This window comes from Mobula hypostoma, chromosome 12 (genome assembly GCF_963921235.1).
Source record: "Mobula hypostoma chromosome 12, sMobHyp1.1, whole genome shotgun sequence".
In the NCBI taxonomy this organism is placed as follows: Eukaryota; Metazoa; Chordata; class Chondrichthyes; order Myliobatiformes; family Myliobatidae; genus Mobula; species Mobula hypostoma.
Window position 1 is genome coordinate 34,144,482 of NC_086108.1, and position 72,089 is coordinate 34,216,570.

Consider the following 72,089-nt stretch of genomic DNA (forward strand, 5'->3'; position numbering starts at 1 on the left):
TCGCTCTTTAGTTGTGTTTTTTGTCTGACTTGCACATTCTCTCCATGTGACCTTGTCTGTGACACATTCTGCAAACTTTTTCTTTGAACCAACAGTCATCTGCATCATGGGAGGATTTGCCACATCAATAACATTTTTGGCTCTTTGGACTATTCAGGAATTTTATACATTTCATGTTGTAAACTCCTTTCTTGTAGCTCTACTCCATCCTTTGCTGCGGTCTCTAATGATATTGCAATGGTAAATGCCTGTTCTAAGGTTAATTCTCTTTCTGACAGTAACCCCTTTTGAATATTTTGATTATGCATGCCACATATAAGCCTGTCCCTTAATGCATCAGAAAGTCCATCTCTAAAATCATAGTGCTGGGAAGGTTTGCACAGTTCTGCAATGTATTCAGAAATACTTTCATCCTTTGACTGGTTCTTTTTGTAAAATCTAAATCTTTCAGCTATTATCAGTGATTTAAGACTTAAGTAATTTTGTAAGACTGTAACAATTTTGTCAAATATCTTGCTTCCTAGCTTTTCAGGAGTTACTAAGTTGAGTGAAAGCTTGGACGTTTTAGCATCCATTAAGCTAAGAAGTGTGGAGGTCTTCCTTTCCTCATTCACATTGTTCAAGTTACAATACAGATCAAACCTCTCGATATACAATTCCCAGTCTTCATTAGCACCATCAAAATCAACTTTCCTGACTAAGGCCATCACCACGTTACTTTTACTTTAATTTTGCTAGTTGTACATCATTATGCAGTTACTCATGCGTTGCTTTGCTAGCATCCATGCCATGTCTGTACTGTTTAACTCTTTCCTCTCGCTGTCTCTCTCCCGTCTGTCATCCCGTAACTGTTGGTGCCGTTGGTGATATTCGCTGACACTCAGGTTTGTACTCATCGCCAATTTGTTGTGTCTGTACAACTGCATATCAATTTAAATAAAAGCACACACGCAGAATGGCTTTAACTGGTGTGTCCACATAGCAGTGAGAGAGAGAGAGAGAACAGTGTGCATGTGTGGACAACAGAACACTGTGCATGCATAATTATCAGTCCATAATCAGTGCTAAGGGGAGATATTGTTCTAAAAGAAATAGATCCATATATTACAAAGATAATATCTTGATTCCTCCTACCAAAGTGCATGACTTCACATTCCCCCACATCATTCCATTTTCCAGGTTTTTGCCCTATCATCCACTACCCATTTTATTTTGCAGAGTAGAACATTCTCGTCACAATTTGCCTTTCCACTGATTTTTGTGTCATCAGCAAACTTGGATACCTTACATTCTGCCATCTCTAATTTGTTATCAATATAAATAAATGATAACACTTGATGCATGCTTCCTGCTTGAAATATACCCATTTACTAGTGATCTTCAGTCGATGCTAACACACCTCCCTTAGTACTGTGAGAGTGAATCTTACAGACAAGTTTTTTATCCAATGGTTCAATAGGTACATTTAATGTCAGAGAAATGTATACAATATACATCCTGAAATTCTTTTTCTTCGCAAACATCCATAAAAACAGAGGAATGCCCCAAAGAGTGAATGACAGTTAAATGTTAGAACCCCAAAGCCTCCCCCAGTTCCCCCCTCCCATGCACAAGCAGCAGCAAAGTAATGACCCCCCCAGCAAAAAAAGCATCGGCCCCCTCCACTGAGCACTCAAGTGTGCAGCAAAACATCAATAAAAACACAGACTTGCAGTACCCCAATGACTACTCGTTCACCCAGTAATTCGACATACCACATGCTCACTCTCTCTCTCCCTAATAAGGGGAAAAGAGGTATCCCGGAACCCTTTCAAAGGCTAGGAGAAGAAAAATCTTCCTCACATCCATCCTGTCGACTCCTTTAGGAATTTTGTACATTTCCTATTTTTGACTGAAGTAGCTGAAACACTGCATATGAGAATTATTGGAGAATTATGTTTATTTGATCAATCAAAAATCAGTTCAACAGTTCTGAATAAAGCAAACAGATTGAATGGCAGAAGCTTTGATTAATTACATTTCTAAAATTCAGTGGCTCTTCACATAGTAAACATAAGGCAATCATTTGATCTATAAGCCTGCAGGCTATAAACAGGCTTGACATTTATACTATTTATTGAGGAATAAAATAAATATACTTAGTCACAGTGAAATGTCACTGTCCCTTTCCAAGAGAACCAAGCTCATTTGTTGATATGTAAAAATAGGGAGTGGAGGACGTGTGCCAAGTAATGCAAAGAAATTGTTGGACTCCCGTTGCTGGAAACTCAAAGTCAGATTTTATTTAAATTTTTCATCAGGATACAGTATGGAGTAGTGAATGTTTTAAAACTAAATCTACTTATAGCTTAGGAGGACAGGAAATAAAAAATTGATAATGTGATCCGGTAAAATCCTGCTTTTCAGGATACACAATAGTATTATTAATGCAATAATCTATAAGAACTGAAAATACTTGGGATACAAGGTTCCTGAAAACAGAGTAGATTGTGCAATCAGTAGTTTACTTGTGCCAATAGACAAATAGTAACAAGGTAAGATCTTTCAGATTTGCTCTAAATTATTGGTTCATTCTTATGTTCTATCCTTCACCGGATGAACTCTGGATAACCACGCTGGGATTACAGATTGATGGGAACTCCTCTAACCCCTGTGGATTACAGATCAGTGAGAACTCACGCAGCAAGATAATCTCACAATTTTTCTCCAGTTAGCCTAAACAGGATGTTAGAGCAAAGACCATTTCAGAAATAAAAAAAACTGGAGACTATGATAAAGTTCTCCCTGTTTAGTTTTCAAATCCACTCATTATATAAAGTGAGGGGGTTTGTTGAAATTCTAAATTTTCTAATGTGACTTAACTTTATAAAATAGTTAAGTGCAATAACGTGCAGACTTCCAACATCCTGTACTTGTGAATTAGTCATCACTGGTTAGCATCATAAATTATAGAGTAATGTCAAAAGCCCTTTGCAATTTTTAACAAGGACTTACTGCCTGGTTTACATTATTGAATATCAAGGATGCCTGAAAGAATACGTCTTTCTTCATCAGTTCTGAGGAATAGACACACTGGCCTCAAAACTGAATTGTGCAACACATTTGCTGAACTTTTAGACTCCCTGTTCCTTTTCCCAGGCATACTGCAGAAACATTAAGATCAGAATTAAAGTTTCTCATTTTCCCAAAAAGGCCCTTATTTGTCCCTCTCAATCCTGATCTCTACAGTTTCTTGTAAGGCATTATAACACTGATTGCTCAATTTAGGATTTAATGCCAGCATTAGCAAATTAGAAAACAGGCATGTCTAATCCTATTTTTCAGCACAGTCTACCAACAGGAGGATAAGTTGAAAGAGCAGCACAAAGTCTTTTACACTTGCACCATTTAAAATAATCCACAAGTATGTTCAAAGTTATTAAGGAAAGAATGGGAGATAAAATCATTGTGCTCCACAGGTCTGAGAAACTACTCTGCAAATTGCCTTATATTTTGGAAGAATGGAAGTGGTTTTAATGGGCATCTAGAATATCAGGGCATAGCAAGGGAAGGCCCAAGGCAAAGCTTCCTTCCCAGAGGAAGACGAGGAAGATGAAAGGTCAGGGAGCCTCTCCCCCAAGACCTTTCTAGAGCAAAAGGGTGGCTTAATGGTCTCACAGCTCCAATGACCCAAGTTCAAATCCGATCTCGGTGCTGTATGAAGTTTGCCTGTGGACGTGTGTGTTTCTTCAATGTGCTTGCATTTTCTCCCGCATGCCCATGATGTGTGGGTGTGTAATGTTAATTAGCCACTGAAGGTGCAATAGGACAAAATTGCCTCATACAGTTTGCCATAAGGAAACATAAAACATGGGTTGGATCCTCAAGGAGATGGAATTCTCCTCAGAAAAATGGCAGCTGGCCGTCTGGGCTTGTGGATGTGTACACACTGGGAGATTGTCAATGGCTCAGAGAATGATGAAGCACATTAAATTACATTCACAGCTCTATATGGAAACCCCAACCTGTTAGGGATCAGAAAGGGTTATCCCATCCCGAGGTCTGGACAACTGCAGTACCAGGTACAGGTGAAGACACGTGTCTTTATTTGTGACAAAATGGATTTCTTGAAGGCTCCTGCCATGGCCTTCTTCTCTCCACCCATGCCAGTTGCTTCTTCCTCTCCACTGCTCTACTGACTTCTCTTTGAGTCTGATGGGGCAGCACTATCTTTGTCAAGCCTTCCTCTTCTCAAGATGGTAATAGTGCCCTAAGCCTACCAGGCTTATACCCAGCTCAAATACTGCACAAGTAAATTGAAATAATTTGTTCCAGGGAGAAGGAAAAGCTGTTCTTAAAAAATTATTTACTTCAAATAATTATCATTGTCATATGCACAAGTGCACTGAAAAATTACTTACAGCAGCAGTGGAGACATATAGCAATAGAGGCACAACAAAAAATTGTATACAACTTATAGAAATATAAGAAATATAAATTATATAAATAACATAAATTAAACACAACGTATTCACATATTGTACAATAAAGGACAATAACAGAACAAAAACAAAGAAAATAAACAAAGTTTATAATAGTACAAGGTTGTTAAAGTGGTCATGGTGGTATACTGAGGTAATGTTTAGGATGGTGCAGGTTGGTTGAAGAACCAAATGGTTAAAGCTATATTTAATAATGTAATTTTGTTTTTCATGTATAGACACACCTTTTAGGCTTTTAAATGTTAAACAACATTTTTTCCTCACTATGATTCTGTTTGTTAGCATAAACCGAGTGTTAGGTGAACATTTGTGAATGGCAGCAACATTCACAGCTGCTGCCCCAAATATGGCTGTCAATGCTTCAGCTCCATCTTCAGCACAGCGTCCCTGCTCCAGACAGCAGTGAGGATGAGGATTTCATGCAGCTTCCTTCGCCAGTTATATTCAGGTTATAATTGATACCTGTACCTGCCTAGAAGCCTGAGAAGAATATATTCATCATATCTGCCAGGAAAGCACTGGACCCTTCTTCCTCCAGCTCTTCACTGTGCAATTGTTCACAACCAGCTGTGGCAGAACTGCAGGGTTTTGCTCTTCTCCATTGCTTTGAGTTGGTGTAGCTCTGTCTCCCGCAAGGTCTGACACCACAGAAGAAGGGCAATGGTAATAATCAGAAGGATCTTTTCTGACCTGATGAAAATTCATGAGGTGTGGAATCAATGTTCAGAAATCCCTTGGCTGCACATTTTTGCTTGCGGACTACTGTAACACCACCTCTGGTGCACAGCCCTATCTGGGTACTTGGCTTGCCTGGAAGTTGCAATGGAAGTCACAGAAAAATCACAGCTGCTTCTTAACTGCCCACCCCCAGATTTGAATAAGATTTGGATTTCAAAGCCCCCTTTTCAAGGCTGGGTAATCTTACCCCCCAAAAAATGTTAGCACTTTCAGGGAAGGAGTAGAGATTGTTTGAACACAGTTAAAATTCACCTCCATCAATGAATGATTTTTTTTAACTGACATGTTAGTTAAAACAATAACCATTTCAAGTTACAATTTAATATGAAACATAATTTATTTAAGTATTCATAACAAAAGGAAATTCCACACACACCATAAGTTAATCAATAATAATAGAATAAATACTCTTTTGACTATGGCCTAACTTTCTGTTTCGCTGTTCTGTTGATTACCAGATATTCACCCCAATGCAGCCTGCCAGGGTAACTCAAACACAGAATGCAACAATACTGAATGTAATGCATATAAAAATAATTACACTTTCTTGTTATTCTTGGTGTACAATAAATTATTCTCTGATACCATCAAATTGAATAATTGACTGCTATAGACACAGATATATTCTTCACAGATGTACAAAACAATTCAGGTTTTTATTTCCATAAACCATTCTCCTCCCCCATCAGGGATTTTACCTTGTTTAATAGAGCATGATGCAGAAAGTTCAGGCTTCAGGAATGAGTACTGTTGTCACTTGGTTGCTTTCAAACTAGCACAAGAGTGACTTCTGTACCGATCACATCATGTCATTTATTTTTTTGTCAGAAAGGATCAGCCATATGTTGTCAAAATGTAAGGCATGCAATCCATCTATTGTAATATTGAATATATCTTGGAGCCAATGGCATTTTACAGTACTTTGATCATGCACTTGAAGGTGTTCTTGAAATTGTTTCATGAAAAACTACAGACCACATGCTGAGCCCACCCACAAAAATTGACAAGATAGAAAGCTCCATAGATTCCAACCGGCAAATGTGAATGAATACTGATTTGTCTAGTAGGCATTTCACAGCTCCAGTAACCTGGCGTCCATCCTGAACTCTGGCATTATCTGCATGGAGTTTGCATATTCTCCATGCAACCAGTTGGATCTCTCTTGGATGCTCTGCTTTCGTCTTACAACCAAAAGACGTGCAGATTGATAGGTTAATTGGTCACTATAAATTTTGCTGAGAGTTTTTGGTGAATAGTTGGAAAATCAAGCAGAGAATTGAGAGGGAGTAACTAACAGGGAGTGAAATGGATGAGTGGGACATGAGGATGCTCTGAAATGAGAAGAGCTGAATGATCTCAGGTGTAATGAGGAAATACAACATACGAGAAAGATGAGGAATACCAACGTCAATGAGAACAGTCTTTGACTAATTACAGTCCAGGTAACAATGAAAGGCACAGCACAGCTTTTCAACACAAGTATAATACAACTACATTAGAAAAATGAAATTTTGCTCGAATTGTACAAAAAAAGTGACCTTCATTCTGAGGGGTTAAAGTGCAGCTTTTGATCAAATTTAATTACGATAACTTTCACCAACAACAGTAACTTTGTAGGCTTTAGATTAAGTTATCCAAGGAATATTTCAACACCATCATCACATAAATAGCAACTCTGGTATTTCCAGGCACACTAAGAACGTAAGCGCTGGGGATCAGAGCAGAAGGGGGTTTGTTCTCTGCATTTGGGATGGGTTCTGGCCTGAGCCTGGCTCAGTAAATCCAAGTAGATCTTTGACTTAAGAAATCTGGGATAAGAGTCCTTCGCCATCAAGGCATAGATCTTGTTTTGTGCTTCATCAAAGCAAGAGGATGTTGGCTCCAGAATATTTTTCTTTGTCTTTTCTCTGATCTCAGATTCCAAATTCACCTAGAAGTTCAAGGAGAAAGATTTAGTTGATGCAAAATTATGTGCTCTACCTTGTTATATGGAGTGAGAAAATATTTTCAATGGGATATTCTGATATTATAATTCAAAAAAAACATTTGAGCATTATAAAAGTAATTGGTGTAGTATTTTTAAAAAGATAGTGAAAAATTAAAAGAACATTATATGTTGTGAAATATGGCTCATTATTCATCTTTAATTATGATTTATCCAGCATGATTTTAATTATAATTATAAGGGTCAACATTCTATGGAATTAATAAGTGCCTGTGTGATACATGTGGCATTATATCACCTCCAGTACCAGGAATTAGGATCAAAGGCACCTTAATGTCTATAGTGTTCATCTGTTCATCCGCTGCTTTTTATCTGTAATCCTGTATGTAATTGGTTTGCTTCACTCCAACCCAGTTGCCTCCAGGCATAAATATGTGCAGCAATTTACACTAAAGTGGCATCTTCCATAAAAAGAACACATAAATATGCTTGGATACTTGGAATGGAAAGTGAGAACAACTGAAATGAGAAAACTGAATTGAATCTGAATATTGTCCGGATATTTGAGACAGATTCAAGCTACATGAGATGCACAATTAGAAGAATTAGAAGAAAGAATATTTTCCATCCACTTGGAATTTACAGTGTTAACATTCCTCAACAACGAAAGTAAAGGAAAAATTACAAATTTTTCCTCTTGTATTCGAATCGTCACAATTTATGACAGAGCTAGCACACCCTGATAGTGCTAGTGTTAGAATAATATTTTTCAATGAAATATTAAACTGAGGGGAGATCTAATATAAATTACCCTTTAGTGTGGGTAAGTTATAAAAGAATTTAAGGGGAGTTGATGAGACTGTAAGGGAGAGTATGTTGTGGCAGTATAGCGGAATTAAAGAGGGAAACGGGACCAATGGGATACCTCCCCTGGAGCTAATATGACTCAAGTTGCCTCCTTCTGTGTTGTAACGTCCCGTAAGCATAGAAGGATATTCACTCTATCGAGTCCATGCCAGTCCATTCAACATCTACCCCCTGTGTTTCCTTTGATTTAAAAGCCCGTCACCACTGAAATTAAAATTTCTCCATCACTGAATTACTTTTTGTTTTGTTTGCAGACTTACTTCACTGGGAGCATCAACTGCAACGTATTCATCAAAAATCTTCTTTGCCTTTAAGGCCAGTTTTGTAGCTGACTTGTTCCTTCGGTATGCCTCGCACTCCAACCAGAACTTGATATTCTCCTCGCTGAATTCGGATTGCAGGAATTCAGAAAATATGACCAGGCCACCTGTGGGCAAAGAGAATGGCATGACTTGCGTACTAACAGAAACTACCAGGCAACACAGCAGCAGCTAGCAGAAATTACTAACAAGGATATAATCAGACCGAAGCTTCATGTTTTGCCTCAATTTCTTACTTCCTTTATTTTCTGTGGAGTTATTGTCAAAGGATTAACTCCTTAGTTTTTCTGTGCACGTCAATCATTACCACACATTAGAGAACAAAGGATGCCAGGCCAACCTCTAAAAACAGCAAGCGTTAAAGAGCCCTACGGTCAAAGGTCAGAGAAATAAGTCCTTCAGCTCTCTGAGTCTATGCCAACCTCAAGTGACTTTTTACATCAATCTATCACTAATCTTGTTTTATTCTCCATGCATCCAATGGTTGGAAAGGCTATGGAGCGCTATAGTCTAGGTGAGGGTCAATGGGACTAGACAGGATAATAGTTCAGCACAGACTAGATGGGCTGAAGGTCCTGTTTTTGTGCTGTAGTGCTCTATGACTCTATCTTATTAACTGCCCCAGATTCCAATACTTACTTAGGGACAATCTACAACAGGCAAATTCCTGTCGCTGGCTTTGGGATGTGGGTGGAAACGGAAGCCTCTGTAGGGAAGTCAGAGGGAGAAGGTGCAAATGGCACACAGACAGGTCTCGAGGACCATACTGAACCGAGTTTGCCAGCATTGTGGGGCAGCAGCTGCATTGCCACATTGTCTCTTGCCAATGACAAATTTCACTGTACATGTGATAAATAAATCTGGAGTTTGCAACGGTAAGAAAAAGGCACGTTTTGCATCACAAGTTGTCATGTGCACCTACTTACTGGCAGGGTCACCAATGTAACTGCCTCGAGGTTTGAAAGACAAGAGGGAACAGAATAAAGCAATGCTAAGTTGTGGCACAGTTCCCTGAAGCGCAAAGCTACTGCAATGTGATCTTTCATTCACATGCTCTTCAGACTCGTATGTTTTGAATGAATGAAGATGCTCTTCAATTGAATGACGGGGAATTAGTGGGAAAGTGCACCAGCCTCTGATACTCATTTTTACTCCAGCAAGCTCCCTGAAAAATTGTCCAAACGTGAGTAAAACATTTGTTGACACAGAATCACTAGTAAGGGTCCCTGGCAATGACCATACTTCTGGGTGAATCTTTGGGAATCAAAGCACGCCATCTGTGAGTGACAGAGAAACTCCGGAAGGTCGTGAATCTGGGTGCAAAGTAACATCCACCATATGGCCCTAGATGACCGGGGACAGCTGACAACACAAATAAGCATCCTGCTTCCAGGACGGCTGAGCTGACTGCCTACACGTACTTCCAGCGGGAGCATGGGAAGGTTTCCCAGTGGCACTGGGGCTCCATGGTGACTGAGTCTGCAACAAGCCAGATTAAGCACTGTGTCCCATCTCCTGCAATTCCTCAGGGAAGGGAGCCACTGGCATTACTTCACTTGAAGCCACAGCTGCAATTTATCATCATTACAGTATGGAACATCAAGGAATTTAAAGGACCTTCGTGAGATTTGTTTAACAAATCTTTTTTGTTATTGGTGAAGAAAAGCCCATCACTGTTAATATCACATGTTTATGGTGGCACAATGCAATTTTCACCCTTTTCTAACAAATTTTAAAAGTTTTAAGTAGCTTTTTTTTGGAAGGTAGAGATCTTTTAAGTTCTGCCAGAGGCTTACTGCATGGATATACCTTAAAGTACCAACAAGGACAGCACAAGGAGGTCCAAAATGGCTCAGGGCCGTCATCAAATCTTGGCTCTCCCAATTAAAATGCAGGGATACAAAAAACGTTATTCACGACCACTCGCAAAATAGGTGCATGTGGAAAATAGCCAATCACTGTCTAGGGATTGATGAGAACACCTTAAGATGAGAACCTATAAAATAAACCTGCTTTCGGGCAACAAATGTCACCTGAGAATATACAGTATGTGTCCTTGGAAACAGATGCCTTTATTTATATTCATTGCCTTCAGTTTATGAAGTACACAGAGAGAATCATTCATTCTGGAGATTAATTGTTATCAGGGAGATAGGGCCACTGCCAAATGTAGTAATAACAGAAGTAAACATATTTGTACAATGATAAATGAACAACAGGGTTCTCTGTCTTGAGTTTCATTGGCTCGAGGCAGACTTTGTTGTTCATCTTCATGAGTTATAAAAATTGACCTCATTTATCAACTGCCTATTTTATAAGATTTAAAATGTTTCTCAACGAAACAGCAGGAATATGATAGAAAATGCAGATGTGTCTCGTGATCTTTGTCATGAACTTAGATGCACATTAGTTTCTCAAAAAGTCATTTTGATTCATTTTCCATAACTCTGGCAGAATTTTTATTCATGTCCCTCACCAACTGGGTCACTAACTAGGCTAGGTCCATTTGCCCTGGAGTGAAGTAGGTTAAGAGGGGAAAATGGAAGCATGTAAATGTATAAGGGGAAGGTAGGGAAGACTGCAGGAAGCTATTTCCCATGTCAGATGTACAGAGATAAATCTGGAAGGCAAAGGTTTAAGTAAAGGGGAAGATATTTAGGGAATCTGAAGGGGCCCTTTCTCACTCAGAGAGTGGTGACTATGTGGAATACACTGAGTAATGGAACACAATACTCAATTCAGAGGCGCAAAGGGACTTGGGAGAACCTAGTGCATGGTTTCCTAACGTTAACTTGCAAGCTAAGATGGTAGCAAGGAATGCAATGCCGCCATTCATTTCAAGAGGATTAGAATATAAACACAAGGATGCAATACTGAAGCTCTGTAAGGTGTTGATATTGAGAACAGTTTGGGTCCTATATCTAAGGAAGGATGTTCTGACATTGGAGAGTGTCCAGAGGAGGTTTACAAGATTGACTCTGAAATGAACGGGATAATGTATGAGGAACTCTGGCCCCCTGTACTCACAGAAGTTTAGAAGAATGGTGGAGGGGGTGGGTCGTGGTTGATATGATTGAAACCGACCGAATATTGAAAGGCCTAGATAGCATGGATATGGACATGGAGAGGATGTATTCTGTAGAGGAGGATTCTGGGACCAGAGGCCACAGCTTCACAATAGAAGGATGTTCCTTTAGAACAGAAATGAGAAGGAATTTCTTTAGCTAGAGGTTGGTGAATCTGTGGATCTAATTGCCACAGATAGCAATGGAGGCCAGACTCAATGGTCTCAATGGCCTAATTCTGCTCCTGTGTCTTATGGGCTACTTGAGAGAGTGGTGGAAGCAAAGTTGCTGGCAGCATTTAAGAAGTATCTGGAGGAAGATCGAATTGTCTATGCCTTGAAGACTACAAACTAAGTCTATGAAAATGGTATTAACATGGATGCCTGCCCCCTATTTGGTAGGACTATGATAGCCTGTTCCCATTCTGTATGAATCTATGACTACCTTCATATTTATCTCATGAATCCCGGTGACATGCTTCCATAACCCCTGTAATTATCTTGATACTCAAATAATATTCAGTAAGCCTCATAACATTACTCAATTAAGCCAGTGGGTGCCTCAATACCTTATTGTTGCCAAATCACAGCACCCTTCAAATCTGTCCAATAAAGATTTTGTGGCAGGACATTAAAGCATGCAGACATTGTCAAGAGGTTCTGTTGTTCAGACCAAACATCAGAATGGGGAACAAATGTGATCTAAGTGAGTTTGACTGTGTAATGATTGTTAGTGCCATAGAGGGTGACTCGACTATCTCAGAAAATGCCAATTTCCTGGGATTTTCATACTCAACTGCCTCTAGAGTTGACAGAGAAATGGTATGAAATACAGGAAAACATCCAATGCCCACCAGTTCTGTGGGTGAAAACGTCTTGTTACTGAGAGAGGTCAGAGGAGAATGGCCAGACTGGTTCAAGCGGACAGGAAGGCAACAGTAACTCAAGCAACCACATGATACAACAGTGGTGTGCAAAAAACCATCTCTGAACACCCAACAGATAGAACCTTGAGGCAGCAGAAGACCTTGAACATACACTCAGTGGCCACTTCATTAGCTACAGGGGTGCTTAATAAAGTGGCTACTGAATTTATATCCCCATCAGAAAACGGAACCATAAGAACTATGAACTATGTTCAACAAAGAAGATCAAGGAAAACATTCAATCACAAACTGAAGCATACAGATGTTAAAAGCTAGTGGTAGACCAGAGGGCTAAGAATTTTTCAGGAACCAGCAGCTAATGAATGGGGAAAAAAATGATCAGGGAAGTAAATGTGCAAGTTATATCAAAACATGCACGTAAATATAAAAAGAAAGAGTGTAACCAAGGTATATGCAGAATAGCTAGTGGCTGAGAGTGGGGAATTTAAAAAGGGAAGTAAGGAAATAGTAACTAATATTCTAATACTTTGCATAGGTACCCCTCATGAAGGAGAATGCCGCGAACACCTCAGAGATAGTAGTGAAAGTTAAGAATTAAACCAAAACTGCACTTGATAAATCTCTGAAATAAGAACAGAAATTGATGGAAACATACAGTGGGTCAGGCAGCATCTTTGGAGAGGGAAGAAGAATTAACAGTGCAGGCCGTGGGCCCATTATCAGAGGCTTTACAGCCACTCTTATGAAGGAGGTTTCCCATCTGAAACTTCATCTCTGCTTCGCTTTCCGCAGATGCTGCCTGAGCTGCGGAGGGTTTTCAGCATTTTCTGGATCACAGATGGATGAGTTTTCAATATGGGGCAGCACAGGTGTTGGCATAATACCGTTACAGTGCCAGTGACCCAGGTTCAATGTCACGCACTCTATACGGAGTGGGTACATTCTCCTTGTGACTGTGTGGATTTCCTCCCACATTCGGAAGATGTACAGATGTAAGTTAATTGGACACCTGGGAGTAATTGAGTAATTGGGAAGGGCTTGTAGAGCTGGAAGTGCCTGTTACCATGCCATATCTCTAAGACAGAGGAGGCAATAACTTATAACAATCCCTATCACAAGTGACAAAGTACTGGAAAATTAATGGCACTAATTTTCGACAAGTTTTCAGCACTTAATGTTCTGCAACCAAGTAGCTGCAGAGATAGCAAAGTTACTGGTTGAAGATTTTTATAACTCGTTGGCTTTCAGAAGGTTGTCTGTAGCTTGGAAAATTATGGAAGTGATCCCTTACTTCAGAAAGGAACGAAACAAAAAGCAGAAAACTATAGGCCACTTAGCATAACATCTGTTATTGTAAAGATGCTGAAGTCTATATTCAAGGAAGAAAGGGCTAATCATTTAAAACAATCAATATAATTTTATGAAAAATATTGGGGAAAAAGTGTTAACATGGATGAGCACTTGCTATCACAGTGAAGCGAATGAGCGGGGATAAACCGACCTTTTTCAGACCAGAGACCATAATTAGTAGGTTCAAAGCTTTGTCCTCAAATATTAACTATCTCTATTAGTAACGAAGGAAGGGACATGGTATAAACTACCAAGTTTACTGATGACGGAAAAATAGGTTGGAGAATATATTTGGATATTGATTGAGTGACGGGAGCAAAAACTTGCTAAATGAAGTTTAATGCAGGAAGATATAGGGCTTATTGTTGACAGGAGAAATCAAAAGACACACTATTATCTAAATGGAACAAGATTCTAAAAGTCAGAAGTACAGAGGGTTTTAGGTATTCTTGTCAACGTTGCACAGAAGGATAGCAGGTGGGTGTACTGATTAGTTAGTCAAATAGCATATTAGACTTTATTGGTGGGAAAAAAAGTAGTGTTACAAATGTACAGGGTATTGTTGAGAATTATATATATATATATATATATATATACAGTTTTAATTCAATTATTTAAGAAAGAACATTCTAGCATTGTGGGGAGTCCAGAAAAAATTCACTGGGCTATTTCCTCGAATGTGAGGGCTGTCCCGTCACGAAAGGGTATAACACCTGGTGCTGTGGAGCTTGGAGGAATGAGAGGTGACCTTATTAAAACATCTTATCCCCTAAGGGTGCCTGGTAGTAGAAATGTCAAGATCTGTCCATATTTCTGAAGTTCTCTGCTCTTTAGTCTGTGGAGGCCAGGTTACTGCAGGTATATGAAGAGAATGTATATAAATTTAGAAAGATTTGGGCATTGTGGGCAATGGGGATCTAACAACAAAGAGGATGAAAGATTTGGGGCAGAGAGGCACGATCGTGTTGAATAGTAGAGCCGGATTGAGGATTCGGGTAGCATTCCCATGTTGTATACATCTTTGTGTGTCCAAGTCATCTTAAAATGTACCAGCTGTCATTCTGAACTATATGAATGCTTTAGATATCTGCACATTCAAGATCCTTGTTGCAGTAACTCCCATTTGTAACAATACGGAATGTATCACTAGATTTTGCTATCAGATAATATAAAGTACATGTTACCAGGTGACATATTTTTTAAAGTTACCACTTACTTTTGTGAGTTATCAGGCTTTGCAAAGATTCACTCCATTCTTTGACCTCATCCCAACTGAGTCTATGCAAAAACACAGAAATAGACAATTAGAGACAAAATCCTTTCACACCTTGGAAATACACAAAGATTATGTGCAATAAATTATTGCAGGTGATAAGGTACTGTAAACAAAATGTAAATCCTGCATCAATATAACATATTAAAACACCTCATTAACAGGGCTCTTTGAGAATTAACATTTACTTATTGCTCAGACCAGTGTCAGAGTGAATGTCACTTCATATACAGTAGATCCCTATCCTAGTGTTACATTATCAAATAATCAGTGAGATTCAGAAACACAGAACTGGAAATAATTTTACCATGTAGACATTGGCAATGACATCTAGTTTTCATGTGATGATCTGTCAAGTACCCCAGACTTGCAATGGGAATCAGTGCACAAATCAATGGTCAGTAAAGCTTGTGATTAAATACCAAATAGGTCCATGTTGTTAGAAGGTGACAGTTGCTCAGGCTGAGGCTAGATTTTGCCCCAGTGTTTTATCATTGACTGATTGTCCCTGGTTGAGAATTGCGCAGAATAGAGTGATAATAAGAAAAACCAATTTAAAAGTAATGGTGGAAGGCATGCAGGTTTCTGCCCACTGTTTAAATTCCATGCCCTGTCCATCCAAATGCTGTTCTGTTGTAAAAAGAATTGGCAAAACATTAAGTTGGAAGCAATTCTTGTATTCACAGAAAATAATTAGAAACACTCAGGAAGTCAGGCACCATTTGCAGAAAGAAAAACAAATCTTTGACCCAAACCATAAATTTTGTTTTTTTTCATAAATGCTGGTTGACCTGCTGTGTGTTTCTTTTGTTGTTTCAACTAGTCATTAGCATCCAGCAACAGAGCTACACTTAAAAAGTAATTCAGTAGTCAAGTGCTTCAAGATATTTTATGGCTTTGAAATGTGCCATAAAAATGCCAGCCATTCATTCTTCTGAAACCTGTTTTTTTTTGCATTACTTATTTTAACTTAACTATTTAATAGACAGATATAAACTTACCATAATTCAGTTCTCCCTAAATTTATTTACCATGTATTTCATTGTACTGCTATCGTAAAATTAGCAAATTTCACGATATTTGCCAGTGATATTAAACCTGATTCTGATTCTGAATAGAGCAAGAGCAGGCGACAGGTTGCCCAGGACAAACTTTTCTTTCATTTGGTTAAAAGAACAGTAAGCAACGTAACTTCAGGCCCAATACAATGAGTTTGTGTTCCAGTGAGCTCAGAAACTTTTGTCATCTTCTTAGATGGGAGGAGCGGAACAGAATAAAATCTGCACACCCTCCCACAAAACTCACTCTCAGATCACTCATTTTCCCTTTTTTTTCTTATTTACTTTTGCTCTACATAAGTAAACTAAATCTGCTTTGTCTTCGAATGTAAACCTTTCCTGCCTCCGTTGATTTGTGAATTACAAGGGTTTCTAACTGAGGTGAGATGCAGCTGAACTTGAGAGTTGGTTAAACGATATCAGAGGATGGCATCAAGATGGAAGCATTAGTGAGCCCAAATGCTTTGCTTATCTTCAGACACCTGAAAACCAATGGGAACTTGCAATACCTACTTAATAACTGGGAAATGAGCCATTAGCAAACACATACACATGGGCTAACTTCATTCTCACCACAGCTATAGTATGTACCTCCTGACGAGGAACAGTGCAAAGCAGAACATTGCAGGTTGTCCAAAAGGGTTTCAAGGGGAAATTTACCTGTGAGCTACACCTGCCTTCTCCTTCTTGATGGGCACTGAGCCATGATCTGCCGATGCATCTGGCTTTGACAACAGGAAGCCAAGGCGATGTTTCATATCCTTTGCACTGTGAGGAATCAACACAAACGTGATTAAGGAACGGAACAAATGCTATTTTCAAAGCAATAGCTATAGCTCCAAAACCTTACTACAGTGAAATATTACCCAAGGTTGTGACAAAACTATATTGACTGATTGTTTACGCCTAGCATAGGTGCAAATGCTGACAATAACAAATAGAATAACTACCATTTTATTTAAACAGTAGCTCTTTAGCAAAATAGTCCACCATGAGATAAATATTGTATATAGTTTGCAGCTTCTTTTTGGACAGTGGCATTCCTGTATCAGGTGGAAATAGCTCTAAGTACTGGAACAAAAATAAATGATCAAGGGAGAGACTGATTTGCCATAGTCCTGCTATTGACAAGTCAGGACTAAGACACAAGAATAGCAAACAATTTGGTGCTAATCATTGCTTTTATATCACTGAATTTATTCAGTTATTTCAATCCTTCTGAAGAGCATTCGTTTAAGAAATTAAGCCTGTCATTGTGGGAAAGGATCAATAAGTGTGTAGATCACTGCTGTTTAAGATACCCTGAGGAAACACAGCAACAGCATATGTCATTAGGAAAGGGAGAAAGGCTTTTTCACTTCGAATTCTCTTTCTGAATTCAAATTTTTACGGAGAACTGAAGGAAGCTGAGAACCAACTACATCTCAATGTTGTTCAAATCCATTCAGCTTTTGTGTCTGTCTCGCACAACAAAAAATCAGCACACCATCCAATAATTCACATTTAAATACCACAAAGACTTCCATTCCTTTTCATTAAGACCTGATCACCAGATCGTCTACTCTAAAAAATACATGAACATTTTACTCCTGCAAACTGTATTGTATTAAACAAAACTTGAAGTGAACATTTCTAGAGATATATGCAAAAATAAATTAGAACCCCATATATTTAAAGACCTACCTTTTGAGACAAGTCGCAGGCAGGGCAGCTAGTCCTTTACACATGTTGATAGCAAGCAGTCTCTGTTGACTAGAATCAGTTCACTTTGACTTAGTAATGCTAAGGCTTCTGATCCAGCTCTCTGCAGAGACAAGCCTTTTATATGCTGTGTTTGATGTACAGGGTCCAAGAACTCACCAATGGCAGTTCCTGCAGTAAACCGGTAGTGATGACGATCGACTGCCAAAATCAACAGTCAGACCCACACAATGCCTTAAGCAGCCATAATTTGTTTTTTTCTTACCAGAAATTACAAACCTACATTGTGAATCAAACACTGTGTTAATATCTGGGTATTCCCCTGCATTGATTTGCATATTTCCAGGCTCTGAAGTTCAAACAACATGGAAATAAAAAGTAAATTGCTATTAGCTGTGTCTTTTCCTTATTTATCACACCAAGCATTTCCTTTCAGGGATCTGATTCAGTAACTAAAACATTTCTGAATGTCATCTCTGTTAATCTATTTCCTATGTAACAAGCTATCCAATACCATACAGGAGCAAAGACTTTTGTAGAAGATATTTTTAGTAATAGTCATACTTTATTGATCCCGGGGGAAATTGGTTTTCGTTACAGTTGCACCATAAATAATTAAATAGTAATAAAACCATAAATAGTTCAATAGTAATATGTAAATTATGCCAGGAAATAAGTCCAGGACCAGCCTATTGGCTCAGGGTGTCTGACCCTCCAAGGGAGGGGTTGTAAAGTTTGATGGCCACAGGCAGGAATGACTTCCTATGACGCTCAGTGTTGGCATCTCGGTGGAATGAGACTCTGGCTGAATGTACTCCTGTGCCCGACCAGTACATTATGTAGTGGATGGGAGACATTGTCCAAGATGGCATGCAACTTGGACAGCATCCTTTTTTCAGACACCACCGTCAGAGAGTCCAGTTCCATCCCCACAACATCACTGGCCATACGAATGAGTTTGTTGACTCTGTTGGTGTCTGCTACCCTCAGCCTGCTGCCCCAGCACACAACAGCAAACATGATCGTACTGGCCATCACAGACTCGTAGAACATCCTCAGCATCGTCCAGCAGATGTTAAAGGACCTCAGTCTCCTCAGGAAATAGGGATATTTTTATATTTTATGTTATATTATGTGGTGTACACAGATCATTTAGAGCACAAGGCAATTCATTTTGGCAAATGATGTGTTTGAATGAGATAAAGCACATTTCACATTTCTCTCAACCATCGGTCAATCGGGGCAGCTGCTTAATTTGGACAACTCTTAAAGAAACAAAACTAATCAAGAAAATAGCTGGGATTCCCTCTGTTTATTTGGGACACTATGCCTCTTAATTGGGACAGGAAGCTGTTGCCAAACAATTTCAAACTAATGTCAGTTGCGTGTACTTGAGTGGTTGTTAGACACTACACCGTGCTTAGACTGAACAGTTTTTAAATGGCATCAGTTGCATGTATTTGTGTTCAAACAGCAGTGATTTTTGTCACTGATAGTTGGCGAGAAGTAAGCAGTAAGACAATTCGGAACTCTTTTGCTCACTGCGGTTTCAAGCATTCAGGCTTGGGATGCCAGAAATGGCTGTGAGTGAAAATGAAATGATTTCAGTACTTCAACAAGTTAGGCACTACAAAGAATTTGAAGGTATCAATACTCATCTTGAATGTTACAAGATAAGACTTGGAAGATGCAATCACTGAAAACTTTGTATTAAGGCAGTTCATTATCTGCAGTAGGTGTCTATGCTGATTTTGTTCATTTACAGTCGATTGAAAGAACGCGGCAGAAAAATTCCTCAGTTGATAAAACTATTAGGAAGCAATACTCAGTATTATAGTACTGTGGTAATGTTCTAATTTGTTCTGTATTTTATTTAAATACATAATTTGTTACTCAGTTAAACAGTGGTTAGTCTTTTTTTATACCTTTTTAACTATTTCCATGAAGCTCCAACTAATTGTGGCAGCTCCTTAATTGGGCCAAAACGTGTTGTCCCAATTAACTGGAATCCACTATACATTAAATTACTCACTATATTCTATTTATCTCTTTAAAACCTTTACTTACTCACTAACTCTTATAAATTTGGAGGTTACTGGAACTATGTCATTGGTCAGTTACCATCTAACTTAATGCCAGAAGAGATTTGGATCATGTTTGCAATGTTCAACTAAATACACAATGTATGAGAATCAGAATGGTTCATTCACTTTGCAAGCCGCATAGTCAGGCATGTGTTATTGCCGATATATTTCATTTGACTTGTTAGAGTCTGGAGGTGGGGAACCCAGGAACATCTACAATGAATGTGTAGCAATATGCCTAAAAGCTGAGCATAACAGAAACTTCTGCCAGAACTAGTCTCACGTTAAAAGAGACCTAAATACAAAGCACTGTGTGCAAAAGTGTATCAGTAAAAAAGAATAAAGACTTTCAACTCATTCAATACTTTTCTTAATATGACGTTCAAAACAGGTTATAGTAAGGAAATACTACTGTGATATTGGTTAGTGATAATGGAGTTTCGTGCACAAGGTTTCATAAACAGTGAAGTGCTAGGAATTAGGAAATCTTTTAGTGATTGTATTTTAAACTTTGGGCAGGATACCCCTGCTTTTCACAAGATTTTAAAAACAAGACAAGTAGGGGACATGCAACCTCTTGAACCTGCTCCACCATCCTATAAAACCATAGTAAATCAAATCTTTGGCCCTGAAGCTCACTTTCCTACCCAAACTCCATAACTCATATACCAAAAACCTATCTATCTTAGACTTAAATATACCTACTGACTCTTAAGAATGGGTACAAATGCTCATTTAGTCCATCTAAAAGGACATAATCTAGGGTGTGTCAATGCTGGCATTTATACTCTGGTTTGTCAGCCTTTACAACGAAAGTCTCGTATATCTACTGACTCAGAGATTTCCATTTAGCCAAGGGAGGCACCTACAAAAATGTAGATGCTGAATAATAGCAACCTTAAACCTTGGAAATGGCTGATCTTCATCACAAGTTATCTAAGTGGAATCACATTAGCCATGAAATGTCATAAGTCATTTAATGTCCTTCCAACTAATCACGTAAACTTATTACACAGGTAATAAAACATAGTCACTCCATGAATACAAGACCATACAACATGCAGTAGGATCAGAGTTAGGCCATTCGGCCCATCGAATCTTCCACCATTCCCTCATGTCCAATTTATTATCTGTCTCAACTCCACTTTTCTGCTTTCTCCCTATAATATTTGACTCTCTTCAAGAACCTATCAACTTCCACTTTAAATATACCAATGACTTGGCCTCTACTGCCATCTGTGGCAATGAATTCCACAGATTCACCACCCTCTTTCTCAAGAAATTTCTCATCATCTCTATTCTAAACGGACATCCCTTAATTCTTTTAGTTTAGACTCCCTACTATTGGAAACATCCTCTCCCCATCATTCTATCGATGCCTTTCAATATTTGATAGGTTTCAATGAGATCCCATCCATCCCACTCTTCTAATTTCTAGCAAGTACAAGCCCAGATCCATCAAATGCTCCTCATACGTTAACTCTTTCATTCCTGGAACCATCCTTGTGAACCTCCTCTGAACCCTCTCCTACCCCAGTGCATGTTTCTTAGAAAACAGCCCCAAAACTGCTCACAGCACTCCAAGTGTGATCTGACCAATGCCTTACAAAGCCTCAGCATTACATCCTTGCTTTTATATTCAAGTCGTCTCAAAATGAATGCTAACATTGCAATTGCCTTCCATACCACCGGCTCTTCCTGCAAGTTAACCTTTAGGTAATCCTGTGTGATGACTCCTAAGACTCTTTACACCGCTGATTTCTGATTTTTCTCCTTGTTTAGAAAATAGTCTATGCCTTTATTCTTTCTGCCGAAATGCATGAACATACACTATTTTCCACCTGCCATTTCTTTGCCTATTTTCCCAATGTGTCTCAGTCCTTCGGCAGACTGCCTGCCTTCTCAACACTACCTGCCCCTCTACCTATCTTCGTACTATCTGCAAACTTGGCCACAATTCATCAATTTGTCATCCAAATCGTTGACACATAATGTGAAAAAAGCAGGTCCAATACCAACCCTGCAGAACATCACTAGTCACCAGCAGATAATCAGAAAAGGCCCCCTTTATTCCACCTCTTTGTCTCCTGCCAGTCTGCCAATCTTCCATTCACGATGACATCTTTCCTGTAATACCATGGGCACTCAACTTGTTTAGCAGCCTCGTGTATGGCACCTTGTCAAAGGCCTTCTGAAAATTGAACTGAACAACATCCATTGTCTCCCTTATTCTGGCTTCTGTCTCTTTCCTTTCCAGTCCTGATAAAGGGTCTTAGCCTGAAATGTTAACTGTTTATTCCTATCCATAGAACTGCCTGACCTTCTGAGTTCCTCCAGCACTTCGTGCGTGTTGCTAAAAAAGATTAGGAATCACATTAAATGCAAAGGATTTCAAAAACTAATCAACACAGTGGCTATGAAAGTCAAACAAAGGATAGCAATGGAAAATTAACCCATCAGTTTGAAATTATACATTTTTGAGAGGGAGTATTCCAATTTAAGTTATGTGATTATATAAATTATAAAAATCATCCAAATTAAAACATTTAAGAATTAAAAGTTATTCAAAATGTCCCTATTTTGGAGAATTTCACTATTATATTATGAAATATCAACAAGATCAAAGCTAATTAGAAAATAAAATATCAGAAATGTATTGAGGATTATTCACAATCTAAAAGAATATGACAGGTTGATCTTGCTAATTATATTCATTTTCAAACAATGCTGTACATTTTCACATTCCGTTTCCTTTTCATCCATTATCTTCATTTGGAGGTGTTGATGAAGAATCATCAGAGACAGACATAATCATGGGAAAATACAGTGCAGAAGATGACTTTGGGTCATCAAGATATGCAAAATCTTTACAAAGGACTAACAGGGCTACTGATCCAGTATTACCTTCCGTTCTGGTGCCATGATTTCAAAAGCAATTGGAAGACCCAGAGAGGGCTCAGAGAAGATTTTCTCAAGTGGTTCCAGAGGTGAGGGATTTCAGGTATAAAAGTGGCTGACTTTGTTCTCTTCGCAGCGGAGCTACAGGGAAAGTGGATGGAAGGCATGACTCTTATGGGGGAGGCATAATCTTGAAGGGCTGAATGTAAATTCAATTATTTTACATTTCTGCTCTCAATCCAGTTTGCTCTGTATCCCTATCTCCCCACTTAACCTGAAATTTTCTCTCTAAATATATAAGCAATTTCCATCTGTATCCAAAGCCAGTGCTGCCTAAAACACTTGTCCTTGGGTCACTCCAGTTCTTTTACTTAGTGCCCTAACTCTGTACCCACATCTTATTGACCCTTCATCCATTACAAAAAGTATCTCTAATTTCTTCTTTCCATCAGAAAAACCAACTTGGATTTCATCTACACTTCTTAAACACCATGGAAAAGCAACCAGCATAATCGATGATCACTCCCACACCGGCCATTCTCTCTTCTCCCCACTTCTATAGGACAGAAGAGAGAAAAGTTGGGGAAAAAAAGCCACATTGGGCTCAACGACATCTTTTGTCTTGCTGACATTAGATTATTGAATGGACTTCTTGTATGCTAATGATGAACTCTTATCTCACAACCTACCTCAACGTGGCCCTTGTGCCTTATTGTTCAGCTGCCCTGCACTTCCTCTGCAACTGCAATAGTATCACTATATTCTGCATTCAATTATTGGTTTTCCTTTATGTTACCTCAAATGTGAAATGATCTGTACGGATGGCATGCAAAACAAGGTTTATTGCTCTATATCAGTGCATGTAACAATAATAAACTATTTCAATTCCATTTCCACTTGTCAAGTATCTACTTTACCTTTGCTGAAGTAAATGGCTTAATATGCAAAGATGCGTCATTCCAGGGAGGAGGCTGCTCGACTTAGTGAAGTTTATAGAAATCAGCCGTGGTGATGATGACAGATACTATAAGCTCAGAAAAGGTTTACTAGACCAATATCTGGAATGGGCAGGCTATTTTCAAGCTTTGAAAAGTGAGATGGAACCTGATATAAAAAAAAACAACTGCTGAACAGGGTAAATGTGGAGATGATGCTTCAGCTTGTAGAAGAGCCTGGATGCAGGAATCATTGTTTCAAAGTAAGAGGTTCCCACATAAGCCAGAGGCAAAGAGACTTCATTAGGGTTTTAGGCCTTCCTCAACGAGTGGTGGGAGCATAATGGTTCAATCTTTTTAAAAATCTGAGATGGGTATATTCTTTTTAAGTATGGGATGAGAGGATTATTGCAAGTAGCCAGGAAGATGAAGCTGAGGTTGCAATCGAACTCTATGATCTCATTAGATGGCGAATGAGGCAGGCTCGAGGGCAAGTTGACCTCCATCTCCATTGTAAGAGCAGAGGTACCACTAGCAGATGAGCAGTATGTGTTCACAAAGCATATGGAGAAAGAGCAGAAGAAAGGCAGGCTCACTTGCATTGTTCTACCAGAGAGTGGCAAGGGAATATGCTTTGCCATCTTCGATATCATATACTCCGTTATCTGCAGATAAATAGAAGAGCAGCCAATGTTTTGGAATTATTGCTACCACAAGGCAGCTAGGATACACTGTCATATGAGGGTAGAACTTATACAGTGATTGGGAGGGCACTGTTGAGTATTGTGGAACAGAGGCACTTGGGAGTACAAAAGCCCAGTTTGCTGAACATTGTGACACAAGTAGACAGGGAGCTGGAGAAGGCATTTAGCATGCTGGCCTTCGTCAGTCAGGACATTAGGGTAGGAGCATCATGTTGCAGTTATATAAGTCATTGGAGAGGCTACACTTCAGAAACAGAATTAGAGTTGAGTATTGTGTACAGTTCTGTTCACGCTGTTATGGGAAAGACATCATCAAGCTGAACAGCGTGCAGGAGGGATTTACGAGCAGGCGGTCTAATTGAGAGGGTCTGAGTTGTAGGGAGAGATTGGCCATGCTGGATTGTTATTCACCGGAGTGCAGGAGAACGAGGGTCAACCTCACAGAAATTCATAAAATCGTGAGGAGAATGGTTAAGGTGGACGGTCATAGTCTTTTCCTCTGGTTTAAGAAGTCCAAAACTAGAGGGACAGACGCACGATAAGAGTGGAGAATATTGTAAGAAACCTGGAAGGTAACTTCTTTACACAAAGGATAAGAGGGTAGGGAGTACCTGGAATCGACTGCCAGAGGACATGGATGGGGCAGGTGTGATTGCAACGTTTAAGTGGCTTTTGTATCAGTAGATGAGGAGGAAGAGGAGGATATGAAGGATTTTGGGCTAAATGCAGCCATCTGGGAGTAGCAGGAGTTTACATGGATGAGTTGGACTAAAGGGCCTTGTTGTATGACTCTATGACTTTGACTCAGTGACTATAAATTAGATAACTTCAGGGCAAATTTGAATATTCTGATTTGGTGCCTGTACTTGCATTTACAATTAAATCAAATTACTTTGTGGAATTGGATTAAAATGCAGAGAAGCATCATGTTAACACGGGAGCACTGACTATGTTGTGCAATCAAAAGTAGTTGGTGTCTGAGATGTGTTGAATGTTTCAAGGGACAGCATAGTGATGCCATTAATAGTGCTGCTGCTTCACAATTTCCAGAGACCTGGGTTTAGTCCTGACCTCGAGTGCTGCCTGTGTGGAATTTGCAAGTTTTCCCTGTGACTGCATGGATTTCCTTTGAGAGTTCTTATGCTAAAAACATGTGGGTTGATAGGTTAATCAGCCACTGTGAGTTTCTTACTCTGAATGTACAAAGTAGAACGTATGAGGTAAAGAGAGTATGAGGAAAACAGAATAGGATGAGTAAGGATTAGTGTAAGTAGATGTTTAATGGTTTTTGTGAACTTAGTACTCTATGACTTGATGATTCTGTTAGTCAGGGACATTGGAAATAAATCAGATGAAGCAAAAATATCTCCCTTACTTAGGCAAGTGAATGGAATCATTTAGAAAACTTCAAGGACATTGACATATATAAGATGATTGATACTCAAGGCAAGTAAGATACAAGTAACCGGTCAGAACTGGACTGTAAAGCTGCGAGTAAAAGTAAATAAGGGGAAACCAGTCACTTTGCAAGACAGGGACATTTACTGAGGATCAGATTAATCATGAGCACTCTGTTTGCCAGTCCACTAATGAAACAGAAACAGTTTGTTGAGTGCAAAATTAGGATAAAAAGCAAGGCATTGCTAAGTATGAATAATCAGTAGGACCAGATTATGAAGTTGGAAACTGCAATTGCATCAGCTAAAATAATTACATTATTTTCTGTGTTACATTTAAGCCTAAAAAGCTGAGGATTTTTTTTTAATGTAAGTGCTAAAAGAAATGAGCCAGGTCTATTTCTGGCAAGTGAAATGTATTGAAGCCAGAAATAGACTGAATCATAAAGAAAATAAGCTGATGGTAAGAAAGACTTCAAAATAAGTGATGTCATGAAGAGCTGAGATCTTATGAAATCATAAGGTAAATCTTCATTAATGCTTGACAAAAAGAGCACTGCAAGTATTGGAAAATGGAAATGGTTTAATATACACAGGAAGCCCACTGCTTAACAGTCTGAGGAATTAACTGGATTTACCTAGTGTTTTGCCAACATTGAGCAATGCAATGTGAGCTAAAAATAAGGTTTATGAGCATTTCAACGTTTTCTTTTTTTATTTCATTTATCAAGTAATTGTTTTATGAATGGAACCCCTTGGCCAGTGGTGTACTACAGCAGTCAATACTAGGTCTTTTATTGTTTAGTTATATGATTTAGTCATTAAAATAGGAGATATGATTGATATGTTCAGCTGGCGTAAATATTAATGATGTGGATATGAGGAGAATAATCTCAGGCTACAGCAAAACATTAATCAGCTGATAAACTGGCCAAAGAAACGTCACATGGGATATAATCCCAAGTCTGAAGTGATGCATTTTGGGAGATCAAATAAAGGTAGCGCCATGGGAAGCATTAATAAATATGTCAAAAGTACCCTGAAGGTGGCTGCACTGGTAGATTGGATCATAAAGAAAGCATGCAAGATAGTAGCCTTCATTCACCAGTACATTGATTTAAGGATATGGGACAGCTGTACAAAACATCTGGAATAATATGTGCAACACACACACAAAATCACAGAATGCTGAAGGAACTCAGCAGCCCAGGCAGCATCTATGGAAAAGACTATGAGAGTACAGTCAATGTATTGGGCAAAGATCCTGGCCTAGTGAGTTCCTCCAGCATTAGATTTCCAGCATCTGCAGATTTTCTCTTGTCTGTGATCAGAATAATATGTACAGTTTTGATCACTGCATTGTAGAAAGGACATTATTGCCCTGGAGGTAGTGAAGAGAAGATTCATCAGGATGTTGCCTGGGATGGTTATGAGGAATGACTGGATAGGTTGAGTTTGTTTGCCTTGGGAGGAGCAATCTGAGAGAGAAGTGGGGACCTGATAGAAGTACATAATTATGAGGAGAATAGATAGACAGTGGTAATTCTTTTCCCTGTAACTAGTGGGCATAGGCTTATGGTAAAAAGTAAGAGGTTTAGAGTCCCATATTACCACCATTCAGTTGCAAATTACAAACCACCACGGGACTGAGTGCCTAAGTGAGTGAGACAGAGAATCTCACAACATTTAATACGTATCCAGATGACCAGCATTTGAATCATTAAGGCATTGAAGGCAATGGAACAAGTGCTGGTAAATGAGATTAGGATAGGTTGGTACTTGGTGGTCAGCATGGGCATTATGGGCCGAGGGGCCTATTTCTGTGCTGTGTTACTCAATGAATTGTATCCAAACTGGGAAATCTGCTCTCAGATTTTGTGCCAGAGCTGTACAACAAAGGAAAGGTTAATTTTTCAGTTCTGGGATCCTCAATCGGAATTTGCTGCATTTTTCATTTAATTTCAGATTTCAAGTGAAACAGTCTGGTTTCCTCGGCTGCGTAAGTCTATGGAAGACAATCTCTAGCCCCACCGAACGTGTGAGATTGAGGTGTGAGCCCACCCCAAACCCCCATTTGTGTGGATGCTGTGTGATTCATTACCCTGTTACAAATGAGTGCCACGAAATAACAGAGAGTACACCACATACAATTAAAAGATTTAGCTTTATGATTCTTAATTTGACTAAAGGGTTAGTAAAGAAAGAACGAACAAAAAGAAAAGGGCCCATTTTAATGAAACAGTCTAATGTGCTCAAGTTGGAGGTCACAGTTTCCCCGTCACCAATGCTACATCGATCATCCCGGGCTTCGTTAAATCAAGGTCCCGCACCAGGTGGAATCCTACGACCTCTTCTCTCCGGCATCTTCTCTCTTCATCCCTCTCTAACAAAAGCCCCAAGCCCAACCTTAGTGTCCCTCACCAGAGAAACCTCCCCATAATCGGACCATCCTGATTCGATGGCACACAATTCTCCTATCTCTTATCTTCAACAGTAACCCAAACAAGCAGCTTACACAGAACAGCACAAAATGAAATACAGAAAAACATAACAGTAAAAAATATGAACCAGCGCATTACACAAGGATTTGCAGTTCGTCTTTTTGATTTTTAAAATACGAAAGATGCTGTAAATCTGATATACAAAACTAAACAGAAAATACTCTTCATGTCAGGCAGCATCTGTAGAGAGAAATAGAGATAACATTCCAGGCTGCTGACTCTTCACCAGAATTGAGAATATTCACAAAACAGGAGCCTTTTAAATGTGGACAATGAGGAAATGCACATAACAAGAGGAGAATAAGAGAAAGTGAATGACAGATTGGTGTTGGCTGGAAGCAAGTGAAGAAGGCTTGTTAATTACATCTAATAAGTCTGGAGGACATACAGATAGAAAAAGTTCTGAGTAGGCAGTAAATATTACTTGGGCATTTGTTGCCACAGGTGACTGTGGAGACAGATCATTGGGTATACTTAAGTCAGGGATTAATAGATGCTTGATTAGTCAGGGCCTACAGGGAGAAGGCAGAAGACTGAGGCTGAGTGGGAAAATGGATCATCCATGATGAAATGGTGGAACAGACTCGATGGGCCAAATGGCCTAATTCTGCTCCTATATCTCATGGTCTTATGGTCTTATAATATGCTGGAACTGTGAGAAGAAGAGCACAGCAACACATGGAAATCTGAAATTGCAGAGATTGCTGGAAAAAATCCAATAGTTCAGGCGGAAACCACAGAGAGAGAACAACTGTGTTAGATCAGAACTGACCAGGATTTGACAACACTTCAGATGCCAGAAATCTGAAACGAAAAAAAGGAAAGCAGGAACACTCAGCAGGTCAGGCAGCATCTGCGGAGGAAGATATCTCACTATGAAAGCTCATCAACCTAAAACACCAAATGTACCCTCCCCCCCACCCCCAGCTCACATATGCCACCTGATCTGCTGAGCATTCCCAGAATTCCCTGCTCTGAGTGAACTGGAAGAGCTGGTTATCTGAAATTGTTCATTGGACTTCATTGGAACTGTGCAAGAAGCCAAAGATAGTGAGGTCAGAATGGAAGTTAGAATTAATAATTAAAGTGACAGGCAAATGGAAGCTCAGGATCTCCTTTGCAGACTGAACAGGGATTTTCTGCAACATTTTACAATGTTTTCTTCAATTTAGTGCAGAGATTTTGGAGAAGGATCGCATGGTCAACTATATATATTGAGGAGTATGGAGGATCAGAAGTAGATCTAGAAGAATGATCACAGTCAACTCTCATAAACCTTGGTTTGAAGATGTAATGGGTAAAAATCTGCCAGAGAGCTTCAAGCAATGTTTGCACAGTGGGTAGTATTGTAGCAAATAAAAACAAAGGATTGTAATGTGGAAAATCAAATAGAAAAAAAACAAAATATAAGAAGGAACTTCTGAAAGTATGGCTGGGATGTGAAAAGGTTACTGAGGAAATGAAAATTATATCAAACCCAGTAAATGAGAAAGTTAGATCAATGACCCATCATTTTTTTAAAGATTAACTATTTACAAAGGAAGAAAGTTGAAATATTGAAGAATATAAAACCGATGAATCAAGGCCAAGTTAAATCAGCAAAAGTAAGGAAAAAAAATTGAGCAGCTAATCAGGTCTATGTATGCATGTATAACAGGTGGCGTGTTAAGAAAGCAGCAAGAATAATTTAAAAAGATCAACTGAGCATAACTAGATTGTAGAATTTCTATTTCCAAGAGAGTCTTTGCTGCAGGCGCTATGTTAGAAGACATTAGTGATACCTAGAAATGGGTAACTGTGGAGCTGGAGATGTATTTGAACTACTGAGATCAATTCCTAGAAAACAGACAGCGACTGTGGGACCAGGGTTGTGCTTCCTGTTATTCATCCTATTATCTGAAGCATTGTGTTGGGAGTTTGGCCATATTTCACCAACTAGAATTTCATATTATATTCCTTCTTTAGCTCACTGTTATTTACAATTAACATTTTTCAGTGTTGCTGCATTGAAGTGGGCCACATAGACTTGTTATGCTTGGGCTGATTTTTGGAAGAGTAAAGAGGAACTCACTGAGTCAAGCAGCATCTGTGGGGTAAAGGTAGAGTCAAAGTTTTGGGTTGAGACCTTGCAACACGATGGTAAAGAAATGAGAGTGAGTGCTGGGGCAAGAACTAGCGAGTGATAGGTGGATCCAGTGAGAGGAAGTGCTGGGACAGAGCTGGCTAGTGATAGGTGGATCCAGTGAGAGGAAATGCTGGGACAGAGCTGGCTAGTGATAGGTGGATCCAGTGAGAGAAAGTGCTGGGACAGAGCTGGCTAGTGATAGGTGGATCCAGTGAAAGGAAATGCTGGGACGGAGCTGGCTAGTGATAGATGGATCCAGTGAGAGAAAGTGCTGGGACAGAGCTGGCTAGTAATAGGTGGATCCAGTGAGAGGAAGTGCTAGGATCGTTGATATTTCATGTGGCAGGTGCTTTTCTCTTCGCACTTCTAATTGGTTTTTGTCAAGACACTCCTCCAGCTCGGGCCGCATTAATGGACCGCAGCAAAGCTGTCTCAGATCTTGGTGAGAAGGCGTGCTTGAAAAGTTGGCTTGTTTCATGATGAAGTGTGGTCCAGTCGCGCATCAGTCCGTTTGGGAGCTGGGGTTGGATCATTCTTTGTCTGGCATCTCATGCACAGCCATTCCAACATGAGTGGGGCTGAGTTGGCTTCGCTGATGGAGTCCTTGAAGCACGCAAGCCTCCACACGGCTGGGATTAGAGCTGATGAGAGATAAGTGGATCTGCATGAGGATGTGTTCATGGGAAGACGCAGCCAGGTGGGGAAGGGAGCAATGGAGATAGTGACAGGGGCTGGGAAGTGAGACAACAAAGGGTTGCAGATTACTGTATCTGACTGGTAAGTAAAATAAGATCAGGAGAGATGGTGGTGGGCAAAAGGAGAGGAGACAGGATGGGGTTCAAGTGGATAGTGTGTGTGTGTGTGTGTGTGTGTGTGTGTGTGTGTGTGTGGTTGAATCAGATGAGGAGGGGTAACTAAGAAACCAAGAGCTGGTGGGACAGTAGGTATTTGGAAAGAAGGACTTTCACATGAGAACCTGGGTGGATCAGATGGAGCGAAGAAAAGAACAGAGGTTGTGCAGGTTACCTGAAACGGGAGAATTCTGTGTTCATGGCATTGAGACATAGACTACCCACGTGGAACATGAGATGCTATTGCTCTAGTTTGCATTTTACCTCACCCTGGCAGTGGAGGAGGCCGAGGAAAAACAGGTCAGGGGGGGAATGAGCTGGGAGTTGAAATACTATGAAATCAGGAGTTCCACAGATCCATTACAGCCATTGCTTATTTAATCCCTTACTCCAGCTTTATCCTTGTCAGCCTGCAAATGCATTTTCTGCACAAGAATTTGCAGTTGCCTTTTAAAAGTTCCTATGACACCTATTAAGATTTAAGGTTGCTTAATATTATTTCCAGTACACAAGTGTAAAGGAGAATGAAATAATTGTTTCTCTGGATCTAATGCAGCACAAAAAGAAACACAATAAGATAAAGAACACAATAATAAAAAAAATAAATATAAATACATAAGAAACCTTATATACATAGATCGATTGCATGTCCATAAAGTGGCACTAGGCACAGGAGTGTCTGTACAGAAGGTGATTCAGGCAAGAAATGGTAAAGTAGTGGTTGTGGCGGGTGTGGTGGGGTAGATTTGTGGTTGGAAATGTTGATCAGCCTTACTACTCGGGAAAAGTAACTGTTTTTGAGTCTAGTGGTCCTGGCGTGGATGTTACGTAGCCTCCTTCCTGAAGAGAGTAGGACAAACAGTCCATGAGCAGAGTGGGTGGGATCATTCATGATGCTATGGGCTTTTCCCCAGCACCTTACTGTATGTATGTCCTTGACAGCAGGTAGGCTGGTGCTGGTGGTATGTTGGGCACTTTTGACTACCCGTCATAGAGCCTTCCTGTCCCCCACAGTCTGTTTAAAGTGTTCCTCAGCCCTCTCGAGACATATGTTCCAGACCATATGAAAATATCTCTCCTCATCTCCCCTTTGACTTCTTCGGTCTATACTTTAAATAATTTGGTTATTGACCAGTTTGCCAGAAGAAACAGTGTCTCCCAATATCTATCAAGAATTCTCATTATAATGCAAAACTATGTCACCCGTCCCTCTATTCTCTGCCACATTTAGTCTTCCTCTGAGGCACCTCCTGTGAAAAGACAAGGATTCCAGGTAGATGCTGTGCAGCCTGCAAGGCAACTCAGAAAACAGCTTGAGAAAAACTACAAATGGGACATTTTCTGCCAGATTTTCTCATGCTTGGCTAGGAAAGCAGCTCAGCTTTGCCCAGTGCATCAGTTTCATGGTCCAGCTGAGACACATGCCTTGCCTCATTTACAGCTGTGGAGATTATCGCATTTCCTGTCAACAGCCAATGGTCCACAAAAGAATTAGTGCGTTATTCATAGAAAAACAACTGATGGTTGCTGCAATTCACAGCAAATCAAACTGGCCATTTAACCCTGACTTCCTGTTTGGTATTCTGAAGAAGTGTAACAGGAAGAATTTCTGATAAAGGAACTTTGATCAAAAATGTTAACTTTTTTACTCTTCCCAGAGATTTCAGCATTTTCTGTTTTGATTTTCCACCATTTGTAGCTTATTCTGATTTTAAACACAGAGTTTACCCGTTTTAAAAAGCACACGTCAGCCAACTCTCATTGTGTTATTAAGACGTATTTACCACCATATCCCAGCCATTCACATTTATCAAACAGTACCCTGTGTTGGGAAACCTGTATTACTGTGTGGCAGTACAACAGGAGTCAAATACTCAGGTACCGCTTACAACACATTACACACACTGTTGTGTCTACATTTATTCAAAAATAAGCTGGTACTTGTGGTTCACTCTCTCTATCAATTAGAGAGGAAAGTGATTACCTGACCCAGCAGTAGCCACAGAAATAGAAGCGAAATCCAGCTATCCTTTTCTTTCTTTCTTGGTTCCCTTTCTTCCTCATTGTCTCTAAAAGACAACACATTAATTGGATTGGGATGAGATGTGCCTAACATTATAGATTTGTCATTGAATCTGCAAAGTATAAATTTTAAATCTACACCAAAGATGCTTTTCAGAATAATAAGGAAGTTTCCCAAAGATGAGAGTGACCACTTTTGGAAATAATTACCACTAAACTAGCCTAGATTTTAGTTGGTGAAGCTGTTGAAATTGTTACGTTTCTCAGCAGTGGTGCTGAGAAGCTTTAGAATTCTTCCATGAATAGGGAAGACCTGAATTTACTGGCACAGCATCACAGGCCCCTTCCTCAGCTCCCACATCCATGTCCCAAGGCATCAGCTTGTCGAAATCGTCCAGCCCTTCTGCCAGAGAATCTGCTCTTGGCTCCTGTACTAAGTTGGACATCAGACACAATCCATGAGCCCATTCGTTTTAATCAGGAATGCAGGGCTACATAAAATAGGTTGTAATTTTTTAATTAAATACACTTTAAGTTTTTTTTTTATTTGTCAGCTATTTTAATTTGTCTTCTAGTTCTTGTAATGTTTCCAGGTGTCAGAGGCCTTTATAAAGGTCTAGAGTCTTTGACAGTTTTAACATTTGATAATGTTGAGGACAGCTTTGCAAGCTGTTAACAGGCTTCAGAGGGTTTCACAGATTGGGCTTGTTCTGGACCATGCAGGCAACTCTATTACGCCCAGCCCTGTTACCCTCAGGGCCTTGCAATTTGACCACTAGATAATCGGGGAAAACAGAATCACCCTTTGGGTAACATCTTGAGAATGCCCTCCATTCAGGAAAATGAGTATGATTTTACTCTAAGGGTGCTAAACAACTTGTATCAATATGCCCACCACAATGTAGGGTACATTCACCAAGACCGGAGGAGCAAAATATTCATATGTAAAATCTTCTAGTGCACTGTCAACATAAGGAGTGAGACAACAAGGTGATACTGAATATGTGTTAAGGTTTGTATCAGCTCAGTGTCAGGCAGATCTTCAATTCTGCAGTTGTTGTCCGCTATGCAAATAGAGGAACATGTACATAGTGGGTCTGAAAGATTAGATTAGATTAGATTATGAGGACACTAAGTCCTCATTTATTGTCATTTAGAAATGCATGCATTAAGAAATGATACAATGTTCCTCCAGTACGATATCACAGAAACACGGGACAGACCAAAACTAAAACTGACAAAAACCACATAATTATAACATAGAGTGTTACGTAACTGGCAACAATGAATATCAATCGAGACAGGTTATATAAAAACATCCAAACACTTATTAAACACGGATAAGTAATAAAAACAAACAAAAACCTTAACTGGAAGTTAACCACTATGCGGCCGTTCAACAAACCATCACTCGCTACTGGTTCTTAAAGCGTTAAATGCGAAAACAGTTCTTAAAGCGGTAAAGTCAGATACAGTTCTTAAAATGGTAAATTCGAAAGTCCAACAGATTTATATATTCTATTGGGAGTGACTTCTCTGGAGAAGGATTTCTTCATAGACACGACTTTCCTGTTGGTTCTGTCCAAAGGATTCACAATGCAGGAAATAAACGGCTTAAAACAACTGACCTTAATTTCTAGAGAGCAAACCTTGCATGAACTACCTTGCTCTTTCAGCAAGAGTTATCTTCGATGCAGGTCGCTACTTCTTCAATGAAGACTCAATAAGGTCGATCCTTTGTTAAAACTGCCGAACGATACCAACTTCTCTTAGTCCTTCTGGTCCTGTACTTCGATGAAGTCTTCACTCTCCCATACTACTGGAAAAAGGTACATCTACAAATCTAGCGAAATGTCAATCCAGCACTATTGTACCTTGCAATAGAATGTAACACTCCATTTTAAAAATGAAACTGCGTCAAAAAATAAATACACAACAGAGACAGAGACAGACTAACGTTCTAGCTGGAAAGCTAAAAACTAAAAACTAACTGCGTCATCAGAGGTCTTCCCTTATATACCTGTGGTGAACATGTCATCACGTGACCTCACATCAGCGGAAAAACTACATCAGGTAACCTCCAAAAGACCATTATATCATTCTCACAAGATCTCCTTGAGGTATGTAACAATGGTTACAACAATGCAAAGCAATACCATAATTTGATAAAGTGCAGACCATGGGCACGGTAAAAAAAAGTCTCAAAGTCCCGATACCCCATCATCTCACGCAGATGGTAGAAAGGAGAAACTCTCCCTGCCATGAACCTCCAGCACCACAAACTTGCTGATGTAGCACTCTGGAAGCACCTGACCACAGCCGACTCTGAGTCTGTCCAAAATCTTTGAGCCTCTGACCAGCCCTCCGACACCGTGCACCGAGCAGCATCTCTGCCGAGTGCTTTGACCCCAGCGCCGGCCACCGAGCAACAAGCAAAGCTGAGAACTCGGGGGCCTTCCCCTCCTGAGATTCAGGATTACACAGTAGCAGTGGCAGCGAAGCAGGCATTTCAGAAGTTTCACCAGATGTTCCTCTGTGCTCTCATGTCTGGCTCCATCAAATCAGGATTGTGCACGGCACCCTACTTGACAGATAACAGATAGTCATCACCGGAGTGGCCGCTGCGAGCTGCGTTGCGCCGCCATCTTCTCCACATTAGTCAGAATTGCATGTAGACAATGTGGGGCAAATTACATGGGAAAACATATTGGAGAGGGCATTAGCTCAACAGCAGTCGCCAAATTCCACAAGTGTACAGTTCATGCTGATCATGCTTTCTGATGTGCTTCAATCATTGCGAGCAGTCACAAGCAGGTGAGATAGCACAAGGTTTAAAAAGAGCTTGGGTCCTTTGCGATCTCTGAGGCACTTGGCAGGGGCCAATAAAAAGAAGTGAGGTGTAAGTGGAGCGGCCATTGTGTGAGTAGGCCAGTGTTAGAGTGGTCAGGCTTTGACTCAACAGCCATGGCAAGAACAGGCACAGGTTAGAAGTTAAGCTTGAGAAGTCAGAGGTACAAGAAGTATAGGAAGGATGGTAGTTAAGGCAGTGGAATGCTCCGCCTGTAGGATGTAGCAATGTAGGTTACCTAACAGTCTCCCTGATGACTACATCTGTGTGAGGTGTACCAAAGTTCAGATTCAGAAAGACAAGGGTCCAGGATGTCTCAGAGCAACTGTAGAAGGTTCTCAAGAGGGAAGGTTAGCAGCTAGAGTTCATGATGCACATTGACACAAATGACATAGGTAGAAAGGGGGAGAAGGTCATGCATGGTGTGTATAGTCAGTAAGAGAAGGCGCTGAAGAGCAGGATCTGTAAGGTAGTATTCTCTGGATTACTCCCAGTAGCATGCACAAGTCAGGGCAAGAACAGGATGATAGTACAGATGAATGAGTGGCTGACCTACTGGTGCAGTGGACAGGGTCTCAGATTTCTGGACCATTGGGGTCTCTTCTGGGGAAGATATGACCTGTACAAAGAAGGAAGGTTTATACTTAAACCTGAACGGGACAAATATCCTTGTTGGTAGGTTTCTTGGAGCCGCTGGGGCAAGTTCAAATTATTTTGGTGGTTGGTGGGGGAGGGGAACTAGAATGATAGGGCTAAGGATGGGACAGTTGGTAAACAGTCAATGTACTGTGTAGTGAGTACTGAGTAAAGAAGGACAGGCAGATGTTTAGGGAAAACTGCAGTCTGGGATGAGATGAAGTGTAAGATGGTAAAATTGAAAAGGGCAATGAATACAGGACTGAAGGTGTTATATTTCAATGCATGCAGCATATGGAATAAGGTAGATGATCTTGTAGTGCAGTAGGAGATTGGCAGGTATGAAGTGGGTATCACAGAGTTGTGGCTGAAAGAAGATCATAGTTGGAATACTCATTGTATCAAAAGGACAAGCAGGTGGGAAGAGGCAGGGGGTGGAGTGGCTCTGTTGGTAAAAAAATGAAATCAAGCCTTTAGAAAGAAGAAACATAGGATTGGAAGGTGTAGGATCCTTCTGGGCAGAGTTGAGATATTCAAGAGTAAAAAGACCCTGTTAGGAGTTATATTCAGGACTCTGAACTGTAGCCAGGATAAGGGGTATAAATTACAATGGGAAAAGGGCAATATGATGATAATTATGGGGAATTTCAATATTCAGGTAGATTGGGAAAATCAGGTTGGTGTTGTACCCTGATAGGGAATTTGTAGAATGCCTGCAAGATGGTTTTTTAGAGCAGCTGGTGGTTGAGCCCACTAGCAGGAAAGGCTTGTCTGGATTGGGTGTTGAACCAGGGAGCTTAAGGTAAAGGAATCCATAAGAGACAGTAATCCTTGATAGAATTCAACCTGCAATTTGAGAAGGAGAAGAAAAACAATCAAATGTATCTGTATTACAGTAGAGCAAAAGGAATTACAGGGCATGAGAGAAACATAGAAACATAGAAACATAGAAAATAGGTGCAGGAGTAGGCCATTCGGCCCTTCGAGCCTGCACCGCCATTTATTATGATCATGGCTGATCATCCAACTCAGAACCCAGCCTTCCCTCCATACCCCCTGACCCCTGTAGCCACAAGGGCCATATCTAACTTCCTTTTAAACATAGCTAATGAACTGGCCTCAACAGTTTGCTGTGGCAGAGAATTCCACAGATTCACCACTCTCTGTGTGAAGAAGTTTTTCCTAACCTCGGTCCTAAAAGGCTTCCCCTCTATCCTCAAACTGTGACCCCTCGTTCTAGACCTCCCCAACATCGGGAACAATCTTCCTGCATCTAGCCTGTCCAATCCCTTTAGGATCTTATACGTTTCAATCAGATCCCCCCTCAATCTTCTAAATTCCAACGAGTACAAGCCCAGTTCATCCAGTCTTTCTTCATATGAAAGACCTGCCATCCCAGGAATCAATCTGGTGAACCTTCTTTGTACTCCCTCTATGGCAAAGATGTCTTTCCTCAGATTAGGGGACCAAAACTGCACACAATACTCCAGGTGTGGTCTCACCAAGGCCTTGTACAACTGCAGTAGTACCTCCCTGCTCCTGTACTCGAATCCTCTCGCTATAAATGCCAGCATACCGTTCGCCTTTTTCACCGCCTGCTGTACCTGCATGCCCACTTTCAATGACTGGTGTATAATGACACCCAGGTCTCGTTGCACCTCCCCTTTTCCTAATCGGCCACCATTCAGATAATAATCTGTTTTCCTATTTTTGCCACCAAAGTGGATAACTTCACATTTATCCACATTAAATTGCATCTGCCATGAGTTTGCCCACTCACCCAACCTATCCAAGTCACCCTGCATCCTCTTAGCATCCTCCTCACTGCTAACACTGCCACCCAGCTTCGTGTCATCCGCAAACTTGGAGATGCTGCATTTAATTCCCTCATCCAAGTCATTAATATATATTGTAAACAACTGGGGTCCCAGCACTGAGCCTTGCGGTACCCCACTAGTCACCGCCTGCCATTCTGAAAAGGTCCCGTTTATTCCCACTCTTTGCTTCCTGTCTGCTAACCAATTCTCCACCCACACCAATACCTTACCCCCAATACCGTGTGCTTTAAGTTTGCACACTAATCTCCTATGTGGGACCTTGTCAAAAGCCTTTTGAAAATCCAAATATACCACATCCACTGGTTCTCCCCTATCCACTCTACTAGTTACATCCTCAAAAAATTCTATGAGATTCGTCAGACATGATTTTCCTTTCACAAATCCATGCTGACTTTGTCCGATCATTTCACCGCTTTCCAAATGTGCTGTTATCACATCCTTGATAACTGACTCCAGCAGTTTCCCCACCACCGACGTTAGGCTAACCGGCCTATAATTCCCCGGTTTCTCTCTCCCTCCTTTTTTAAAAAGTGGGGTTACATTAGCCACCCTCCAATCCTCAGGAACTAGTCCAGAATCTAACGAGTTTTGAAAAATTATCACTAATGCATCCACTATTTCTTGGGCCACTTCCTTAAGCACTCTGGGATGCAGACCATCTGGCCCTGGGGATTTATCTGCCTTCAATCCCTTCAATTTACCTAACACCACTTCCCTACTAACATGTATTTCGCTCAGTTCCTCCATCTCACTGGACCCTCTGTCCCTTACTATTTCTGGAAGATTATTTATGTCCTCCTTAGTGAAGACAGAACCAAAGTAATTATTCAATTGGTCTGCCATGTCCTTGCTCCCCATAATCAATTCACCTGTTTCTGTTTGCAGGGGACCTACATTTGTCTTTATCAGTCTTTTCCTTTTTACATATCTATAAAAGCTTTTACAGTCCGTTTTTATGTTCTCTGCCAGTTTTCTCTCATAATCTTTTTTCCCCTTCCTAATTAAGCCCTTTGTCCTCCTCTGCTGAACTCTGAATTTCTCCCAGTCCTCAGGTGAGCCACTTTCTCTGGCTAATTTGTATGCTACTTCTTTGGAATTGATACTATCCCTAATTTCTCTTGTCAGCTGGCCAAAGTTGATTGGAAGAGACACTATCAGGAATGATGGCAGCACATGCAGGATTCCCTAAAGGCTAACTTGCTGGTTGAATAGGTGTTGAGGAAGGCAAATACAATGTTAGCACTGGTTGCAAAAGGACTAGAATATAAGAGCAAGGATGCAATGCTGAGGCTTTGTAAACCAATGGTCAGACCACACTTGGAGTATTGTGAGCAGTTTTGGGCCCTTTAAGAAAAGATATGCTGGCATTGGAGACAGTCCAGAGGAGGCTCATAAGAATGCTCCTGGGAATTAAAGGGTTAATGTATTAGTAGTGTTTCATGGCTCTGGGCCTGTTCTTGCTGGAATTTAGAAGAATTAAGGGGGACCTCATTGAAACCTATCGAATATTGAAAGGCCTAGATAGAATGGATGTGGAGAGGATGCTTCCTATAGTGGGTGAGTCTAGGACCGGAGGGCACAGGCTCAGAATAGAGGGACATCCATTTAGAACAGAGAATTTCTTCAGCCAGAGGGTGGTGAATCTGTGGAATTCATTGCCACAGATGGCTGTCATGGCCATGTCATTGACTATGCTTAAAGCAGAGATTATGAGGTTCTTGACTAGTGTACTGCTCTCCTTGTGTGTGAAGGAGGAAGTACACAGCAGTAAGCCAGTCTGCAGTCAACTGAACACAGGAGTCAGGATATGGTGTCCAAGGTGCAGGTACTTTATTTGGGCAGCATGTACACATGCAATTGAATAAAAGCAAAACTGAGAACAAACCAGAAAGATACTCCAAGTACTTAATGCAGCAAACATGATGATTAAGCCACACATTCATAAGAAATCAGCAATATATGAAGCTAGACTTAGATGTAAAATATCCAAAAATTGTACAAAGCATGAGTAAGCAAAATTTTAAAGTATGTGAGAAGATTAATACTATGTAAGCATTTATTAAATTACCAAGGCTGGTCAAATACTATACTAATAATTAGGGATAAACTTTTACATATGTTAACACAAAATATTGCTCAAATAGTGTTCTCCTTTATGAACAAAGCTAAAACCAACAGGCGATGGTTTTGATGGTGCAAACAAGGGAAAGACGACACAGGGTTGTATAAATATGCTTTAGTCTGACTGAAAAACCCCACCAAAACAAAATGGCTGCTCTCGTGTGATCCAACTGAATTTCAAATTTTAAGACTGTAACACTATCAGAATGAAAGTCGGTAGGGCTATATTTCAAAATAAAAGCCTGAACAACTAGTCAGGGTGTCAAAGGTTATGGGAGAAGGTAAGAGAATGGCGTTGAGATGGGATATTAAATCAACCTGATGGAATGGCGGAGCAGACTCAATGGGCCAATTGGCCTAATTCTGATCTTACATCTCTTGGCCTTATGGTCTTTTATCATGACATCAATGAATGTGCAAGGCAGATATTGCTAAACACTTCTTTTGGAGTTCGACATTCCAGCTAACCGTGTCTTGGTGACCTCGCTATGCTGAGCTCATCAATGGCTATAGAAAAACCCTCTTCAATTGTGCTATTCAAAGAGATCTTTGACCATTTACAGATTCATCATTGATTTTTTTTTTGCAGCTGTCATTGAGATTGTACAAGTATTTCCTATTTTTTGTAGGTGTTTAAGTTGCTTAAATCCATAGGAAGTTACGTGGCAGGTGTTGAGATGTCTTTGCCTCAGCGCTGCCTTCTGCACCAACTTAGATTTTCTCCTGACAAAGGCACCCTGCCCGGGTTTCCTCTCGGAATACAGCAGGGTAGAATAGGAAGTGCTATTCGGAAAAGGAAGTGAAATAAGCGCAGAAGTATCCTCAGGAGGAGACCATATCTGCTCTACGGATTCAGTTAAATGATGATAACAGGGATGAATGGTTAATGAGATGATGCTCCAAAGTCTTCACTCAAATCATACATTACTACCCATTGTTGGAGTGCCAGAGCGGGGATAGGACTGCAATGGCATTGCCCACTGTGGTGCTGAACAATTATTCTTGTGACTCCTTCCCAGAGATGGAGCTATTCGTGTCTGCTCAGAGTTTAGTGGTTTCTGTTGTGCATGGGAATCACTCCAACCGATTGCTCAATACGAGGTAAATATGGGATGATCCTTCTGCTCCCAATCTGGTGATAAAGTTATTGTTCCGTGTGACGGAATCTAACATTAATAACGCGGTTGGCGATGTAGGCAAGTGATTTGATCTTCCACTCACAAATGGAATGATGTACTCTTCCATGCACTGGACCAGTGCATCACTGTTGATTTGTGCATGGCAAAAAAGGGCCTTGTCCAGTTGGGTGTCATTTGCCATGACATTGATTACTCTAATTGGAAAGAGATGAGACTATTAGTTTGCAAGGCTAAGTGACTTGTCTATTTGGCTCTAGAAAACTATTCTCAGATGCCAAAGGACCAGTATTTGATGCTACTTTGGCGTTTTGTTTTAGCATGACAAAACAAAATGCCACAGGGCATTCATTAGTTTTGAAAACTAAGTATCTCATTTAAGCAGCATACAAATCCTTCAATGCTGTGAATGATCTATGAAAGGTAAAATAGCCATACATTTGTAATCTGTGAATCGAAGAAGACCAAAAATTTAAAACCTTATAATACACTTCCCTTGTTTCTGATTGACAGAGCTCTTGTTGTGGTTAAGAATTGTGATTACACAAATTTAAAATAAGGGGAATGCACATTGATGCTGTTTTCCAAGAATGCTCTGTAAGGTACCATACTGTGAGGGAAAAAATACTGGAAAATCATGATTCCCATTGTGTTTCAGTCAAAGTTGTGGAAAACACCCAGTCTTTCATGTACATCCATACTGTAGTGAACAAATTGTTTCTTTTCTTTGCCTCTTTTGTTAGAGCCAGGAGGCAACCTTACTCTCAAGCAGGTAAAATCCAATGAAGTTATCAACCTGCAGGAGGATTATTAGTAAATGAATTTGTGTCCTCTGATTCTTCCTCCAGCCGCCCTTTACTAGGGAAACTGCTTTTCGGGAGATGTTTCAAGTTTTGGAAGGTTCTTACAGTGACAAAGGCCAGACAGCACACTGTCACCTTCAGAAGTTCAGGCAGAAGATGGCATATCAACCAGTGGGTTTGCATTGCCACGCAGTGCTGCCCATGGAAGATGGAGTGAGAAGGCCATGGTTCACAAAGGAGGCAATTGGACAAATACTTGAAGTAATCAACAATAACCCCAGCCACGCTGAATAGCATAGATTGAAGATGTCCATATCACTAAATTTCATTGCTTCAGGCTCTTTTTGGTCAGGGGATGGGTTGCACAGAGTGCAGTCAGAATCTCCACTGGCCAAATAATAGGGTGATATTCAGCCTAGAGCAAGAGACAAAGGCACTTGTTTCACAGTTAAGACCTAAATGTTTGCAACAAATTGCACATGCTTCTAAATTATTGTGAGTTGTATCTTAAACAAATCTTGAACATACACTGTATGAAATGTTTCATTGAAAAATTAAGCAATTCATAAAGCAATTCTTGTCTTTACTACAAAGGCAAGCAAACAATAATGACCATTAATGAATGCCAAATACCTAATACTTTATTTTGATTTGTTGAGTCGCTAAGTCGAGCACAACTCTTCATGACCTCACGGACTCATACACACCAAGCCTTCTTGTTGGAAACTGCCTAAGATCCCCCAAGGTCATGTGCATTGTCTGAGTAATATTATCTATCCATTGTAGCCTCTGTGGTCGTTGCTTTCTTTTATCTTCTGTTTAACCTAACATGAGAGTCTTCTCCAAGGAATCCTGTCTTCTCATGATGTGGCCAAAATATTTGAGCTTTTATCTCATAATCAAGCCTCCTAGTGAGCAGTCTGGCTGTATTTCTTCAAGTATTGACTTGCTGGATCTTCTTGCTGTCTAATGAACTCTTAACATTTTCCCTCCAGCATCCAAGTTCAAAGGCATCGATTCTTTCATAATCAGCCTTACCAATAGTCCAGCTCTCACAGGCATACATCACAACTGGAAATACCATAGACTTGACTGTACGGATCTTCGTAGACAATGTTATAAAGCATTTTTTTAAATGGCTAAAGATAGAGGAGAGACGCACAACACATCCTCCTAATCTCACTATCTCTTTAGTCATTTCGCTACAGTCTGCTCTGTTTCAGTGTGATTGATGGCCGTGTCTGATGAGGATTACACTGGTATGGCTGGTGCAGAGCAAGCAAGCAAAGTCAGACATCGCGGAGTTTAATTCCCCGAGGCTGCTTGTGGTCAACACTAGTCTGTCTCTGCTTGACAAGCTTACTGCAAATTGAATCACTGCAGCCAGAACCAGACTAGTGATGCTGGCTGGCACAGATCATCCAGCAAGCCTCACGTTCTCTACCTATGCTCACCATCTTATAGAGTTATGGAGCCACAGAATCTACCACATAGAATCAAGCCCTTTGGCCCATGATTCCGATCTAAGATGGTCCCACTTGCCTGCAGTTTGTCCAAATCACTCTAAGCTGTTCCTATCCAAGTACCTTTTAAACATTTTTAATTTAACTGCCTCATGCACTTCCTCTGGCTGTTCATTCCAAATATGGCTGAGAAGGTTGCCCCTCAGGTTCTTATAAAACTATGCTCTTTAGTTTTTGATTCCTCAACTCTGGGAAGAACACACTGTGCATTCATCTTTTCTAGGCTCTTCATTATATTGTACTGTGCATCTCTATAAGATTATTTCTCATTCAGCTGTGCTCTCATAAATAAAGTCCCAGCCTAGTCAACCTCCCTCTACTGATCAATACCTTGAGCCCTGACAACATCCTTCTGAATCTTTGCTGCACTCTTTCCATCTTAACTGCATCTTTCCTATAGCAGTGTTACCAAAATTGAACACAATATTCCAGATGACACCTCACCAATACATTGATGGCCAGTGCCTTCTCCTATCCAAAAAACAAAGTGGAAAGTTTCATCAACCAGGACACTGCCAATCATATCTGGGTTTTAATTCCTTCTTTTTATTCTTTCCATATCCTTATTGCCTTCTCCCTGATTCTACAACTCTTATACTGGGGACAATTTACAGAGGACTACTTATCGCTCATGTGAGAGGATACAGAGTACTGGAGGAACTCCATATGTCACAGGAGGCCATTCAATCTCCACACAGAGAGCACTCAAGGTCAGGGTTACTGGTAACACATTGGTGCTACGAGGAGGATTGCTATCTTGCAGTACCAGAGACTTCTGTTTAAAACATGCACGCACTCCACTTGCCCTACCTGGTGACAGACAACAACCGATTGGGGGGTGTTGTCAGGGTCATCCAAGGCATTGCCAAGGCAATCCATTTTGCACATTGGTACATGTTGCAACAATTGTACACCGTTTCTAGAGGCTAAACATTTCAGATAGTTGATCAGAGGCGAATCAACCAGACGGTTTCTTTCCTAGATAGTCTTAAGCTTCTTGAGTATTGTCGGACATGGTAAAAAGTTTTTGATATGTCAGGGTGCAGAGGGTGTGCAGCAGAATACCCATTTTCTGACCTGTTCCAATCTTCCGACCTTGGACTCATTTTACACGGCACGCTGTCAGAGCAGTGCTGCCAGGATAATCAAGGACACGACCCACCCAGCCAACACACTTTTTGTCCCTCTTCCCTCCGGGAGAAGGCTCAGGAGCTTGAAGACTCTTACGGCCAGATTTGGGAACAACTTCTTTCCAACTGTGATAAGACTGCTGAACGGATCCTGACCCAGATCTGGGCCGTACCCTCCAAATATCCGGACCTGCCTCTTGGGTTTTTTGCACTACATTACTTTCCATTTTTCTATTTTCCATTTATGATTTATAATTTAAATTTTTAATATTTACTAATTTTACTATTTTTAATATTCAATATTTGTAATCCAGGGATTGTGAAGCGCAGAATCAAATATCGCTGTGATGATTGTACGTTCTATCAATTGTTTGGCGACAATAAAGTATAAAGTATAAAGTATTTAGACTCTCTCTTTTTGGAGAACTTCAAAAATAGGACTTGCACATCTGTCCATCCTTGAATATTGTCAAATTTTTGCTTCTTGCGGGCATTGTGGAGATACTAATTGATGGTTCAGGAGCTCTAGTAAACATATTGGCTCTATTGGGAAAGTCCTGGTGTTTTCTTGGTTAAATTCTAATCTCCGGTCTAGATTCACTTTGCACTGCAAAAGTCATTAATGTTTCAACATTAATGCAAGTACAATGTCAGGTACGGTGAAAGCAACGTTTGAGAACTGAAGTGCATCACATTGTCCTGAAATGATTTTTGTAAAATAGAAACATAGAAACATAGAAAATAGGTGCAGGAGTAGGCCATTCGGCCCTTCGAGCCTGCACCGCCATTTATTATGATCATGGCTGATCATCCAACTCAGAACCCAGCCTTCCCTCCATACCCCCTGACCCCTGTAGCCACAAGGGCCATATCTAACTTCCTTTTAAACATAGCTAATGAACTGGCCTCAACAGTTTGCTGTGGCAGAGAATTCCACAGATTCACCACTCTCTGTGTGAAGAAGTTTTTCCTAACCTCGGTCCTAAAAGGCTTCCCCTCTATCCTCAAACTGTGACCCCTCGTTCTAGACCTCCCCAACATCGGGAACAATCTTCCTGCATCTAGCCTGTCCAATCCCTTTAGGATCTTATACGTTTCAATCAGATCCCCCCTCAATCTTCTAAATTCCAACGAGTACAAGCCCAGTTCATCCAGTCTTTCTTCATATGAAAGACCTGCCATCCCAGGAATCAATCTGGTGAACCTTCTTTGTACTCCCTCTATGGCAAAGATGTCTTTCCTCAGATTAGGGGACCAAAACTGCACACAATACTCCAGGTGTGGTCTCACCAAGGCCTTGTACAACTGCAGTAGTACCTCCCTGCTCCTGTACTCGAATCCTCTCGCTATAAATGCCAGCATACCGTTCGCCTTTTTCACCGCCTGCTGTACCTGCATGCCCACTTTCAATGACTGGTGTATAATGACACCCAGGTCTCGTTGCACCTCCCCTTTTCCTAATCGGCCACCATTCAGATAATAATCTGTTTTCCTATTTTTGCCACCAAAGTGGATAACTTCACATTTATCCACATTAAATTGCATCTGCCATGAGTTTGCCCACTCACCCAACCTATCCAAGTCACCCTGCATCCTCTTAGCATCCTCCTCACTGCTAACACTGCCACCCAGCTTCGTGTCATCCGCAAACTTGGAGATGCTGCATTTAATTCCCTCATCCAAGTCATTAATATATATTGTAAACAACTGGGGTCCCAGCACTGAGCCTTGCGGTACCCCACTAGTCACCGCCTGCCATTCTGAAAAGGTCCCGTTTATTCCCACTCTTTGCTTCCTGTCTGCTAACCAATTCTCCACCCACACCAATACCTTACCCCCAATACCGTGTGCTTTAAGTTTGCACACTAATCTCCTATGTGGGACCTTGTCAAAAGCCTTTTGAAAATCCAAATATACCACATCCACTGGTTCTCCCCTATCCACTCTACTAGTTACATCCTCAAAAAATTCTATGAGATTCGTCAGACATGATTTTCCTTTCACAAATCCATGCTGACTTTGTCCGATCATTTCACCGCTTTCCAAATGTGCTGTTATCACATCCTTGATAACTGACTCCAGCAGTTTCCCCACCACCGACGTTAGGCTAACCGGCCTATAATTCCCCGGTTTCTCTCTCCCTCCTTTTTTAAAAAGTGGGGTTACATTAGCCACCCTCCAATCCTCAGGAACTAGTCCAGAATCTAACGAGTTTTGAAAAATTATCACTAATGCATCCACTATTTCTTGGGCCACTTCCTTAAGCACTCTGGGATGCAGACCATCTGGCCCTGGGGATTTATCTGCCTTCAATCCCTTCAATTTACCTAACACCACTTCCCTACTAACATGTATTTCGCTCAGTTCCTCCATCTCACTGGACCCTCTGTCCCTTACTATTTCTGGAAGATTATTTATGTCCTCCTTAGTGAAGACAGAACCAAAGTAATTATTCAATTGGTCTGCCATGTCCTTGCTCCCCATAATCAATTCACCTGTTTCTGTTTGCAGGGGACCTACATTTGTCTTTATCAGTCTTTTCCTTTTTACATATCTATAAAAGCTTTTACAGTCCGTTTTTATGTTCTCTGCCAGTTTTCTCTCATAATCTTTTTTCCCCTTCCTAATTAAGCCCTTTGTCCTCCTCTGCTGAACTCTGAATTTCTCCCAGTCCTCAGGTGAGCCACTTTCTCTGGCTAATTTGTATGCTACTTCTTTGGAATTGATACGATCCCTAATTTCTCTTGTCAGCCACGGGTGCACTACCTTCCTTGATTTATTCTTTTGCCAAACTGGGATGAACAATTGTTGTAGTTCATCCATGCAACCTTTAAATGCCTGCCATTGCATATCCACCGTCAATCCTTGAAGTGTCATTTGCCAGTCTATCTTAGCTAATTCATGTCTCATACCTTCAAAGTTACCCCTCTTTAAGTTCAGAACCTTTGTTTCTGAATTAACTACGTCACTCTCCATGTTAATGAAGAATTCCACCATATTATGGTCACTCTTACCCAAGGGGCCTCTCACGACAAGATCGCTAATTAACCCTTCCTCATTGCTCAAAACCCAGTCCAGAATAGCCTGCTCTCTAGTCGGTTCCTCGACATGTTGGTTCAAAAAACCATCCCGCATACATTCCAAGAAATCCTCTTCCTCAGCACCTTTACCAATTTGGTTCACCCAGTCTACATGTAGATTGAAGTCACCCATTATAACTGCTGTTCCTTTATTGCACACATTTCTAATTTCCTGTTTAATACCATCTCCGACCTCACTACTACTGTTAGGTGGCCTGTACACAACTCCCACCAGCGTCTTCTGCCCCTTAGTGTTACGCAGCTCTATCCATATCGATTCCACATCTTCCCGGCTTATGTCATAGATCATGATATGCCTATTGCATGTTCAGTTACTGTATATTAGGTCTGGATTATGTTCAGTCATGTTTCAGGTACTAAGCAGAAGTGATAGTTAATGGACTGAAGTTAATTCAAGATGTGATCAAGCAAACTAAGATGTTATTTAATATGATCAAGGAGTTACTCTATTTTAAATGTAAAAGAAAGCTTACAACGAAGTACAGGCAAATATTGCTGGAGTATTGCACCAAATGATCTGACCTTTTGTAGTTCGAACACAGAGCATAGAGAATAACTGCACAGGAAAAGGCCTTCAGCCTACAATGTCTGTGCCAAGCCAAACCAATCCCTTCTGCCTGTACATGGTCTATATTTTTAGATTATGAGAACACTCAGTCCTCTTTTATTGTCATTTAGAAATGCATACATGCATTAAGAAATGATACAATGTTTCTCCGGAGTGATAGCACAGAAAACAGGATAAACCAAAGACTAACACTGACAGAACCACATAATTATAACATCTAGTTACAGCAGTGCAAAACAATATCATAATTTGATGAAGAACAAACCGTGGGCACAGTAAAAATAGTCTCAAAGTCCCCAAGTCAATCGACTCCTGAGTCCCCAATAGCAGGCGGCAAAAGGAGGAAACTCCCTGCCATAAACCTCCAGGCACCGTCAACTTGCCGATGCCTTGGAAGCAGCCGACAACAGCCGACACTGAGTCTATCCATCCGAAAACTTCGAGCCTCCGACCCCCCGCTCTGATACAGCCTGCCGAGCACCATCCTCTGCCAAGCGCCTTCAATCTCGCCCCGGCCGCTGAAACACGCAAAGCCGAGGATTTCGGGGCCTTTAGCTCCGGAGATTCTGGTTACCACACAGTACCACACAGCGGCAGCGAAGCGGGCATTTCAGAAGTTTTCCAGATGTTCCTCCGTACTCTCACGTCCGTCTCCATCAAATCAGGATTGTGCACGTTCCCATACTTGACAGATAACAGATGTTCATCATCGGAGAGGCTACGTGCGCTGCCATCGCGTCGCCATCTTCTCCTCCTCTATTATTCCATTCACTGCCTGTTCACATGCCTGTCTGAATCCCTCGTAAGTGTTGTTATTCTATCTGCTTCCAAAACCTCCTCCCACACACCGCAAAAACTATTTCAGGCACCCTACCACTCTCTGTGTATAAACTTGCCTCGTTATCTCCTTTAAACTTTGCCACTCTCTTTATATGGTTATGCCCTCTTGTCTTTGATAGTTCCGCATTGAAGATAAAGACTCTGACTCTCCACCCTATCTGGGCTTTTCAGGACTTTCAGATACTTTAATAATCAGTAGACTGCAAATTATTTCTATCAGATGTTGCTGAAAATGCTACTCACTAAGAGGATACCTGAGATTTTGGTGAACTACGAGACCAGGAATGTCGCTTCTTCAACCAATGAGATTTATGAATCAAGAGGAGTAAAAAGTTAAACTACAGATGTAGTACAGAAAGAAGATGGAAAGAAATGCATAACAATTTATTGCTTCCAGAAGTGAGATTTCTCAATTCATTTTCAGGATCACAGAGACACAGTGGAAATTTTGGAACTAAAAAAGATCTTTTATTAGCACAAGAGATTCTGCAGATGCTGGAAATAAAGAGTAACACATACATAATGCTGAAGTAACTCAGCAAGTCAGGCAGCATCTATGAAAATAAAAATGTCAATGTTTCAGGTCAAGAACTTTCATCAGGACTGTTATTAAAAGTATCCTATTTTTAACTTTCTGTGAGGGTGGATCAGTGTAAACTTCCAACAGTTTGAGGTTATTCATACCTCAGCTTGTGTCCTTCCTTTGTAATTAGTTACTGAGGGGTTTAACACTGATTAATAAAGGCAAGCTAGTTAAAGCCATTTCTACTTTCCCAGCAAACGCTAGAGATTTCAACTTAGAGAGAGTCTGAGTTATTAATACTGTAAGGATAATAACATAGGATATACAAACATTGACACATAAAGATCAGGCTATAATCTGGCACAACCAATCAGTGATAAGAACACATGAATGAGGTGAGGCAATTCAACTCCTCGATTCTAGGTTAAGAATAACCTATCTTGCCTATTATGGATGTAGCCACCTATTCAATTCATTGCTTTGTAACTCCACAACAAGAAATTTCAAATACATTAAACCTTTGGGACAAGAAATTCTTCCTCATCCCAGCTTTAAAGGAACACCCCCTTACAGTGAGGCTATCCCCTTGAGTCCGAGGGGAATCAACTTCCCAACATTTACCCTGACATCTTCCTGTGAATCTTATGTTTCGAACTTTAGTGGCAGCATTGCTGTTGGTGTGTAGGAGTGCAATAGAGCAGGACTGAAAGTATTGACTATGAATGGAAGAATGAAAAGGCACTGTGTGGTTTATTCTTGTAAATAATTTTTTATTATAAATAGAATTTATTTTGATTCGAAAATAAAAATGTAACCCATCAACCATTCATCTTCTGAACAACTTTCTGTGGGAGTACCATTGTAAGGACTAAAAGGTATGGAACCTGGTGACCTGCCTTATTGTTCAGACGGGAACATCATAAAGATCTTTCACAAAAGAAGAACCAAGAGTTATCACGAATAAGTAACAAGTAAATGGGTGCCACTGCAGTGTAGCAGTTAGCGTGACACTATTACAGATTGGGGCATTCCAGAGTTTAGTAAGGATTCTCTGCATGTCATCCCCATGGAATGCATGAGATTTCCCTGGGTGCTCCAGTTTCTTCCGACAGTCCGAAGACATACCGGGTAAGTAAATTGGTCATTGTAAGTTGTCCTGTGATTAGGTTAGAGTTAATCAGGTTTGTGGGGTTGATGAGGCAGCATGGTTCAAAGGGCCAGAGGGCTTACTCTGCACTGTATCACTAAATCAAGATACTAGGCCATGGAGTTTTCTTCTTGCTGCAGTGGCACTGCTGGTGAGGCTCCTACTTTATGACTGCAGCAACCCAGATTCAATTCAGACTTACCTATGTGGAGTTTTTTTTTTAGATTAGATTAGATTATGAGAACATTCAGTCCTCTTTTATTGTCATTTAGAAATGCATACATGCATTAGGAAATGATATAATGTTTCTCCGGAGTGATATCACAGAAATCAAGACAGACCAAAGACTAACACTGACCAAACCACATAATTATAACATATAGTTACAGCAGTGCAAAGCAATACCATAATTTGATGAAGAACAAACCATGGGCATGGTAAAAATAGTCTCAAAGTCCCAAGTCGATCGACTCCCGAGTCCCTGATAGCAGGCATCAAAAGGGAGAAACTCCCTGCCATAAACCTCCAGTCACCGTCAACTTGCCGATAGCTTGGAAGCAGTCGACCCCAGCCGACCCTGAGTCCATATGTCTGAAAACTCCGAGTATCCGACCAGCCTCTCGGATACAGCCTCCCGAGCGCCATCCTCCACCGAGCGTCGGGGTCTCCTGACAACCACGTGGCTGTCTTTGGATGTTCTGCATTCTCCTCATATCCTAAAGGAATGTAAATGTTCTCAGTGCATAGGTTAGTGATAGGTTCTGCAGAAAATTGATGGAAATGAGAGGAGAACAGATGGAAATAGATCAGAGCAGATGTTTGGCACAGGCTCAGTTGAATGAAGGACCTGTTTCCATGCTATATGAATCCCTACTTGCCATTGTAAATCCTATTGCTGCAGTAAAGCTATAGTCAATGATTACAGTGACTGGCAGTCGCAAGAATATATTATGATTTAGTCCAGGCAGTTAATAAACAGTTGAGCTACTGTAGAATGTAGACTTCATTTCAATTTCCCAGGAGATACTGATGTTTACATTTTTATGCACATTGGAATAAGCCCTTGTGTCAATGAAGTTCAGGAGAATGTTTTAAGAGCTTTCTCTAAATAGAGGCTGATCAATACAAGTACAGAATTATGGCTTATTTTTAATGGCATTATTAACTTTCACAAAACTTAAATGGGGCTGTTTTTGAATTGTTTTGTTTGTTTTCATGATTAGAAATCCTAAGTTTCCACAGTCCGGCAGTTTTAACTCATAACCTTTGAAACAACGAGAACTCCTGTTTTCTATTTTACAAAAGGAATGACCAGTCTTTATTATTCAAAATATTCATTCCGTTAAATTTTAGTAGAAGGATCAGACTTCAGATGCCATTGATTTAGAATGTGTTAGGCCAATGAATTAGATATTAAAAACAGAAAATTGTAGACACACTGGGCCCGATGTGGAAGGAGACACAGATAAGATTTCAAGCATAAATATCAACTGTTCCCTATAATTAGGGATCTGGGAATAGAGATCCATAATTCCTTTGAAGTGGCATCATAGGTAGATAAAGTGTCAAGAGAGCTTTTGACACGTTGGCCTTCAAAATCAGTGCATTCATTTCTGGAGTTGGGATGCTATGTAGAAGCTATACAAGACATCAGTGAGGCCAAATTTGGTGTATTGTACCCATTTCTGGTCACCTACATACAGGCAAGTTATTAATAGGAGCTTAAAAGAGTGCAGAGAAGATTTACAAGAATTTTGCTGGAATTTGAGGACCTCAGTTATATGGAAAGGTTGAATAAGTTAGGACTTGATTCCCTGAAGCATTGGAGAACGAGGGGAGATCTTACAGGAGGGGTATAGATAGAACAAATGGACACAAGTTTTTTTCCCCGTGGTTGTGTGAGATTAGAATTAGAGGTAATACATTCAGGGTGAAAGATTAATATTTAATGGGAACATGAAGGGAAACCACTCAGAGGGTGGGTTAAGAGTGGAACGAGCTGCCAGTGCAAGTGGTAGACATGGGTTCAATTGCAACATTTAAGAGAAGTTTGGATGGGAGGGGTATGGAGGACTATGGTCCAGGTCCAGGTGGACGGGACTAGGCAGAGTAACAGTTCAGCAGGGAGGAAATGTGCTAAAAAAAAAACCCTGTTTCTGTGCTGTAGTGCTCTATGACTGTATGACTTGAAGATTTCTCATCAGAACTGACATTCTGCTAACAATAAACTTCCAATAACCTGACCTCATGGAACATTGGTAATGCCAGGCAGTCCATTTTCAAAACTGTTGAAAGTTACTCCCAAACATATTTCTAGTTTTACTCATTACACAGTGATATAATAAATTTTCCAGAGCACCATGACATTAAAGTGAGTCAGAAATATACATGACTCCAGGGCCTACTTCTGTTCACAAGTCAGTCCGCTCACCGAACCCTGATGTTCTGCACCCAGACCGCAACCCCAACTCCAGAAGCACATTTAGCCCAGACCCCGGATAACAACCACAGACACCCTCTGACCCCACCCTCAGTTCTAGCTACACAACTTACTTCAATTTTGAATCCCTGGCCCATATTCGTGAGCCAGATGCTGGACTGCCAGGACTTCTGTACAATTAGATGCTGCCTTATCGGAGTGTAAATGTGGCTGTAATGAAGGATCTTTAGTCACTCTTCAGAACTAATCGACTTGCCCTGATATGTTAGATCACAGAACTGTATAGCACAGTACAGGACTTTCCCACCATGACATTTTGCAAACCTTTTAGTCTGTTCCATGGTTAATCTAACCCTTCCCTCTTGGACAGACCACAACCCTCCAATTTTCTTACAACCATCTTCTAATCTGAGAGTTTCTTGAACGTCCCTATTGTATCAGCCTCTGCCAACACCCCCACCATGCAGTCCAGGCACATAGCATTCTCTGTGTTAAAAAAATAACTTCTGATATCTCCCTGAACTTTCATCCAATCAGCTTAAAAGGATGTCCTCTGGTATTAGTCAATGTTGCCGTGGGAAAAATACATTGGATGTCCACCCTGTCTATGCCTCTTATAATCTTATACACCTCTGTAAAGTTGCTTCTCACACTCCAAATCAGGCTTAATATCACTGGTACAAGGTGCGAAATTTTGTTTTTTGCAGCAGTGGCGCATTGCAATACATAATCATAATAATAACTATAAATTACAATATGTAAAGTACATATTAAAATAAATTAATTAAGCAAGCAAATGAAGAGAATAAAAGCAAAAAAAAAGGTGAGGTAGTGTTCGTGGGTTCACTGTCCACTCATAAATCTGATGGCAGAGGGTGAGAAGCTGTTCCTGAAAAGTTGAGTGTGTGTCAACTTTTTTGACGGTAGCAATGAGAAGAGGGCATGCCCTGGGTGAAGGGGGTCCTTAATGATGGATGCCACCTTGTTGAAGCATTGCCTTTTGACAGTGTCCTTGATGCCAGGGGAGGCTGGTGCCCACGATGGAGCTGGCTGAGCTTAAAGCATTCGGCAGGTTTTTGCAGGTGATATGTTGGTGGAAGTTGTTCGGAGACTTCTTCAAGCTGGCCTGGTTGAAATCCCCTGCAATGATAGTGAAGAGATCTGGCACTGCTGATCATGGTGCTCACAACACGCTGGAGGAACTCAGCAGGTCGGGCAGCATCCATGGAAATGATCAGTCAACATTATGGGCTGGAACCCTTTGTCAGGACCCAGCATCTGCAGAGTATTTTGTGATCATGGTGCTCAGTTCCTCTGTGCCTGCCTGATGTTGGCCAGGGGTGGAATGTACACCACGACCAGGATGGTGGCAGAAAACTCCCCCGACAGATAAAATGGATGATATTTGACCACTAGGTTTTCCAGGTCGGGTTAGCAAGACTGAGGCAGGAAAGTCACAACTGTGCACCACATTGTTTGCTCGAAAGAAAATTGCCCTAGCTCACTCAACATTTTCACATTAGCCATGTTTTCTAATCCAGGCAGCATCCTGGCAAATCTCCTCTGCACCTGCTCTAAAACTTCCATGTCCTTTTTATAATGAGGCAACCAGAACTGAACACTATACTCCAGGCGTGGTCTAGCCAGTTTCATTGATACGCAAAATTACCTTGTGGCCTCTTGAACGCATTCCCTCGACCAATGAAGGCCAGCACTCCAGATGCCTTCTAAACCACCCTATCAACATGCATGGCAGCTTTGAGGAACCTATGGACTCGGACACGAAGATTCCTCTGTTCTTCTACACTGCTAAGAATTCTCCATATTGACATTAACCCTAAGATTTTTGGTTATGAATATCATTGCTGGCAGTCCTGGGCACAAATTATAGAGAAGCACCTCACAGATCCTATCACCAATAACTCAATGCTACTGCTGGCTGCAGGACCTGCTCCATACTCAAAGCAATCAGTGCACTTCTATCGTTCACCCCAACTTTACTAAAACTGACCCACTCCCTCAAAGGTTTACTGCTTCTTAAAAGCAGCACAGCATGAAAACAACTTCTTAAAGCAAGGGCGTCACAAGTTCAAAGCTTTTTAGTGACTTCCAATTTAGTGTTACAGGTGGTTCCTTCCCAGTGCACCAAAAAGAGGGGAACCCCAAATTCTAGGCAAGTGCTTTTGCAGTTACAGTGAGCTAAATTGTTTCTTTCTCTGATGCAAATAAAAATCAACCAAAGGATAGTTATTTTGGCATTTTTTTTTTCCTTCTTAAGTGGTCCCTTAGGATTGAGAATGGCTTGTTGTTTCTGAGCTGGCTGAAGCTAATGCGCGAGCTGCAAACTCTGCTACGGATGAGTCCAAGGAAGAGTCCTATTCTGACATGGTTCATGACCCAGAGGAAACAAACTGACATTGTATTTATATCCTGCCAAAAGCAGTCCAACTCACTTTTCCAAAATCTAATGATATCTCACAAAAATTTCCAAACACGTGAAGAGGAAGAAACATTTTGTGCTTACTCAAGGCAACAGATATATTATTTTATTGGAAACACAAGAGACTGCAGATCCTACAGTCTGGAGCAAAATAATACAATCTGCTGAAAGGACTCAGCAGGTCAGGTAACAATTGTGGAGGGAAAGCGACAGTCGATGTTTTGGGCTGAGACCCTTCATCTGGACTTACAAAGTATTTTCTTTTTTTGTGAAGAAAGACTTCCCTTATGCCAGACAGAATAGATTTATTAATTTACGTACTTGGATTATTATCACAGAAGCACATTTTGAAGCAAAGTCAACTGGCACAACCTCACTACTTGATATAAACCAGGTTTTAATCTGGTTTGACTTGAAAAGAGCAGTTAATTTGTCCCTAGGTCTGAGGGATTCCAACCCAGATGGTAAAAATCAGTGGCCTCCAGTACTATGAAGAAAGACATGATTCCCCACATTATGTTGAAAGGCATTTGTATTATAACAGAAGTAATACATCACTCTTTCTCCTTCAAAAAGGAATGATTACTTGATGAGTGCTTTCTTAAAGCAAACAATATGCCTACACAAGGCGACTGCAGCTGCACTATGGATAGGAATCAGAAGGCTTTTAAAGATTAGCTTTATTTGTCACCTGTACATCAAAACATGCAGTGAAATGCATCGTTTGCGTCCAATCAAATCAGTAAGGATTGTACGGGGCAGGCCTCAAGTGTTGCCATACTTCTGGCAGTGACACAGCATACCCACAACTCACTCACCCTAGCTGTATGCCTTTGGAATGAGGGGGGAAACCGGAGCAAACACATACAGTCACAGGGAGAACACACAAACTCCTTACAGACACCAGTAGGAATTGAGCCTGAACTGGCGTCTGCTGACACAGCCGTGCCTCCCATGTAGTACCGTGGGAAGCAGATGATCGTTGTCATCTGATTCCTGTTTCATGTCAGGCAGAGTTAACTAACAGTATGTTTTGCTTCCTGGGGGAGTACAAGTTTAATATTCACTGAATCTGGGCAAGCAATAATCCCCATCTCTAAAGATCACAAACATCTGTACTCACTTTAAAACAGAAAGATAGGGAAGGATTTCAACTAGAAACTTCCCTAGGGTCACAACCGGGAAATGTTGCGTGCAGTGCCTTTTGTGGGGATATCAAGCTGTTTTCAGCTTCTCCTCGTGTATGCTTGTATGCACACTATTTCCTCTGCACATTCTGTAGTTCCCCCAGCCCCAAGAATTTGGCACTTGAGTGGATCAATGTTGTGGGTGATTTAACTGTGTCTTTACCCCAGAATGTGGGATATGTTTGGATCTACCATTTACTGTACCCTAGCCTGAACAGACCACAAAGTATGCCTTCTCAATATATGTCTAGATTTCAATCTCAAAAAAACCAGCTCCCACTCCCTCCCATCTACAAACATCAGAAGTAGAAACAAGAGTGGTTCACTTCGCACCTCAAGCTTGCTTCACCTATCTGACTGGAACTGAACTGTACATCCTTCCGCAATCCCTGGTAATTATTTTTGCATTTGCTTAGAGAGTAAATCCACCTGGTTACAACCCCTGAACACATCCAAGAAACCAGCTGCAACACCTCAAGGCCTTGATGCCCTCAACTGATCTTCCTCACAACCGCTCCCGATTCTTTCTATTGTGCTCCCCTCTCTTCACCATAGGTCCTGTTGTTCGGCAGGTGTGGGGGTGAAGTGTTAGGTGGATGGTAGTGGCAGTGGTTGAGGGAGAACATGTGGAGGTGAAGAGCTGAGTGAATGGATTGGGAAGGGTGTAGAGATGAGGGTGCCTGCAGTGTGGGTGCCAAGTACTGGCGATGATGGTTAGAGGAATGCATTTAAGATTTTAATTCATTTATCCTGATGTTTGTATCGCCAGCAAAGTCCAACACCCATTCCCCAGAGTGAATGAGAGGCTAGTATGAGCAGTAGATAATGTACATTTTGCCGTTTGCTCCTCTTCCCTCCTCTGAATGCCCCACAAACCCTGTGGGATGGAGATTGTCTCAATAAGGAGCTATATCAGTGGGGGGGGGGGGGTGCAAGAAAGATCAGAGTCTCCAGAGTCTGATTTTGCCTCCAGAGTCCATCCAACCCAAAGGCATCCCTATTCATTACACAACACATAGTTCCTCATCTCAAGACCACGGACAACTCCATCCACTTTGTACTGATATTCTGTAGTCTTCAACAACAGTGGAATGAGTGGTGGGATAGAGAGTGGAGGATGCACAATGATGTTTGGGGTAAACTTCAAAGCCTAGTACCATAGCAAACAAAACAAAAGAAATGTCCCAAGGCAAAGAGAGAATTCTTTTCCCCATTGACTCTGAATCTAAGTAAATTTCCATAAACAAAATCTACTAATTTTCAAAGAACACTGCAAACAACACCTCCTCAAGGAGAGAGCTCAAGAGATTAGAGAAAGATCCTTGCTCTGTGGCAAATAATAGTCTGATCATTTCAGACACAGCTCTACTTTGGTACTGAGCTGATTTGTCCTACCAGATTACAGGCTCAAGGATCAAGGACAACTTCTATCCCACTGTTATCAGACTCTTGAGCAGCCCTCTTGTCCTAAAAGATGGACTCCTGGTCTCACAATCTACCTCAAGCTTTTACACTTTATTCTGCATGGTTATTGTTCTACCTTTTTCTAGCTCAATGCAATGTGTAATCAGTTGACCTCTACAGCATGCAAGACAAGCTTTCCACTGTGTCCTAGTGTATGTAATGACAATAAACTAATACCAATACCAAAGTGGGGATCCTGTACCTACTAAATCTCTGACTGTTTACACGGAGGCAAGATCAGTGATTAATTTACTCACCCAGAAGACCGCTAATGGCGGATGGTGCAGAAGTGCTTGACGAAGCGGGGTCCCCCAATTTACAACGTGTCTCCCCAATGTAGAGGGCACTGCAGCGGGAGCGCCGGACACAAGAGACGACCCCAGTTGATTTGCAGATGATGTGTTGCCTTGCCTGGGAGAAGTGTTTGGGGCCCTGAATGGAGGCGAGGGAGGAGGTGCATGGCCAGGTGTAGCACTTGGGCTGCTTGTAGAGGTTAGTGCCTGGAAGAAGATTAGTGAGGAGGAACGAATGGACAAGGGAATGGTGGAGGGAGCGATCCCCGTGGAAAGCGGAGGTGGGGGTGGTAAAGATATGTTTAGTGGTAGGGTCCCTTTGGAGATGGTGGAAGTTGTGGAGGATAACATTTTGAATGAGGATGCTGATGGACTGGTAAGTAAGGACAAGAGGGACTCTGTCATTATTACAACAGCGGGAAGATGGGTGACTGCAGATGTATGGGAAATGGAGGAAAAACAGGTAAGAGTAGCATCAATAGAAGAGGGAAGGAACCCCATTCTTTAAAGAAGGAGGACATCATTGATGTCCTATTTGAGGGGGGGGGGGGTTCCCTCCTTCAAATTACTAGAGGGAAAGCTTTACTGTGAAATGGTTTTACTGGCCTAAAGAATTTATTTGCTCACTGCCTAGCATTACCAGTAAAAATGGTTTTGTTTTAGTTTCCTTCATGGATTATAAATCTGCAGATCTAATAACACCCTATAAAAATAAGTATATTCTAAACAGCAATAGGAACATTTTCCCAGGTGATTGATTGAACAAATTGACATTATCAATAAAATGGCAACTGATACTGAGGACTTTGCCAAATCAAGATAAGTAATTGAGTCTCATTAAAAAGGATCCAATTACCTTTGCGGGAATCAGAATATGATCCAGATAAGTAATTGTGTTTGGTTCTGCAGAAGAGCTAGCTATACTTCATGATTCATAACGTAGGTCGTAAAACATTTTGCTTCATTCATGATCTGTGCAATAGTGGAATCCACGCTGAGGAAAATAGTAACATTGCAGAATAAGTTCAGATATAAACGTTGGAGGGCTGTGATTTTAATGTTAACATCGTCAGCACTTATTGCAACCAAATGCATGATCTCCTGGCACACCGCCTGCACAGCCGAGTACTCATCAGGAGAAGGGGTGTTATCTCAGTGTGTAGATCAGTAGGGTCAATTGAGCTTTGACGAACAGCGCGCTTTGACGTACATTGCTGGGGAGGGAGCCAGCAGATCACAAGTGTAATATTCCAGTCCCCACGAGAATTATTTCCCACCTCCTGACTTCAAGATATTTTGGAGTTAAGTTTCTTCCTACTTTTCAAAAGGAGGCCATCTTCAAGGGATGTGATGCTGAGGCCTTATAAGGCACTGGTGAGGCCTCACCTTGAGTATTGAGAACACTTTCGGGCTCCTTATCGAAGAAAAGATGTGCTGGAATTGGAGAGGATGATTCTGGGAATGAAAGTGTTATCGCACGAGGAACATTTGATGGCTCGGGGTGTGTACTCGTTGTAATTTAGAAGGATGGGAGGGGGATCTCATTGAAACCTTTCGAATATTGAAAGGACTAGACAGAGTAGATGTGGAAAGAATGCTTCCCATGGTGGGGGACGTCTAGGGCAAGAAGGCGTAGCCTCAGGATAGATGGGTGTCCATTTAAAACAGAGATGCAGAGAAATTTCTTTTGCCAGAACTTGTGGAATTTGTTACCACAGGCAGCTGTGGAGGTCAGGTTGTTGGGTATATTTAAGCAGAGATTGATAGGTTCTTGATTGGAGACAGCATCAAAGGTTACGGGGAGAAGGCCAGGAAATGGGGCTGAGGAGGGGGAGAAAAGGATCAGTCGAGATTGAATGGTGGAGCAGACTCAATGGGCCAAATGTGGAGGGAATGGATGGTTGACATTTTGGGTTGATATGCTGAATCAGGAGCAGGAGTATGAGGAGATGAGGTAGTGGGGTGATAAGCTGAACCAGATAAAGGAGAGTTGATGGGTAGGTGGAACCAAGTGGAAGAAGGGAATGAAACTAGGTAATGAGGGGGAGAGGAGTGAAAGCATTCGGGGGGGGGGGAGGGTAGGAAACCAGAAGTGGAGAGAAAGGAGCATGGGGTGTGCAGGTTACCTGAAAATGGAGAATTCAATATTCATCCTATAGGATTGCAAGAATCCTCAGAAGGAATATGAGGTGCTTCTCTTCTAGTTAGTGTTTGACCTCTTCCTGGAAGTGGAGGAGGATGAGGACAGACAGGTTGGTGTGGGAACAGGGGGTGGAGTTGAAATGGCATGCAACTGGGAGGTCAGATAGCCACTGCAGACAGAATAAATGTTCCACAAAATCATTGATTTTGTTCCACCAATGTGGGGGGGGGGGGGTGGATCACATGGAGAGCATCAAATGAGGTAGACCAGGTTAGAGCAGGTTTTTTGTGAATCCTTGCCTGACTTAGAAGGCCTGTTAAGTGCCTAGAATGGCTGAGAGAGGTGTTGCACCTCCTAGAGATGCAGGGGAAAGGGCTAGGAATGAGGAACAGTGCGAGGGTACGGATGAGTGAACCAGGGGATGACAGAGACAGTGGTCACTGTGGAATGGAGAAAGGGATGGAGAGGGGAAGATGGGACTGGTAGTGGGATCTCCTTGCAGCTGGTGGGAATGACGAAGGATGGTGTGCCAGGTACAGAGTCTGGTAGGGTGAAAGGTGAGGACCAAGAGAACTCTACCTCTGTGCTGTCCAGGTGGAAGAAAATGAGAGCAGAAGACAGATGGAAGAGATGTGAATGAGGGCTTTTATTCACTCTCCAACCACTGTCTCCCAACTTCACCATCTCTTTCCTCCATACGCCCATCATATCCCTCCTCACAACATTCTACGTCGCCCATCAGTCCCTACCTTACCCTTCCCTCTCACCACGTTATACTGGCTGCCTTCCCTCAACACTTTCAGTCCTGATGCAAGGTCTTAACCCAAAACTTCACCTATCCCTTCATCTTCACAGATGCTGCATGACATATTGTGTTTTCTCAGCAGTTTGTTATAAAGCTGTTCTGGACCAGGAGTCCGCACACCCCTTGTTTAATGGCATTGGTCCACAGCATAAAAAGTGTTGGAAATCCCTGGTCTAGACAGGGGGCAGGTGTAGGGGCCTTCAACTTTGCTAACGTTTGTGGCCAAAATTGTGAACTTCTAATTAACCATAATCTCATTCCTTCTCTCTTGAGATGAACAAATATTTGAGTAGATTCATAAAAACCAGGTGAACTTCCTCTTTCATGATCTCTGATGTAGATGAGTGTCACTCCAACAAAAGTCCTAGACATTGGAATTGTGATATCATCAAGGTCAGTGAGTAGCTGGTCATATTAAAGGATTCTCACAGTCAGCAAGTCTGGAATTAAAGAACATATTTTTTAAATTAACTTTTTAAACATTTTACAACTAGTTAGATAGATAAGAGAATGTTTTTTAAACGGATGTCCAAATAATAGAAATACATTTATAATGTGTATAGTCGGGGTTCCTTTATTTAAGAAAAAGCATCCAGTCATTCAGGTAGGATCCCAAAAGTTATTTAATGAGGCAAGGTTTAACAATTTGACCTGCAGAAGAATGAGAAGTGATTTTTCATACCTTTGGTTCAAGATGGCTGCCACCTTTTCTGCATTACAACAGTTTAAAAAGCTGCTTTGGGAGATTCTGAAAGACATATTACAATCAGCTTTTTAATATAAGCTTATTCACAGAGACAGTAAAAGATGATTCTTTGTGATAAAAGTCTTTCAGCCCTGTTCATAAAATTGCATCAAAGTTGCTACTTTTAGATATATGGTACTGTACAAATGGATATCTCTTAATACAAGAAGCAAAACAAAACCACTCACATTTAAAAATGTGCCCCCAGCTGTGTTGTTACTTAGAAGATCTTATGTATGTGTATGCAACAAAGAATTTGAGTGGGAAGTTGAAATGAACATTGTATTTTGATAACTGCCATTATCTGGAGTCTCCAAAGCATTAAAATCAGGCACAAAGCTGAAAATTCATCCCAAAGTGTTTAAGCATAAGACCATAAGACAGAAAAGCAGAAACTGGTTATTCAGCCCACCGAGTCAGCTCTGCTATTCCATCATGGCTGATTTATTATCCCTCTCATCCTCATTCTCATGCCTTCTCCCCATAACCTTTGATGCCCTGATTCATCACAAAACTATCAACTTCCACTTCAAATATACCCAGTAACTTGGCCTGCACTTCTGTATACGTCAATGAGTTGCACAGATTCACCACCCTCTGGCTATGAATTCTTTCCTCATCTCTGTTCTAAACGGATATATCCGAATTCTGAGGCTGTAACCTCTGCTCCAAGATGCCCCACTACAGGAAACATGCTCCCCACATCCCACTCTATCTAGGCCTTTCAATTTTCAATCATTTTCAATGAGAACTCCCCTCATTCTTCTAAACTCCAGTGAGTACAGGCCCAGAGCCATAAAACACTCCTCATATGTTAACCCTTTTATTCTTGAGTTCATTCTTGTGACTCTCCTCTGGACCCTCCAATGTCAGCACATCTTTTCTTAGATAAGGGGCCCAAAATTGTTCACAGTATTCCAAGTGTGATCTGACCAATGCCTTATAAGCCACAACATTGTATCCTTGCTTTTCTCTTCTTGTCCTCGCAAATGGATGCTAACATTGCATTTGCCTTTCTTACCACTGACTCAACCTGCAAGTTAACCTTTAGGGAAATCTGCATGAGGATTCCCAAGTCCATTTGCAGCTCAGATTTTTTGAATTTTCCCCCCATTTAAAGATAATGAATGCCTTTATTCCTTCTGCCAAAGTGCATGATCATACAATTCCCAATACTATATTCTATCTGCCGCTTCTTTGCCCATCTCCCATTCCACAGACAGCTTTCTTCCACAACACTACCTGATCCTTCACCTATCTTCATACCGTCCACAAATTTGACCACAAAGCCATTAATTCCATCATCCAAATCACAGACATATAAAGTGAAAAGAAGCAGTGTCATCAATAACCCCTGCAGAACAACACCAGTCATAAAGAGTAAGCCAGAAAAGTCTCCCTTCATTCCCACTCTTTCCCTCCTGCCAGTCAGCCAATCTTCTATCCATGTTAGTTTCTTTCCTGTAGTACCATGGGCTCTTATCTTGTTAAGCAGCCTCATGTGTGGCACCTTGTCAAAGGTCTTCTGAAAATCCAAATAAACAACATCCACTGACACTCCTTTATTTATGCTGTCTTGTTATTTCCTCAAAGAATTTTAATTGTCAAGCAAGATTTCTCCATGGTGACTTTGGCCTATTTTATAATGTGCCTCCATGTACCCCAAAACCTCATCCTTTCCAACATCTTTCCAACCACTGAATTCAGGCTAACTAGCCTATAATTTCCTTTCTTCTGCCTTCTTCCCTTCTTAAAGAGTGGAGTAACATTTGCAATTTTTCAGCCATTTCAAAACATCCCAGAATTGAGTGATTCTTAAAAGATCACTAATAATGTCTCCACAATCTCTTCAGCTATCTCTTTCAGAACCCTGGGGTATAGTCCATCTGGTCCAGGTGACGTATCTACCTTCAGACTATTCAGCTTCCCAAGCACCTGCTCCTTTGTAATAGCAACTACACTTACTTCTGACCCCGACGCTCTTCAATTTCTAGCATATCGTTAATGTCTTCCACAGTGAAGCCTGATGCAAAATACTTATTAACTTTGTCCACCATTTATTTGTTCCTAATTACTACCCCTCCAGCATCATTTTCCAACAGTCCAATATCCACACTTGTCTCTCTATTACTCTTTATATATCTGAAAAAACTTCTTGTGTCCTCCCGCTATCGTTCTGCCATCAGCCCACTAATTTCCCTTCCTATCAACTTAGGCCAGTTCTTCTCTCATGCCTCTGTAATTCCCTATACTCCGCTGCAATACTGATTTTAGCTTCTTCTCAAACTGCAACATGAATTCTATCATATTATAATCACTGTCTCTTAAACATCCTTTACCTTAAGCTCCCTAATCAAAGCCCGGCCATTACTTAACACCCAATCCAAAGTTACTGTTCCCCTAGTGGTCTCAAACACAAGCTGATCTAAAAAGCCATCTTTCTTTCTTAATCTTTTTGTAAGGGGTTTCTTCTTTTATGTTACTGCGTAGTCTAATTAAAATGGTTTCTTTGTTATGTTAACTGCTGAGAAAGTTCTCCTGCTAGCAGCTTGTTTGGGTTATGTTATTGATAAGAGAGCGAACAAACCAGTTGGGATTGATATTATTCTTTCTAGAGTGTCTTTAAGTTATTGCGCGGGTTTTTGGGCAGAAGGCGCGATAGAGAGAGAGAATGGACAAGGTTCTGTGAGCCGGTTAATGGGGTCGGACCTCAAGCAGGAGTCCAAGGTCCAGGGTCTTCGGCGAGGAGAGGAGACGGAGACAGACTCGTGTGGAGCGTCTGGTCGATAACTGTGGTTGGTCCCAGGCGACAGGTCGAGGTGGTCCGAGAGGATCGAATGGTGAAGAGAAGATCATTACCAGAGCTCCAACTGTTGTGCATGAAGAGATTGAACTTTGATAAGTGTAGCACCTCTTATTTCCTTTTATATTTTATCTCTATTAATTATATAGTTCCAGTAATATCTATAAACTGTAATTCATTTAATCGTATATGGAGTATTGTCTGTTATTTGGCAGGGTGGGTTCATCACACAGCAGCCACACAAACTTAATTACCGTTTGGCGTGGCCAAGGGCTGTTTCCTTAGACGACAGCGAGTTGAGTGACCCTGAGGCTTGCCAGGGGAGGCTACATTTTTTATTAAGTTTTGAATTGATAAACATAACAATGATAATGATACAAAGAGATCGGGATTACATTAATAACGGTTAATGTATAAAGCCATCCTGTAGGCATTCTGCAAACTCCCTCTCTTGGAATCCAGCGTGAAGTAATTTTCCCAATCAACCTACATGTTAAAATCCACCATGATTATCACAATATTGTCCTTTTTACATGCCTTTTCCATCTTTCATTGTAATTTATAGCCTACATTCTGCCTGCTGTTCAGAGGTCTGTCTATAACTCCCATTAGTGTCTTTTTATCCTTGCCATTTCTTAACTCTACCCGCAAGGATTCCACGTCTTATGATCCTCTGTCATCTCTTCCTAAGGATATGATTTCATTTTTTACTAACAGAGCCACCCACCCCCTCTGCCTACCTGCCCGTTCTTTTAATGTGAATTCTTAGATGTTAAGTTCACATCTATGATCTTCTTTCAGCCATGACTCGGAGGCGCATACAATGTGATACCTACTAATCAGTAACTGTGCTACAAGATCATCTACCTTATTCAGTATACTGCGTGCATTCAAGTATAACACCTTCAATCCTGTATTTATCACCCTTTCTGATTTTGGCTCCCTGGTACTCTTTAACTCATCCCACTGACTGCAATCTTTCCGTAACATCTGCCTGTCTTTCTTCACAATCTTACTACTCACTGCATCTAGTTGTATACCAATTGCCCTATCCTCAACTCTATCATTCTGGTTCCCATCCCCCTGCCAAATTAGTTTAAGTCTTCCCCCACAGCTCCAGCAAACCTGCCCACAAGGATATTGGTCCTCACTGGGTACCATGGTAACCCGTCCTTTTTGTTCAGATCATAACTTCCCCAGAAGAGATCCCAGTGATCCAGAAATCTGAAGCTCTGCCCCCTACACCAATTCTTCAGCTGTGCTAGATCATTTGATTCTTACCTTCACTCTCATGTGGCATAGGTAGTAATCCAGAGATCACTAATCTAGAGGTCCTTCTTTTCATCTCCCTGCCTTTATTCTCTCTTCAGGACCTCCTCCCTTTTCCTACCTATGTTGTTGGTACCAATATGTACAGCAGCTTCCAAATGTTCACCCTCCTTCTTTAGGATGCCATAGACGCGATCCCAGACATTCCTGACCCTGGCACTTGGAAGGGAACATACCATCCGGGTGTCCCATTCACATCCCAGAATCTGCTTGCTGCTCCTCTGATTATGGCAATCCCTAACACTACTGAACTACTTGGCCACGCGCCAACACTAGAAACCTTACTGCTTACTTATTTAGAACTTCTGCCTGTACTTGTCCAAGTTTGTTCTCACCCAAGTCTATTGAGCCAAAGCCTAACCACTCTAACTGGCCCACTCAGACAATGGCCTCTCTGCTTTCAATCCCCTTTTTTTTATTGGCCACACCCTGATTTCAGCCTGGCGAAAAGAGCCAAAAAGGCACCGGAGATCTCCTTAAGCCTGACACTGCATCACCAATGAATGATCTCTCACGTTGATTTCAGCCCACCAAAAAGAGCCTTAAGCAGTGGAGCTCCCACCAGAGCATGGGGGAAATTTTACAATAAAAACAACCGAGACAGCTCAGTATTTGTGACAGTTCCAAGGCAGCAGAGACTTCCAAGAAGAAAATACTGCAGATACTGGAAGTTTGAAATATAAACAGAAGAATCATTCAGCAGAGAAAAGGAGATCTCTCTAAAACATTAACACTCCATATACTTAGTAAATGCAGTCTGAACTGCTGAGCATTTTTGGATATTTCTGTTCTTTGATAAACATTTGAATGCATCACAAACTGCCATTAAGTACGATGTAACATTACCATATTCAATAAATAATTCAAGTAATTTCCATATTTTATTGCACAAGGCACAATGGAAAATATCTGAGGTGGAAGGACTGATTCCCTGAAAACTAAAAGCTACATTTTATATAATTTATTTCTCACAGGAAAAGTGTGTGTGTGTGTGTGTACATACATACACACTCTTCTCCCTGTTTCTTTCCAAGTATTATCAGAGTTTTTGCCAACAAAACCCAGCAAGTAGACAGCAAGTATTCAGTTTTAACTTCCCTTGTCCTACAGATAAAAACATGTACTTCCTGAAGGTGCAATAAAACAAAAAATGCAACCTACTTGTGATTATCTTGTGATAACCTTCAGGAAAATATGCATGCAAGATATTGGCTGGTCAGTGATTATATTTCAGTTTCCTGTGCATTATGATGTATGTTCAACAATAACATTTTTATAATAGCTTCCCATTTCAAAAAGTCATTTTCAGTCTATTTTTAATATCCCTTCTCAATTTCTTAGATAGATTTTACCTGCAAATTCTGCTCTAATCCTCAGGGTTATTATGTTCCCTGGAAATGACTCAGCACAAGGTTAAAGAAATCTCCATGTCAATGTAAATGACTCATGGTAGACCAACAACATGCATCACGACAACAAGCATCTTTCTCCAAATTGACGATCTAGCTTGTGGCTTTATCCTTCGCTTTGTGACACCCTTCCTTATGTCTTGTTACATGTTTTTTTCCTGGGCTCTTGCCATATCATGGCCCATATGAAAGACACTTGAAATCTTCAATCAGATTTCTTTCTTAATGAGTGAAAAGAGTCCTATTGAAATTTTGTCAGGCACCTGCAATCTCACAGAGACATTGCCACTTATCTGGGTTGATGCTTTGAATCATGCTAGAAGTGCTGGTAAACTTTAGCCTCTGAATAATTCGAGACAATTAGGATTTTAAAAGCAAAGGTAAGCATATTATTCTGATCACACTTACGAGGGGAGAACAAATGGTAACAATGTTATAATGGTACGATTATGTTCTAAGCTTTGTTTACTTATCCTGCATAAATACACTACAAAGATGCTGGAAATAAATGTTGCTCAATTGAGAAGAAGGATAAACATTTTAATTATTTTGCAGTGGTTACACATTTCTAATTACTTATACAATGTCACCCCTAATACATGATCTGTACAGCAAAGCTGTGCCATTTCAAGAGTGGCAAAAGCATAATTATTTTTCTGCTAATTTACCTAATGAATTTATCAACATTTTAATCTTACACCAAAATAACTTCTCTGGGTCCATTGTCTGATTGGTCATGATTTGGCTCTATAGACTTGGGTCAGAACAAACTTGAACAAGTACAGGCAGAGTCTTTAAGTAAGTAAGCAATAAGGTTTCTAGTAAGTTGTTTTTCTGTTAGTACATAGCCAGTACTCCGAGAAGTTATTTTGGTGTAAGTTTAGAATGTTGGTAAATTCATTAGATAAATTATCAGAAAAATAATTGTGCTTTTGCCACTCGTGAAAATGGCAGAGTTTTGTTCTACAGATCATGTATTAAGGGTGACATTGCATAAGTAAATAGAACTGTATAACTGCTGCAAATACATTTATTATACCAACTGTTTATTCTATGAATATTTACCGACAATTATTGAGCAGGAAATTGCACTGAGTGTGGAAGCGTACCTCACTGTCATTCATGCTTTGATATTGAAATGACCATTCACTTCCATGTAACATTGGGCTGAAAACTGCAAGGAAATGCCATCAATTCCATCCATTATTGTCAGCATTTACCACGTATCTCCACAATCACCAGATATTCCTCAGATGTGTCCACTTTCACGTTCCACTGATGTGAGGAATCTCCCCTGCAATCGCATAGGGTTCAGCAGTCCACTGAAGATTAGAATTGGGACAGGAAGAGCAAAATTCTTCATTTAAATACACCAGAATAGCTGGATGGAAGGAAGAGGAAATGTAAGGTACTTAATATTTTAATGAATTGTTTTTACCGTTTCTCTTTATTTAAGTGTTTAAATTATTTAGTTTTAAAGTTATAGAGTTTTGCAGCATGGGATCCGGCCCTTCGTCCCAACTGGACCATGCCAACTATAATGCCCCATCCAAGCTAGTCCCATTTGCCACATTTTGGCCATAATCTTCTCTTTTAAACCCTAGTACCCATCCAATTGTCTTTTAAAATTTGCTATTGTACCTGCCGCAACCACTTTCATTGACAGCTGATTTCACATAGTGGTATATACCACTCTTTATATCGAAAGTTTCTCTTCAAATTCCATTTAAATCCTTCCCCTCTGATTTCACTTTGTTTATGTGAATAAAATCTCTCATGATTTTATACACCTCTATAAGGTCACTTCTCAAGTCTTCTAGACTCTAAGGGATAAAATCATAGCCTGACTAAACTTTCCCAAAAAAAAAATTCAGTCCTTCAAGTTCTAGCAGCGTCCTTGTATTTTTCTTTGCACTCCTTCCAGTTTAATAACATCTTTCCTAGCAGGGAAACCAAAACTGAATACAATACTCCAAGTGTGGCCAGAATCCCCTGCAATTGCATCATATCCTCCCAAGTTTTATCATCAATGCACTGACTTATGAAGGCCACATGCCAAATTCAATTTAATTGTTTCATTGATCAGGGATATATAGAAGCTTTAAAAGTCTTCAGCTTTGCTAGCAGGCAAAGACAAGGAGTGTGGTTTTGCCAGCTCTCAAAGATATTTCTCAATCAGACTGAGAGTGTAGCCTGCTCAAGCAATGTTATTAGGTTATACAAGTCCTCCTGCTACATTGTGTCTCACCATTTTAGTTCTGGGCCTTATTTAGAAGCACCCAACAATGGGAGACACTGAAGAATAAGGAAGAGTACTTTTCAAATGGCAGTGGCAGGTATGGGCAGCAAACATTGGCAGCTCATTTTCAGCAGCAGGTTCTAGCTCAACCTCCTATAAGCAGATCATCGATCATCCTGCCTCTGCCTCCCAAATCCACTCCTCTACCTCCCCTACCTGGCTCCACCTGCCCATCATCTTTCACTCCTTCTTGGTCCTCCAATCACCTGCTGACCCTGCCTCCTTGTTATGCTGGCTATCTTCCTTCTCCACATTCAGTCCTGATACAGGGTCTTGACCTGAGACTTCAACACTTCCTTCGCCCTACACATACTACTTGACTCATTGAGTTCCTCAAGTTGTTTTTTGTTGGAACATAACATACCCTGGTGCTGTAGTGAAAGTATTCTGAGTAAATAACTGACTTAGGATGGTTTTTAAGGAATGTGGAAATTACCACATAATTGCTATGCTTTAAGGCTGATCACAAAACAGAATCAACGATGACACTTAGCCACACTCATTAATTTCACCATCCAACTCCCGGTCACATAATACATTCTGATTAAAGTGTGGCTAAAGAATAGGTATTATCCATTTGGCTCATTATCTGTCATAAGGGGGGCATTGGTGGTGGACTCAAATGCAAGACACAGACACTGAAATACAAGGAACAGGACTTGGTATGTCAAGAAAGAAAGGAAAGTTGGGAAGAAACGACACTGGACAAGACACAGGCCCTGGATGGTGCTAGGATACAGGGCTTGAGCTAGGACTAGACTAGGAAAGAGGGACCTGGACGAGGAACTAGGAACTTGGAACGTGGACAAGGACTCCGTGCCAGAGACTGGACAGGGACCCGGAACCTGGTGACAGGGTCTTGACTCGGGCTCGGACCCTGGATCTAGGTTAGGACAAGACATGGCTACAGGACGAGGAGTGGCAACAGGACTGGACGTGAGACTCCTGGACAGGACGAGGGAACCCCAGCACTGGGCTGGGCGAGGCACATGGACAGGACGAGGCACACGACAGGATGAGAACACAAAGCCTCTACTTGGTCGTGAGAGAACAGGAACACAGATCCAGGACCCCTCCTTGGGAACAGGATTTGGGGCCGAGGCTCTACACAGAGTCAGGACCCCTCCTAGGGAGCAGGACGTAGGGTCAGGACTCAGACACATAACACTGAGAGACAGATCTCCACTCAAGGTAGCGGCAAACGGCTGGACCTACCCAGCGGAGGAGAGGGCACAAAGAGACGGTTCCCAACACAAGGTAGTGGCAAACGGCCAGACCTACCTAGCAAAGGCATGGACACAGAGACAGTTCCTAACT

At 41.0% G+C, this 72,089-nt stretch overlaps 1 protein-coding gene across 1 annotated transcript; it reads right to left on the minus strand.

Moving 5' to 3' along the window:
- Positions 1 to 4,416: 4,416 nt before the first annotated feature.
- On the minus strand, positions 4,417 to 17,766 carry LOC134354694 (regulator of G-protein signaling 4-like). Its single transcript, XM_063063831.1, has 5 exons — positions 17,667 to 17,766; positions 16,644 to 16,751; positions 14,869 to 14,930; positions 8,292 to 8,458; positions 4,417 to 7,149 (listed from the first exon to the last, which is right to left on the minus strand). The coding sequence occupies exons 1-5, from the start codon at positions 17,708 to 17,710 to the stop codon at positions 6,913 to 6,915; spliced, it is 618 nt and encodes a 205-aa protein (XP_062919901.1). The 5' UTR covers positions 17,711 to 17,766; the 3' UTR covers positions 4,417 to 6,912.
- Positions 17,767 to 72,089: the final 54,323 nt, after the last annotated feature.

Excerpts from the sequence above, each read along its gene's own strand:
- LOC134354694 (XM_063063831.1), bottom strand. The coding sequence starts at position 17,710 with ATGTGTAAAGGACTAGCTGCCCTGCCTGCGACTTGTCTCAAAAG. Across the intron at positions 8,459-14,868 it reads AAGCCTGATAACTCACAAAA|GTGGCCTGGTCATATTTTCT; the intron begins GTAAGTGGTAAC and ends CTTTGCCCACAG. Across the intron at positions 7,150-8,291 it reads CAGTTGATGCTCCCAGTGAA|GTGAATTTGGAATCTGAGAT; the intron begins GTAAGTCTGCAA and ends TTGAACTTCTAG.